At 43.5% G+C, this 72,089-nt stretch overlaps 1 protein-coding gene across 2 annotated transcripts; it reads left to right on the top strand.

Annotated features, from left to right (window-relative positions):
- Positions 1–44,672: 44,672 nt before the first annotated feature.
- Positions 44,673–56,782, top strand: lrrc4bb (leucine rich repeat containing 4Bb). 2 transcript variants are annotated; one of them, XM_024406798.2, is made up of 3 exons: positions 44,673–45,231; positions 52,565–53,167; positions 53,298–56,782. In XM_024406798.2, exons 2-3 carry the CDS (start codon positions 52,925–52,927, stop codon positions 55,311–55,313), a joined length of 2,259 nt encoding a protein of 752 aa, XP_024262566.1. In that variant the 5' UTR covers positions 44,673–45,231; positions 52,565–52,924; the 3' UTR covers positions 55,314–56,782. The 2 variants fall into 2 exon arrangements, with proteins under 2 accessions (XP_024262566.1, XP_024262567.1); XM_024406799.2 differs by lacking the exon at positions 44,673–45,231 and adding an exon at positions 50,405–50,821.
- The last annotated feature ends 15,307 nt before the right edge of the window (positions 56,783–72,089 follow it).

Here is a 72,089-nt window from a genome sequence, read left to right as displayed (position 1 = left end):
CCCATATCTTATTCAACAAGTAGTTGTTCTGAAATGTTTATTGCTTGCCTACATTTTACTCCCTCCTCTGTTTAATATAACACACATACATTAATTATTCATTTTGGTTGCCTAAGACGTGAAGTATGTTCTATAGAAAGTATTTGATTGTGATGTGTGCCACAAAATATTTGACTCTAGTGACAAAATTAAGGAAATTAGAGGGGGGGGGGGGCATTTTCTGGCCTGCTGAAATTCTTATTTTTGACCAATAAAAACACAAATAGCCAAACCAAAAACTGCAGACATTACTAGTGCCTCCCCCGCGATCAACCCGCCATTAAAAAATAAAATGAAAAGTAGCCTAACATGAACATTGACAGCTGCCTTGAAGGACAAATAAAAAATGGGTTATGCTACTAAGATCAGTGAAATGTAGGCTAAACTGACAACGGAGTGAAGAGCAGAAATCTCAACTAGCAAGCAAGTCGCAGCAATGATGATTTGAGTGTGGTGAGCGTTCACGCGAAGGGGGTTTTCAGCACAACACCGGTTTCGGTTCAGTTATGTGAGATGTAATGTACACCCCAATTAGACGGAAATCCTCATTATTTCGGTTAATGATTTTCAATTTGAGCGTCATTATTTCTATATAGCCTACACTTACTCGTTCAGAACTACTAACGCGAGTGGGACGATAGGCTTCGTGACAATGACAAGAGCAGCTGCGCTAAGATTTACCATTGCGTTAGGTTTGATAAAATAGAGCGATCTAGAAGAAAAAGAAACGCACACCTATTAAGACGAGGTGCTGGCTAGCGGGGTAGGAAACTTGAAAATAAGAGAGCCGCACACTCTAGGAGCTCAGATGCAAAAATTGAATTACCAACGTTTCGACAGCCAAGCTGTCTTCATCAGGGTACAATCACAAACACTGCGGGATGACTCGTTTATATAGTGTCAAAAGACACAGGTGTCTGTAATCATGGCCAAGAGTGGCCTAATATCATTGGTTAATAATCAAATATTAAAATGTCATACAAAGAACAGCATACAAATGGATAGCATACGATCATAGATTAATTTGACTACACAACCTTACAAACAATTACAATGACAAAGTCACAATAATCACAAGAATGGCTTCAGATCAAAGTCTACCTTGACACCGAAGGGCGCAAGGGTCTTTAAATTGATAAAATAGAGCCCCTTACCTTTAATGGTCTTCCACTTCAGATTTGTATTTATTTTAAATTTAATTTATATTTACCGAGGAAAGTCCGTAGCTGATAAAACAAATAGCTGATTTATCTGCATCAATGTATGACAGTCATTCAAAAAAACTATCCTTTCATAAAACAATATCATAACCACCATCATCCGAGGACAAGAAGTGTGACCGAAACACTTTTACTTTCGCTTTTCCTCAGGCGAAACTGGTTCCTGTGCTTTATGGAATGTTCATGGGTGCAGTCCAAACACTTAAAAGACACACCATATCCCCTCAGCCATCAAATTAAGTGGACACTTCTGATGACTGCAGGGCAAGGGGCGAGAAAGGAATGATTTTTAAATGGACTGTCCTTACCCGGAAATTCGTAACTCGTTCATCCCGCAATGATTTTGTTTTCAGCTACTGGTATCTTGTGGGCGCTTTATATGCGCTACAGTCAATTATGATTGCATATCTACTTACATTAAATATATAATTATTAATATAGGCATACTGTATGATAGCTAGTAAATGAATTAGCTAAATAACGTTAGAATGCCTAGCTGGAACTTCTGAAGAAGGAAAATATTTTATTTCTACAATTTCCAAAAGATAACCAAACAAAAACATCATTACTTTTACGAGACGTGTTTGTGACGTCCTGTGCATTAGTAGCACAATTTCTAACTTATTTACATTCGTTTTTACTTTATATATGTTGACTCCATATTGACGTTGAGGTTTTAATTTTTGACTGATTTTTCTTAGTGGATCGTCGCAAATTGAATTATGGGGAGTTTCAGGCCCCGAAGTGAACATAATTGTAAACTCGCAAAGTCTACTAAAAACGAGGGCTGAGGGGCTTACGTTGCAAACTTTCCTTGCTTGGCTAACCATTTGAACCGCCCGTCACTGACGGGGATTCCCCGAAGGGCATAAGGCGAGGGTAAGCGGACGAGGGTGTGTCTTTTATGGGTTTGAACAACAACCCATATTTCATCTTGGCAAGGCCAAACAAGAGGAAATTACTGATTTTATAATTTCTCTTTGAAAACCAAAACAAAAGTTTGGTATCAACTCGTTTTCTCGTTTACGGTTTCCAAATCTAGTAACAGATAACAAATAAAGATACAATTGATTAAATGTTTTTAATTAATTTTTGTTCATACCTGGAAGTACAGCACCCTAACATTATGTAACGACCCTGGGTTTATAAGCGCAGAAATCGACTCTGCCGCACGAGCATGCTTTTGCGGCACAGTCGATAGCGCGCTGGACAGCCAACAATATCATAACCACCATCATCCCAGGACAAGAAGTGTGACCGAAACACTTTTACTTTCGCTTTTCCTCAGGCGAAACTGGTTCCTGTGCTTATGGAATGTTCATGGGTGTAGTGCCTTAACACTTAGTACTTATTTATGTAATAAGAAAGACTCTGAATACAAGCAATTGAACTGGAGCTTCACATTTACTCAAACGAGTTAGTACCAGAATAACATAGAACAACACTGCGCATGACCAAGGGTGCTCCATCCTTAAAGGGGACATCAGTAATTAACAGAACATAACATTCCTTCTCTTATATAATCAGAGTTACTTTTACCATACCACAACTGAAACATTTCCCAGAACTTGTTGTAGTTATTTTGCATCTTTTAATTTGAACTTGAACCGTTAGTTTTTGTTTGTTTATAAGTCTAGTCTGTCTGGTGCACGGTGCCTTCGTTCTGGGTAGCGCCTCAGATTGTCTGGAGGCTCCTGAACATCCTCAGTGTGTGCTTGTTCCATTATAGCTTATGCTATAGCAGCACCTTCATCAACACGTTCCCTTCTTTCAGCCTGGGGTCTCTCCACTGCCCCACCGTCCTCTACAGTTCCCTGTGTGTCACTCTCAGGATCTCTCTGTGCCTGTTCTCTCTACTGCCCCACCGTCCTCTACAGTTCCCTGTGTGTCACTCTCAGGATCTCTCTGTGCCTGTTCTCTCCACTGCCCCACCGTCCTCTACAGTTCCCTGTGTGTCACTCTCAGGAGCTCTCTGTGCCTGTTCTCTCTACTGCCCCACCGTCCTCTACAGTTCCCTGTGTGTCACTCTCAGGATCTCTCTGTGCCTGTTCTCTCCACTGCCCCACCGTCCTCTACAGTTCCCTGTGTGTCACTCTCAGGAGCTCTCTGTGCCTGTTCTCTCTACTGCCCCACCGTCCTCTACAGTTCCCTGTGTGTCACTCTCAGGATCTCTCTGTGCCTGTTCTCTCTACTGCCCCACCGTCCTCTACAGTTCCCTGTGTGTCACTCTCAGGATCTCTCTGTGCCTGTTCTCTCTACTGCCCCACCGTCCTCTACAGTTCCCTGTGTGTCACTCTCAGGATCTCTCTGTGCCTGTTCTCTCTACTGCCCCACCGTCCTCTACAGTTCCCTGTGTGTCACTCTCAGGATCTCTCTGTGCCTGTTCTCTCTACTGCCCCACCGTCCTCTACAGTTCCCTGTGTGTCACTCTCAGGATCTCTCTGTGCCTGTTCTCTCTACTGCCCCACCGTCCTCTACAGTTCCCTGTGTGTCACTCTCAGGATCTCTCTGTGCCTGTTCTCTTTACTGCCCCACCGTCCTCTACAGTTCCCTGTGTGTGACTCTCAGGATCTCTCTGTGCCTGTTCTCTTTACTGCCCCACCGTCCTCTACAGTTCCCTGTGTGTGACTCTCAGGATCTCTCTGTGCCTGTTCTCTTTACTGCCCCACCGTCCTCTACAGTTCCCTGTGTGTGACTCTCAGGATCTCTCTGTGCCTGTTCTCTTTACTGCCCCACCGTCCTCTACAGTTCCCTGTGTGTCACTCTCAGGATCTCTCTGTGCCTGTTCTCTCTACTGCCCCACCGTCCTCTACAGTTCCCTGTGTGTCACTCTCAGGATCTCTCTGTGCCTGTTGTCTCTACTGCCCCACCGTCCTCTACAGTTCCCTGTGTGTCACTCTCAGGATCTCTCTGTGCCTGTTCTCTTTACTGCCCCACCGTCCTCTACAGTTCCCTGTGTGTCACTCTCAGGATCTCTCTGTGCCTGTTCTCTCTACTGCCCCACCGTCCTCTACAGTTCCCTGTGTGTCACTCTCAGGATCTCTCTGTGCCTGTTCTCTCTACTGCCCCACCGTCCTCTACAGTTCCCTGTGTGTCACTCTCAGGATCTCTCTGTGCCTGTTGTCTCTACTGCCCCACCGTCCTCTACAGTTCCCTGTGTGTCACTCTCAGGATCTCTCTGTGCCTGTTCTCTCTACTGCCCCACCGTCCTCTACAGTTCCCTGTGTGTCACTCTCAGGATCTCTGTGCCTGTTCTCTCTACTGCCCCACCGTCCTCTACAGTTCCCTGTGTGTCACTCTCAGGATCTCTCTGTGCCTGTTCTCTCCACTGCCCCACCGTCCTCTACAGTTCCCTGTGTGTCACTCTCAGGATCTCTGTGCCTGTTGTCTCTACTGCCCCACCGTCCTCTACAGTTCCCTGTGTGTCACTCTCAGGATCTCTCTGTGCCTGTTGTCTCTACTGCCCCACCGTCCTCTACAGTTCCCTGTGTGTCACTCTCAGGATCTCTGTGCCTGTTCTCTCTACTGCCCCTCCATCCTCTACAGTTCCCTGTGTGTCACTCTCAGGATCTCTGTGCCTGTTCTCTCTACTGCCCCACCGTCCTCTACAGTTCCCTGTGTGTGACTCTCAGGATCTCTGTGCCTGTTGTCTCTACTGCCCCTCCATCCTCTACAGTTCCCTGTGTGTCACTCTCAGGATCTCTGTGCCTGTTCTCTCTACTGCCCCACCGTCCTCTACAGTTCCCTGTGTGTGACTCTCAGGATCTCTGTGCCTGTTCTCTCTACTGCCCCTCCATCCTCTACAGTTCCCTGTGTGTGACTCTCAGGATCTCTGTGCCTGTTCTCTCTACTGCCCCACCGTCCTCTACAGTTCCCTGTGTGTGACTCTCAGGATCTCTGTGCCTGTTCTCTCTACTGCCCCTCCATCCTCTACAGTTCCCTGTGTGTGACTCTCAGGATCTCTCTGTGCCTGTTCTCTCTACTGCCCCACCGTCCTCTACAGTTCCCTGTGTGTGACTCTCAGGATCTCTGTGCCTGTTCTCTCTACTGCCCCACCGTCCTCTACAGTTCCCTGTGTGTCTCTCCCAGGATCTCTCTGTGCCTGTTCTCTCTACTGCCCCACCATCCTCTACAGTTCCCTGTGTGTCACTCTCAGGATCTCTGTGCCTGTTCTCTCTACTGCCCCACCGTCCTCTACAGTTCCCTGTGTGTCACTCTCAGGATCTCTGTGCCTGTTGTCTCTACTGCCCCACCGTCCTCTACAGTTCCCTGTGTGTGACTCTCAGGATCTCTGTGCCTGTTCTCTCTACTGCCCCACCGTCCTCTACAGTTCCCTGTGTGTCACTCTCAGGATCTCTGTGCCTGTTGTCTCTACTGCCCCACCGTCCTCTACAGTTCCCTGTGTGTCACTCTCAGGATCTCTCTGTGCCTGTTCTCTCTATTGCCCCACCGTCCTCTACAGTTCCCTGTGTGTCACTCTCAGGATCTCTCTGTGCCTGTTCTCTCTCCTGCCCCACCGTCCTCTACAGTTCCCTGTGTGACTCTCAGGATCTCTGTGTCTTTTCTCTCTACTGCCCCACCGTCCTCTACAGTTCCCTGTGTGTCACTCTCAGGATCTCTGTACCTGTTGTCTCTACTGCCCCACCGTCCTCTACAGTTCCCTGTGTGTCACTCTCAGGATCTCTGTGCCTGTTGTCTCTACTGCCCCACCGTCCTCTACAGTTCCCTGTGTGTCACTCTCAGGATCTCTCTGTGCCTGTTCTCTCTATTGCCCCACCGTCCTCTACAGTTCCCTGTGTGTCACTCTCAGGATCTCTCTGTGCCTGTTCTCTCCACTGCCCCACTGTCCTCTACAGTTCCCTGTGTGACTCTCAGGATCTCTCTGTGCCTGTTGTCTCTACTGCCCCACCGTCCTCTACAGTTCCCTGTGTGACTCTCAGGATCTCTGTGTCTGTTCTCTCTACTGCCCCACCGTCCTCTACAGTTCCCTGTGTGTCACTCTCAGGATCTCTGTGCCTGTTGTCTCTACTGCCCCACTGTCCTCTACAGTTCCCTGTGTGTCACTCTCAGGATCTCTCTGTGCCTGTTGTCTCTACTGCCCCACCGTCCTCTACAGTTCCCTGTGTGTCACTCTCAGGATCTCTCTGTGCCTGTTCTCTCTATTGCCCCACCGTCCTCTACAGTTCCCTGTGTGTCACTCTCAGGATCTCTCTGTGCCTGTTCTCTCCACTGCCCCACTGTCCTCTACAGTTCCCTGTGTGACTCTCAGGATCTCTGTGCCTGTTGTCTCTACTGCCCCACCGTCCTCTACAGTTCCCTGTGTGTCACTCTCAGGATCTCTCTGTGCCTGTTCTCTCTATTGCCCCACCGTCCTCTACAGTTCCCTGTGTGTCACTCTCAGGATCTCTCTGTGCCTGTTCTCTCTACTGCCCCACCGTCCTCTACAGTTCCCTGTGTGTCACTCTCAGGATCTCTCTGTGCCTGTTCTCTCCACTGCCCCACCGTCCTCTACAGTTGCCTGTGTGACTCTCAGGATCTCTCTGTGCCTGTTCTCTCTACTGCCCCACCGTCCTCTACAGTTCCCTGTGTGTCACTCTCAGGATCTCTCTGTGCCTGTTCTCTCTACTGCCCCACTGTCCTCTACAGTTCCCTGTGTGTCACTCTCAGGATCTCTGTGCCTGTTCTCTCCACTGCCCCACCGTCCTCTACAGTTCGCTGTGTGACTCTCAGGATCTCTGTGCCTGTTCTCTCTCGATTGTTGTGCTGTTTTCCGTGGAATGCATTTGGTTAATGTGACGTCGCCACATTATGTCTGGGCTCACTTGAACCTGGTAAGTTCTGGGTCCCGTTTGTGTGTGTACGGTCCCTCTTGTCCATTTCCCTCCTCTTCTGTAGTCTCGCACCATCACTTCCTGTCCTGTTTGGAGATGGCGCTCCCGGCCACCGGAGAGCATCTTGGCTTGTTTGTTCAGCACTTCATTACGCCTGTTTGGCTTCATGATGTCCAGCTGTGTGCGGAGAGGCCTCCCAAACATCAGTGCGGCTGGGCTTTCATTTGTCGTGGCATGTGGGGTGTTTCGGTAGGAGGCCAGGAACTTGGCCAGTTTTGTTTGCAAAGTCCCTTCGTCTCGTTTTGCTGCACGGAGTCCTTGCTTTAGGGTTTGCACAAAGCGTTCTGCCAGCCCATTGGTGGCAGGGTGGAACGGAGCTGAGGTTGAGTGTTTGATTCCATTTACTGACATGAATCTTGTAAACTTGTCACTTACAAAAACTTGTGCGTTGTCACTTACCAGCTGCAGTGGCAAACCGAAGCGTGCAAACGTTGTTCTGAGACACTCTATCGTCTGAACTGAGGTGGAAGAGTCAGTGCAAAACACCTCTGGCCATTTGGAATGGGCATCCACTATAACCAGAAACATGTGCTTTTCAAAGGGACCAGCGTAGTCCACATGAATTCTCTGCCATGGCTCTGTGGGCCATTCCCATGGGTGGACTGGGACAGGAGCAGGCATGTGGAGGGTTTCCAAACATCCACTACAGTTCTTTGCCATATTTTCTATCTGTTGGTCCAGACCTGGCCACCAGAAGTGGCTCCTTGCGAGCAGCTTCATTTTGACAATTCCAACATGACCTTCATGTAGTTGCTGCAAGACTAGATGTTGGCATTTCTGGGGTATCATGACTCTCATTCCCCACATCAAACATCCTTGGTACGTTGTAATTTCGTTTCTCCGCTGGAAATACGGAGTCCTTTCTGCCAGTAGCTGGCCATCCTGACATGGTGTAGGTGTACACTTTTGACAAGGTCACATCTTTCCTTGTTTCCTGTTTGATAACTGTGCTTGTGACCGGTAGTGCCTCGAGCTGAGCGGTATGGAACATGTCCACTGCATCCACCCTCCTTTGTCTTTCTCTTGTACACGGCAGTCTGGATATTCATCTGCATTTGTGTGGAGGGATGACGGCTTAAACTCAATGTCATACATATGACTGGCAAGGAACAGGGCGTATCGCTGTAACCTGGCTGCTGTCATCGCCGGAATGCCTTTCTTTGGACTGAAAATGGAAAGCAACGGCTGGTGATCAGTGTGAAACGCTTGCCATATAGGTGTGCGTGGAATTTCTTGACGCCCCACACTAGTGCCAGTACTTCTTTGTCGATTTGTGAGTAGTTTTTCTCTGCATCATTCAATGTTCGTGACGCGAATGCAACTGGCCTCTCTGACCGATCTTTCAGTGTGTGTGAAAGGACTGCCCCTAAGCCATAAGGGGATGCATCACAAGCCAACTTCACTGGCATTTCAGGGTCGTAATGCATCAGGACCTGTTCAGATGTTATGAGCCGTTTTGCCTCCAGAAATGCATTTTCACACTGCTCTGTCCACCGCTATATCCTATTCTTTTCCAGCAGCTGATTTAGAGGCTGGAGTACTGCTGAAAGGTTTGGGAGGAATCTTCTGTAGTAATTGATCAGTCCCGTGAAAGATCTCACTTCTGTGATATTTTGTCGTCGTGGTGCCTGTACCACTGCCTCGATTTTGTCCTGTGTTTTGTGCAATCCATTGCAGTCAATCTCATGTCCACAGAAGACAATCTTGTCTTTGAAGAACTCACACTTCTTTAAGTTTGCCTGTAGACCATACTCTTTCAGTCTTTTCAGGACCTCTTCCAGGTTAGCCAGGTGCTCTTTGTCGGTGCGTCCTGTTATGATCATGTCATCCAGGATACACTGGGTTCCTGGGATTCCTTGCAAAACCTGGTCAATAGTTCGTTGCCAAATGGCTGGGGCTGATGCAATGCCAAAAACCAGGCGGTTATACCTGTATAGACCTTTGTGTGTGTTTATTGTCAGGTACTGTTTGGAACTCTCTTCAACCGGTAGCTGCAGGTAAGCCTGTTTCAGATCGATTTTACTGAAGTGTTTTCCACCAGCTAGTGCAGCAAAGATGTCATCCAGACGTGGTAGGGGGTATTGGTCCACATGCAACATTGAATTCACTGTTACCTTGAAGTCCCCACACATTCTAACAGACCCATCTTTCTTCACAATAGGAACTATGGGTGTGGCCCATTCGCTCCTGTCCACTTTCATCAGGATCCCTGTATCCTGTAAGCGATCGATTTCCGCTTCCACCTTTGGTCTCAGGGAGTATGGAACAGATCTGGCTTTGTAGAATTTTGGGGTTGCGTCATCTCTTAGTACAAGTTTCGCTGTGAAGCCTTTTACTGTTCCCATCTGATCACTGAAAACTGTGTTATATTTCTTTCGCAAGTGTTCCAGTGTTTGGTCTGTGCCTGTCATGCATTGGTGTAATAGGTGGCAGGGAAGTCAGGCGCAGGAGAGTCAAATGGAGTGTAAAATGGAGTCTTTTAATAAAGTCCACGGAGTATGCTCCATAACACTAAATGTACATAAACACACAAACATGGGTACGAGGACCCGACGCGCACCTATACAACAATCACACTACACTGACAATAAAACAATCTCTGACAAAGACATGAGGGGAAACAGAGGGTTAAATACACAACAGGTAATGAATGGGATTGAAAACAGGTGTGTGGGAAGACAAGACAAAACCAATGGAAAATGAAAAAAGGATCATTGATGGCTAGAAGACCGGTGACGTCGAACGCCGAGCACTGCCCGAACAAGGAGAGGCAACGACTTCGGCAGAAGTCGTGACAGTGCCTTTCTCTTTGGACTGGAATGTGTGGAGCATTTTCAAGTCACACCAATTCAGCTTTATTTTTGAAAGCCATTCCCTGCCAAATAATGGGGGGCCAGTTCCAGGCACCACATACAGCTGTAACTGCTGTGTTTGCCCCCCATAATGCACTCTGACCTGCAACGCCCCCATTGGGCTGAGTATGTCTTCAGCAACACATTTGTGTTCTTCAGCTTGATAGCCTTAAAGTGCACATTGTAGACGGAAATTATAGACACTGCAGATCCTGTGTCCAGCTCCATTTTGAGGGGTTTGCCTTCGATATCTGGTGTCACCCATATTATGCTACTGCTGGGAGAATTTGTGACAAATGTCGTCTTTGAAACAGCAGTCCTCTGCTCTGTGACCATCTCTGTCACACCTGTTGCATTTTTCGGCCACACGGGGGCGCTGTCGGCTGCGTGAAAACTTGTGCAGGGAAATTTGTGACAGGTCAGTACTTCTTTTACTTTGCAACTCAAATGCATCTTTAGTTGCGATTTCCATAGCCACAGCAATTTCAACAGCCTTTGCAAACGTGAGCTCTGATTCTGTGAGCAAACGTTTTTGAATGTGTTCATGTTTCAGTCCACAAACAAATCTATCCCTTAATTTGTCATTTAGGTTCTCTCCAAACTGGCAATGTTCAGACAGTTTCTTCAACACTGCTACATATGTACTAACACCCTCCCCCTCATTCTGATCTCTCTTGTGGAAACGAAAACGTTCCGCGATGAGGAGCGGTTTAGGTGATAGGTGATTTTGCAATATCTCCACAATCTCTGTGAATGTTTTACTTGAGGGCTTCAGAGGGGCAGTCAGATCTCTTAGCAAACTGTATGTTTTTGGGCCAATTAAACTCACCAACGCTGGTACTCTTTTGTTATCAGCAATGTCGTTTGCAATGCAGTACTGTTCCAGTCGTTCAATGTAAGTTGCCCAGTTTTCTTGCGTGTCATCAAACACATCTATTTTCCCGATGCTAGCCATTCTCTTTACCTCCGGCTCCACAGGTCTTTGATCTGCCGCCTCGTTCTCGTCAGCTCTCCCCTCGTCTTCACTGCTTGCTAGCTGTTGTGCTACAGGGTCAAAATCTTCCTCTCTTCCTATGAACTCCATCTGTATTTGTGATGCACACTGCAGGTAATCATCCTCGTCGCCATTGTAGTGCCTTAACACTTAGTACTTATTTATGTAATAAGAAAGACTCTGAATACAAGCAATTGAACTGGAGCTTCACATTTACTCAAACGAGTTAGTACCAGAATAACATAGAACAACACTGCGCATGACCAAGGGTGCTCCATCCTTAAAGGGGACATCAGTAATTAACAGAACATAACAATGGGTGCAGTCCAAACACTTAAAAGACACACCATATCCCCTCAGCCATCAAATTAAGTGGACACTTCTGATGACTGCAGGGCAAGGGGCGAGAAAGGAATGATTTTTAAATGGACTGTCATTACCTGGAAATTCGTAACTCGTTCATCCCGCAATGATTTTGTTTTCAGCTACCGGTATCTTGTGGGTGCTTTATATGCGCTACAGTCAATTATGATTGCATATCTACTTACATTAAATATATAATTATTAATATACACATACTGTATGATAGCTAGTAAATTAATTAGCTAAATAACACTGGAACTTCTGAAGAAGGAAAATGTTTTATTTCTACAATTTCCAAAAGATAACAAAACAAAAACATCATTACTTTTACGAGACGTGTTTGTGACGTCCTGTGCATTAGTAATGATGCAGAGAAAGTCTGATATTACTTCATTACTGATTCCCCCACACTTCTCTCCCTCTCTCTCATTCACAGGACCATTCGCACAGTCCAGTCACTCAGCCCTATCTAGAAGCTCTCAAGGTCCTTCATTACTTCCTCCTACAACACCCTGATGAGAAGCAAAATGCCTGGCACCATAACTGCAAGTTTGCATATCTCTCTAACCCTGCTGTACCCTACCGTGCTATGACAATCTGACTCTAGAACAGTATTACACAATTTAAGTGGAATGCTCAACAGTGATTATTGGTCTCGCTCGCTCTGCCATCCTCACAGTTCACACTCAGATGGTAGGCAGGCTGATTGATGGCACCTACAGGCCTGTTTGAGGGACAATTGGACAGAACATATCAGACTGCTTGGACTTCAGCTGAAACCCTCCTCTCCTTCCCCATCTTTCAAGGAAAGCCCCTTCTTTACACTTCGTGTTTGGAATGATGCTTTCAATGGATGTCACTTTCTCATGTTGTGTGGTAATACATGTATCACTAGCCACTTTAACTATGCCACTTTGTTTACATACTCATCTCATATGTATATACTGTACTCGATATCAGCTACTGTATCTTGCCTATGCTGCTCTGTACCATCACTCATTCATATATCCTTATGTACATATTCTTTATCCCCTTACACTGTGTATAAAACAGTAGTTTTGGAATTGTTAGTTAGATTACTCGTTGGATTATTACTGCATTGTCGGAACTAGAAGCACAAGCATTTCGCTACACTCGCATTAACATCTGCTAACCATGTGTATGTGACAAATAACATTTGATTTGATTTGATTTGATTTACCTATAGATTACTCTTTACTTGTTACCTATGTGTTAGAATACTGTATTTTTTTATTTTGTACCTTTTTATTTAACTAGGCCTCCTGCGGGGACGGGCTGGGATTAAACGTTTAAACTCAAATAAATATAGAGGACCAAACACACGTCACGACAAGAGAGACACCACAACACTACATAAAGAGAGACCGAAGACAACAATACAGCATGGGAGCAGCGCAACATGGTAACAACACAACATGGTAGCAGCACAAAACATGGCACAAACATTGTTGGGCACAGACAACAGCACAAACGGCAAGAAGGTAGAGACAACAATACATCACACGAAGCAGCCACAACTGTCAGTAAGAGTGTCCATGATTGAGTCTCTGAATGAAGAGATGGAGATAAAAATTGTCAAGTTTGAGTGTTTGTTGCAGCTCGTTCCAGTCGCTAGTTGCAGCGGACTGAAAAGGAGGAGCGACCCAGGGATGTGTGTGCTTTGGGGAGCTTTAACAGAATGTGACTGGCAGAACGGGTGTGAAGGATGAGGCTGCAGTAGGTTTCTCAGATAGGGGAGAGTAAGGCCTAAGAGGGTTTTATAAATCAGCATCAACCAGTGGGTCTTACGAGGGGTATGATGTGTCCTATATTTTTTTATTTAACCTTTATTTAACCAGGTAGGCCAGTTAAGAACAAGTTCTCATTTACAACTGGGACCTGGCCAAGATAAAGCAAAGCAGTGCGACAAAAACAACAACACCGAGTTACACATAAACAAACTTACAGTCAGTAACATAATAGAACAATAAATGAAAAATCAATGTACAGTTTGTGCAATTGTAGAAGAGTAGGGAGGTAGGCAATAAAGAGGCCATGGAGGTGAAATAATTACAATTTAGCATTAACACTGGAGTGATAGATGTGCGGATGATGATGTGCAAGTAGAGATACTGGGGTGCAAAAGAGCAAGAGGGTAAGTAATAATATGGGGATGAAGTAGTTGGGTGTGCTATTTACAGATTGGCTGTGTACAGGTACAGTGATCGGTAAGCTGCTCTGACAGCTGATGCTTAAAGTTAGAGAGGGAGATATAATACTCCAGCTTCAGTGATTTTTGCAATTCATTCCAGTCATTGGCAGCAGAGAACTGGAAGGAAAGGTGGCCAAAGGAAGTGTTGGCTTTGGGGATGACCAGTGAAATATACCTGCTGAAGCGCGTGCTACGGGTGGGTGTTGCTATGGTCACCAGTGAGATGTGATAAGGCGGGGCTTTACCTAGCAAAGACTTATAGATGACCTGGAGCCAGTGGGTTTGGCGAAGGAGAGTTGGTGGCAAATCTGATGGCAAAATGGTAAAGAACATCTAGCTGCTCGAGAGCACCCTTATCTGCCAATCTATAAATTATGTCTCTGTAATCTTGCAAGGGTAGGATGGTCATCTGATTCAGGGTTAGTTTGGCAGCTGGGGTGAAAGAGGAGCGATTACGACAGAGAAAACCAAGTCTAGATTTAACCATAGCCTGCAGCTTTGATATGTGCTGCGAGAAGGGCAGTGCACCGTCTAGCCATTCTCCCAAGTACTTGTATGAGGTGACTGCCTCAAGCTCTCTAAACCCTCAGAGGTAGGAATCACACCTGTGGGGAGAGGGGCTTTCTTCTTACCAAACCACATGACTTTTGTTTTGGAGATGTTCCGAACAAGGTTAAGGGCAGAGAAAGCTCGTTGGACACTTAGAAAGCTTCGTTGTCGATCGTTTAACACAACATCCGGGGAGGGGTCAGCTGAGTATAAGACTGTATCATCTGCATATAAATGGATGAGAGAGCTTCCTACTGCCTGAGCTATGTTGTGTCCCTTTCAAATACTTGTAATGACCCCCGCCGCTGCCACATGCTCTCTCTTTCTCTCCAGGATACATTAGGGGGAGTTGTTTGCTGTTGGTACCAATCCCATGCTGCCAGGCTGTCGGACCACATCAATGAAATTAGCCCCCTCATCCTAAACTTTTTGCTACCTCTTGTTCAACTGCTCTTTGATTAAATTGGTTTAATTAAATGTTTATATTCCCTTCAAGTCTGCTTTTTTACTGAACGTTGACACATTTGTGGGTAACTTGAATCATAAAGCAAAATTTCCAGTTGGTTTTGGTTCAGTAAAACAGACAAATCCCTGTCCTAATTTCTACAATGTGTACCAATGTGGTATATCGGGTATTATTTGTAGTAAATCTCGCTTATTTGTGCCTCTGGTCTGGAAACTCAGTCATATTTTTAGGCCTATTTTCAACTTCAGTATCCAAAATGTTCTGGCTGCTGCCAAAGGATGGAATACAAAGCCGGCTTTGTATTCATGTTACCTGATTAAATTGCTGTACAATATGATCTTGTTGCCATCTGATGCACATTCAGATGTCATAAATCAGCACTGCAGAGTTCTCCATGTCCTCTGCCATGCCTTGATTGTAATAACGTTGATATCTGGAAATGTTCATGTACACCCTGGCCCCAATTCTGACTTGTGCTCTGATATCTGCTTCACTGATTTCTGCACTCGTAAAAGCCTGGGTTTCTGCATGTTAACACTAGAAGCTTATTACCTAAAATGGATCAATTGAAGGTGTGGGTTGACAGCTCCAATCCAGATGCGTTGGTCATTACTGAGACGTGGTTAAGGAAGAGTGTTTTGAATACTGATATTAACCTTTCTGGTTATAAACCTTTTCGGCAAGACAGATCTTCCAAAGTTGGGGGAGTGGCAATCTTTACCAAGGATCACCTTCAGTGCTCGGTTGTCTCCACCAAGTCTGTCCCCAAACAATTTGATCTGCTGGTTTTAAGCATTCAACTTTCAAATAGCTCTTTGTTGACTGTTGCTGGGTGCTACCGTCCTCCATCAGCCGCGGCCTGTACCCTACCTGCCCTAAGCTCTCTCCTGGCCCCTTACACTAAGTCTGAATTTGTCCTGCTTGGTGACTTAAACTGGGACATGCTTAAACCACCTGACCAAGTCCTAAAGCAATGGGACTCCCTAAATCTTTCTCATATTATTACCAATCCCACAAGGTATGACTCCAAACACCCAGAAAAGGCTACTCTCCTCAATGTTATCCTCACAAATAATCCTGATAGGTATTAGTCTGGTGTTTTCTGTAATGACCTTAGTGATCACTGTTTTATAGCCTGTGTTCGTAATGGCTGGTCAGTGAAACGACCTGTCCTGATTTGTCATAAACGCTTGCTAAAAAACTTTAATGAGCAAGCCTTCCTTGACTGGCCACTGTAAAATGGCAGCTTGATCCCCTCTGTCGAAGACGCTTGGACCTTTTTTGATATTTTCAGTGGTATTGTTAACAAACACGCCCCAATAAAGAAAATGAGAATTAAAAACAGGTTCAGCCCCTGGTTCGAGTTACTTCACATAAATAATTTGCATTTGGCGAAAGGCTCGGCACACGCATACTCAGGCTGACTGGCTATCGTTCAGGCAAATAAAAAATAAGTGCCCTCAGGCTATCCGGAAGACTAAAATTAGTTACTTTTTAAGGAGCAGTTCTCTCTCTGTGGGTCTAACCCAAAGAAGTTCTGGAAAACGGTTAAAGACCTGGAGAATAAACCCTCCTCCTCACAGCTGCCCATGTCCTTTAATGTTGCTGATGTGGTTGTTACTGACAAGAAGCACATGGCTGAGCTCTTTAATCACCACTTCATTAAGTCAGGACTCCTATTTGACAAAGCCATGCCTCCTTGCCCATCCAACATTTCCTCATCTCCCACCCCTTCTAATGCGACTATCCCCGATGCTTCTCCCTCTTTTTCCCCTGCCCCGCTACAAAGTTTCTACGTGCAGGCAGTCACTGAGTCCGAGGTGCTGAAGGAGCTCCTTAAACTTGAACCCCAAAAAACATCTGGGTCAGATGGTTTAGACGCTTTCTTCTTTAAGGTTGCTGCCCCTATCGTTGCCAAGTCTATCTACAACATTTTTAACCTGTCTCTCATTTCTGGGGAGGTACACATTGCTTGGAGGCAGCCACGGTTCGTCCTTTATTTAAATGGGGAGATCAAGCTGTTCCTAACTGTTATAGGGCTAAAAAACGGGCAATAATCAACTGACTGGCTTTCTTGATGTCTATAGTATTCTCTCGGGTATGCACTCTGGTTTCCACTCAGGTTATGGATGTGTCACAGCAATCGTAAAGGTTGTCAATGATGTCACCATTGCCCTTGATTCTAAGCAATATTGTGCTGCTATTTTTATTGACTTGGCCAAAGCTTTTGATACGGTAGACCATTCCATTCTTGTGGGCCGGCTAAGTAGTATTGGTGTCTCTGAGGGGTCTTTAGGCTGGTTTGCTAACTACCTCTCAAAGAGTGCAGTGTATAAATTCAGAAAATCTGCTGTCTCAGCAACTGCCTGTCACCAAGGGAGTACCCCAAGGCTCGATCCTAGGCCCCATGCACTTCTCAATTTACATCAACAACATAGCTCAGGCAGTGGGAAGCTCTCTCGACCATTTATATGCAGATGATACAGTCTTAGACTCAGCTGGCCCCTCCACAGATTTTGTGTTAAATGCTCTACAACAAAGCTTTCTTAGTGTCCATCAAGCTTTCTCTACACTTAACCTTGTTTTGAACACCTCCAAAACAAAGGTAATGTGGTTTGGTAAGAAGAATGTCCCCCTCCCCACAGGTGTGAATCCTACCTTTGAGGGTTTAGAGCTTGAGGCAGTCACCTCATTCAAGTACTTGGGAGTATGGCTAGACGGTGCACTGTCCTTCTCTCAGCACATATCAAAGCTGTAGGCTAAAGTTCAATCTAGACTAGGTTTTCCTCTATCGTGATCACTCCTCTTTCGCCCCAGTTGCCAAACTAACCCTAATTCAGATGACCATCCTACCAATGCTAGATTACGGAGACATAATTTATAGATCGGCAGGTAAGGGTGCTCTCGAGCGGCTAGATGTTCTTTACCATTTTGCCATCAGATTTGCAACCAATGCTCCTTATAGGACACATCACTGCACTCTATACTCCTTTGTAAACTGGTCATCTCGGTATACCCGTCGCAAGACCCACTTTTTATAAAACCCTCTTAGGCTTCACCCCCCCCTATCTGAGATCTACTGCAGCCCTCATCCTCCACATACAACACCTGTTCTGCCAGTCACATTCTGGTAAAGGTCCCCAAAACACACACATCCCTGGGTCACTCCTCTTCAGTTTGCTGCAGCTAGCGACTGGAACGAGCTGCAACTAACACTCAAACGGGACAGTTATCTCAATCTCTTCTTTTAAAGACTCAACATGGACACTCTTAATGACAGCTGTGGCGGTTTCGTGTAACGTATTGTTGTCTCTACCTTCTGCCTTTTGGTAGGCCGTCATTGTAAATAAGAATTTGTTCTTAACTGACTTGCCTAGTTAAAGGTTAAATAAAATAAAATAAAAAATGGTAGGGAAAATTACTAACTCTTATGCACATGCCCTGTATAAACCATAAACCTGTACATTTCCGTTGTCTGTTTCTTTCATGTAAGTAGAAGCTCGTGTTTTTTTCACTCTGATCTTTGTGTAACTTAGTCACAAGGCCAAAGACAAAGGGCTGTCTCTAAGAGTGACCAGTTTTTGGTCCATCCTGTTCTTTTTGTATCTTTCAAGGGCACAGCTGTGTGGAGATATGAAGAGAACAGTGGCTAGCTTGAGCAGCAGCAGCTAGACAGCAACAAAACTAGCTTTATCACTTGTTTGTACGCTATGTTCCCACCAGGCTCTCACACATCTGCTAAACTGCCATGTAGACAAAGGTTATAAAAGCTGAGACCCAACTCTTGTTTGTTGGGCTCTTAAAACCTCTTTGGGATAGGGGGCAGCATTTCCACTTTTGGATAAATAGCGTGCCCAATTTCAACTTCCTGCTACTCATGCCAAGAATATAAGATATGCATATTATTCATACACCGAGGACTAACTGTTCAGAATGTTTAATTTTTTTTCCCATCTTTCTTCCCTATATTGTCTTTGCCATTGGAAATATACTTTCAGTTCCTACATCTTCCACACGATGTCGCCAGTGTTTGGAATATGGCTGAGGTCATTTATTTGTTTTAGCAGGAAGTAGGCCAACTCGGAACGGGGGACCCTTTTCTGAGTTGCACAAGATGTGTAAAGCAGAGCTTTTTTCTTTTCATGATGTATTGAATACAGATTGCCCCGTCTACAATTTGATCGATTATTAACGTTTAAAAATACCCAACGTTGTATTACAAAAGTAGTTTGAAATATTTTGGCAACGTTCATAGGCAACTTTTGAAATATTTTGTAGTGAATTTGCGTTTTTCTAAGCTGTTTTTTTCTGGATCAAACGGGCTTTATAAATGGACATTTTCAACATATATGGACGGAATTAATCGTACAAAAGGACCAATTGTGATGTTTATGGGACATATTGGAGTGCCAACAAAAGAAGCTCGTCAAAGGTAATGCATTTTTAATATTTTATTTCAGCGTTTTGTGTTGCGCCTGCTATGCTAGCTCTTTTGTTTACTACTGATTCAGATGGGTGCAGGCTATCAGATAATAGCTTCTTATGCTTTCGCCGAAAAGCATTTTTAAAATCGACATGTTGGCTGGATTCACAACGAGTGTAGCTTTAATTAATCTTACATCTGTGATTTAATGAAAGTTTGAATTTTATAGCATTTTATTTGAATCTGGCGCTCTGCATTTCCCCAGGCAATTGGCCAGTTGAGACGCTAGCGTCTCCCTATCCGTAAGAGCTTAACTCTGCACCTTTTGAGTGATTGTTAAGCGCTAGAGAATTGCAATTCTTATTATAAACGGTTGTTGTTTGAAGAATCCACAGTCCCTCTTCCTTTCTGGATCAAATTTCCATGACAATTCTTGGTGACGAGGATGGGATGGCTAACTCCGCTTGCTGATCTTTCCCAGGGACACAGAGGTTAACTGTACACAGAGGCTACATTAGGCATGGCTCAGTGAGCCCACATTCCACTCAAAAGAGCAGAAGGAACCCGCCTCGAACCCGGCAGGGAGCTTCAGTGGACGGACACCCCATCCCGAACAATCAAAATAAATTAAGGGCGAGACTGATTTTCTTTCAAACATCATAGAAAATCCTGTTCTGGGAACAGGTTGTGCACATTAGGTCTTTGTTGAAGCAAAGACACCCCGAGTTAGAAACTCTGCTGTAGCAGAGTTATTTCTGATAAGGGAAGTTCTAGAATCTTTAACTGCACCTGTTTGAACTTGTTACCTGTATAAAAGACACCTGTCCACACACAATCAAACAGACTCCAACCTCTCCACAATGGCCAAGACCAGAGAGCTGTGTAAGGACATCAGGGATAAAATTGTAGACCTGCACAAGGCTGGGATGGGCTACAGTACAATAGGCAAGCAGCTTGGTGAGAAGGCAACAACTGTTGGCGCAATTATTTGAAAGTGGAATAAGTTCAAGATGACGGTCAATCACCCTCGGTCTGGGCCTCCATGCAAGATCTCACCTCGTGGGGCATCAAGGATCATGAGGAAGGTGAGGGATCTGCCCAGAACTACACGGCAGGACCTGGTCAATGACCTGAAGAGAGCTGGGACCACAGTCTCAAAGAAAACCATTAGTAACATACTACGCCGTCATGGATTAAAATCCTGCAGTGCACGCAAGGTCCCCCTGCTAAAGCCAGCGCATGTCCAGGCCCGTCTGAAGTTTGCCAATGACCATCTGGATGATCCAGAGGAGGAATGGGAGAAGGTCATGTAGTCTGATGAGACAAAAATAGAGCTTTTTGGTCTAAACTCGCCGTGTTTGGAGGAAGAAGAAGGATGAGTACAACCCCAAGAACACCATCCCAACCGTGAAGCATGGAGGTGGAAACATCATTCTTTGGGGATGCTTTTCTGCAAAGGGGACAGGATGACTGCACCGTATTGAGAGGAGGATGGATGGGGCCATGTATCGCGGGATCTTGGCCAACAACCTCCTTCCCTCAGTAAGAGCATTGAAGATGGGTCGTGGCTGGGTCTTCCAGCATGACAACGACCCGAAACACACAGCCAGGGCAACTAAGGAGTGGCTCCGTAAGAAGCATCTCAAGGTCCTTGAGTGGCCTAGCCAGTCTCCAGACCTGAACCCAATAGAAAATCTTTGGAGGGAGCTGAAAGTCTGTATTGCCCAGCGACAGCCCCGAAACCTGAAGGATCTGGAGAAGGTCTGTATGGAGGAGTGGGCCAAAATCCCTGCTGCAGTGTGTGCAAACCTGTTCAAGAACTACAGAAAACATATGATCTCTGTAATTGCAAACAAAGGTTTCTGTACCAAATATTAAGTTCTGCTTTTCTGATATATCAAATACTTATGTCATGCAATAAAATGCTAATTAATTACTTAAAAATCATACAATGTGATTTTCTGGATTTTTGTTTTAGATTCCGTCTCTCACAGTTGAAGTGTACCTATGATAAAAATTACAGACCTCTACCTGCTTTGTAAGAAGGAAAACCTGCAAAATCGGCAGTGTATCAAATACTTGTTCTCCCCACTGTATAAGGGAATACAGGAGGGGACTGAGGACACACCCTTGTGTATATTTTCCATGCTCTTTCTGTTAAAACCTCTTGAGGATAGGGAGATGCTAGTGTCTCAACTGGCCAATTGCCAGGGGAAATGCAGAGTGCCAGATTCAAATAAAATGCTATAAAATTCAAACTTTCATTAAATCACACATATAAGATACTCAATTAAAGCTACACTCGTTGTGAATCCAGCTAACATGTCCGATTTTAAAAATGCTTTTCGGCGAAAGCATAAGAAGCTATTATCTGATATCATGCACCCATCTGAACCAGTAGTAAACAAAAGAGCTAGCGTAGCAGGCGCTACACAAAACGCTGAAATAAAATATGCATTACCTTTGACAAGCTTCTTTTGTTGGCACTCCAATATGTCCCATAAACATCACAATTGGTCCTTTTGAACGATTAATTCCGTCCATATATATCGAAAATGTCCATTTACAAAGCCTGTTTGATCCATAAAAAAACAGCTTAGAAAAACGCAAATTCTCGACAAAATATTTCAAAAGTTGCCTATAAATGTTGCCAAAATATTTCAAACTACTTTTGTAATACAACATTAGGTATTTTTAAACGTTAATAATCGATCACATTGTAGATGGGGCAATCTGTATTCAATACACGAATGAAAAGAAAAAAACTCTGCTTTACACATCTTGTGCAACTCACAAAAGGGTCCCCCGTTCCGAGTTGGCCTACTTGCTGCTCAGACAAAGAAATAACCTCAGCCATATTCCGAACACTGGCAACATCGTGTGGAAGATGTAGGAACTGAAAGTATATTTCTATTAAATTTCCAATGGCAAAGACAACATAGGGAAGAGAGATGGGAGAAAAATAAATTCTGAACAGTTAGTCCTTGGGGTTTTGCCTGCTACATAAGTTATGTTATACTCACATACATGATTTAAACTGTTTTAGAAACTTCAGAGTGTTTTCTATCCAAATCTATGAATAATATGCATATCTTATATTCTTGGCATGAGTAGCAGGAAGTTGAAATTGGGCATGCTATTTATCCAAAAGTGAAAATTCTGCCCCCTAGCTTTAAGTTAAGAACTTCATCCTTGAGTGTGATCATTTCAGTAATTGCTACTTTGCTTTTGCTCTGATGTGATCACCACATACATTTGTAAGAATAAATTTATAAAGGAGAGTAATGCTATGTCTTTATGATCTGGTTTCTGAATGGAATTCTGTGCTGAGTCTACTTTTAGCTAGCCTTTACCAAATTAGTCAGGACAACATGGTGTTGATGTCCTTTAAACTTGAACCGCAATTCTGATTCAACCACAAAGGATTAAAGACCATTAGCCTGTCTTGGGGAGGAAGCTAAAAAAGTTGCCAAGGACCATCAGGCAAAACAAAGGCTTGATGCTGCATTATGCTCACTCCACAGGGAGCAAAGTACTGTACTCTCTATAGTTGTTGTCTCTAATGCTGATAAACCTGTGTGTAACACATGTCCTGTTGGATGAGCAAGGACGATCAGCTAAATTAAACACAAATTACAAAAGATTACAGTGTGACCTATACACTGCTTTCAGTGTGACAGTCAGTGAGAAGGTCAGAGGTCTCTCACCTCTGCATACAGCACAGGAAAACGTGTCCTTCATAACCTGCTGCTGAAGGATTTTCTGGTGGATCCTGATCAGCTGCTGCACAGAGGCCACCACTGCAGGAAGAGAGTCAGCTGCAAGAACCACTTCCTCTATCTTGCTATAAACCTTGAAAGAAAAGGTGTCTTAAATATTACGGACTACAAAGGGAAACCCAGACACGAGCTGCCCAGTGACACGAGCCTACCAGACGAGCTAAATGCCTTTTATGCTCGCTTTGAGGCAAGCAACACTGAAGCATGCACGAGAGCACCAGCTGTTCTGGATGACTGTGTGATAACGCTCTTGGTAGCTGATGTGAGCAAAGACCTTCTAAAACAGGTCAACATTCACACAGCCGCGGGGCCAGATGGATTACCAGGACGTGTACTCACAGCATGTGTGGACCAACTGGCAAGTGTCTTCACTGACATTTCCAACCTTTCCCTGACTGAGTATGTAATACCTACATGTTTCAAGCAGACCACCAAAGTCCCTGTGCCCAAGGAACAAAGGTAACCTGTCTAAATGATTACAGCCCCGTAACACTCACGTCGGTAGCCATGAAGTGCTTTGAAAGGCTGGTCATGGCTCACATAAACAGCATCCTCTCGGATACCCTAGACCCACTCCAATTCGCATACCACCCCAACAGATCCACAGATGACACAATCTCAATCAACACTCCACACTGCACTTTCACACCTCGACAAAATAAACACCTATGTATGTGCAAATGCTGTTCATTGACTACAGCTAATCGTTCAACACCATAGTGCCCACGAAGCTCATCACTAAGCTAAGGTCTTGGGACTAAACACCTCCCTCTCCAACTGGATCCTGGACTTCCTGACGGGCCACCCCCAGTTGGTAAGGGTAGGCAACAACACGTCTGCCACGCTGATCCTCAACACTGGGGTCCCTCAAGGGTGTGTACTTGGTCCCCTCCTGTACTCCCTGTTCACCCACGACTGCCTGGCCAAACACGACTCCAACACCCTCATTAAGTTTGCTGATGACACAACAGTGGTAGGGTTGATCACCGACAACGATGAGACAGCCTGTAGGGAGGAGGTCAGAGAACTGGCAGTGTGGTGCCAGGACATCAACCTCTCCCTCAATTTGAGCAAGACAAAGGAGCTGGTCATGGACTACAGGAAAAGGTGGGCCAAACAGTCCCCCATAAACATAAACGGGGCTGTAGTGGAGTGGGTCGAGAATTTCAAGTTCCTTGGTGTCCACATCACCAACTATCTATCACGGTCAAACACACCAAGACATTCGTGAAGAGGGCACAACAAAATCTTTTCCCCCTCTGGAGACTGAAAAGATCTGGCATGGGTCCCCAGATCCTCAAAAGGTTCTACAGCTACACCATCGAGAGCATCCTGACCGGTTGCATCACAGCCTGGTATTGCAACTGCTCGGCATCCGACCGTATGGCGCTACAAAGGGTAGTGCATATGGCCCAGTACATCACTGGGGCCAAGCTTCCTGCAATCCAGGGCATATATAATAGAGTTAAGCCCATCAAATTGAGACTCCAGTCACCCAAGTCATAGACTGTTTTCTCTGCTACCCCACGGCAAGCGGTACCGGAGTGCCAAGTCTTGGACAAAAAGGCTCCTTAACAGCTTCTACCCTCAAGCCGTAAGACTGCTGATCAATTAATCAAATGGCCACTGAACTATTACATTGACCTCCCTTCCATTTGTACTGTACACTGCTGCTATTCGCTGTTTATTATCTATGCATAGTCACTTCACCCCTACCTACATGTAGAAATTACTTCTAACCTGTACCCCCGCACACTGACTCGGTAACGGTACCCCCTGTAAAAAGCACTGTTATTATTATGTTATTGTGTTACTTTTTCTTTTTTTCTACTTCAGTTTATTTGGTAAATATTGTCTTAACTCTTCTTGAACTGCACTGTTGGTTAAGGGATTGCAAGTAAGCATTTCAATGTAAGGTCTACACTTTTTGTATTCGGCACATGTGACAGTGTGTCTTCCTTCCTGCACCTTAAAAGAGATTAAAACGAAAACTTGACATGCAGGGCAACATCTCCTGATATCATGTCCTTGTAAATAAAGAAAACAGTCATTTACTGCTACTCATCAGCTTGGCAGCAAACTTGCACCTAAACCCAATTTCTCGCACAACCCACGCTTCTTACATCTAAGCTCCCCATTGCCTTATCCAGACCCCAATATATTTGTATTGGTACTATCTCACCTAGACCTTAGATATGACATTGTATTAATTGACCATAGGTTCATGCTTTATTTACAGATAAATCCTTTCCTTACAGTGCCTTGCAAAAGTATTCATCCCCCTTGACGTTTTTCCTATTTTGTTGCATTACAACCTGGATTTAAATGGATTTTTATTTGGATTTCATGTAATGGACATACATAAAATAGTACAAATTGGTGAAGTGAAAAAAATAACTTCAATTGTAAAACGGAAAAGTGGTGCGTGCATATATATTCACCCCCCTCTATGAAGCCCCTAAATAAGATCTGATGCAACCAATTACCTTCAGAAGTCACATAATTAGTTTGGACTTAAATAAAGTGTCACATGATCTGTCACATGATCTCAGTATATATACACCAGTTCTGAAAGGCCCCAGAGTCTGCAACACCACTAAGCAAGGGGCATCTCCAAGCAAGCGGCACCATGAAGACCAAGGAGCTCTCCAAACAGGCCAGGGATAAAGTTGTGGAGAAGTATAGATCAGGGTTGGGTTATTAAAAAAATATCAGAAACTTTGAACATCCCACGTAGCATCATTAAATCCATTATTAAAAAATTGAAAGACTATGGCACCACAACAAACCTGCCAAGAGAGGGCCGCCCACCAAAACTCACTGACCAGACAAGGAGGGCATTAATCCGAGAGAACAAAGAGACCTTAAGATAACCCTGAAGGAGCTGCAAAGCGGAGATTGAAGTATCTGTCTACAGAACCACTTTAAGCCGTACACTCCACAGAGCTGGGCTTTACAGAAGAGCGGCCAGAAAAAAGCCATTGCTTAAAGAAGAAAATAAGCAAACACGTTTGGTGTTCGCTAAAAGGCATGTGGGAGACTCCCCAAACATATGGAAGAAGGTACTCTGGTCAAATGAGACTAATATTGAGCTTTTGGCCATCAAGGAAAATGCTATGTCTGGCGCAAACCCAACACCTTTCATCACCTCGAGAACACCACCCCCAGCATGGTGGTGGCAGCATCATGCTGTGGGGATGTTTTTCATTGGCAGGGACTGGGAAACTGGTCAGAATTGAAGGAATGATGGATGGTGCTAAATACAGGGAAATTCTTGAGGGAAACCTGTTTCAGTCTTCCAGAGATTTGTGACTGGGACGGAGGTTCATCTTCCAGCAGGACAATGACCCTGAGCATACTGCTAAAGAAACACTCAAGTGGTTCAAGGAGAAACATTTAAATGTCTTGGAATGGACTAGTCAAAGCCCAGACCTCAATCCAATTGAGAATCTGGGGTATGACTTAAAGATTGCTGTACACCAGCGGAACCCATCCAACTTGAGCTGGAGCAGTTTTGCCTTGAAGAATGGACACAAATCCCAGTGGCTAGATGTGCCAACCCTATAGAGGCATACCCCAAGAGACTTGTATCTGTAATTGCTGCAAAAGGTGGCTCTACAAAACATTGCCTCCGGGGGGGGGTGAATAGTTATGCACGCTCAAGTTTTCAGTTTTCTTGTTTGTTTCACAATAAAAAATCATTTGCATCTTCAAAGTGGTAGGCTTGTTGTGTAAATCAAATGATACAACCCCCCCCAAAAAAAAAAGATTTTGATTTTAATTCCAGGTTGTAAGGCAACAAAATAGGAAAAATGCCAAGGAGGATGAATACCTTCGTAAGTTGCTGTATATAATGTGCACTCACAATAACCCTACTAATGAACTAATTACCTACATGACGCAGGTGTATTTCTATGAATAACGGATAGAAAGCAGGCATATTAATGGATATAGGGATAGGAATAAAGATTACATTTGATATTTTCTACAATTGGAAAACTAGTGGGCAGCAGTAACCATCAGTAACCAATCCCCTCAAGTCCTGGATCATCTGAGCAAATGAGAGGGCACAGGTCCTCCTGATATTTGCTGTTGTCCATTTTATCTCAGGGTCCTACTTCACCCTGATGCGTGGAGCTCTTTAACTGACTGTTCACCCATAGCTGGGGCAGTGGTTGGGCGTGTCCACATGCCAGTGGGCATGCACATAAAACCTCTGTGGTCTACTGCTACGGAAACATTGCAAGCAGTTTAGCCTGTCGTAAGTTAGCTAGTTACCATACAAGATGGCGCCGATAGAGATGGTCGCCTCACTTCAGGGCCTTAGGAATCTATGCAGTAATGCGTTTTTTATGTATTATTTCTTACATTGTTATCCCAGAAAATCTCAAGCGTTATTACATACAGCCGGGAAGAACTACTGGATATAAAAACGACGTCAACTTAGCAACATTATGACATGGACATGGGATCTTATACCAGAGGCCGACCCAAAACAACACGGTCACCACAGGAGAGGCCTATGGAGTAGAGTGGCCTACGGAGCGGCCTACTGGTCAGACTTAGAAGGCGAGCACACCATCCACCGCTTCCGAGCATATCACTCGCCAATGTCCAATTTCTAGACAACAAGGTGGACGAAATTAGGGCACAAGTTTCCTTCCAGAGAGACATCAGAGATTGTTACATTCTCTGTTTTACGGGAACATAAATCACTTTGGATATGTTGTCAGATTCGGTACAGCCACCTGGTTTCTTCATGCATCGTGCTGATAGAAACAAACACCTCTCTGGTAAGAAGAAGGGCAGGGGTGTATTGCCTTATGATTAACGACGCATGGTGTAATCATAACAACATATAGGAAGTAAGTCCTTTTGTTCACCTGACCTAGAATTCCTTACAATCAAATGCCAACTGCATTATCTACCAAGAGAATTCTCCCCAAGCAGATACCTCAACAGCCCTGAAAGAACTTCACTGGACTATATGTAAACTGGAAACCATATACACTGAGGCTGCAATTATTGTAGCTGGAGATTTTAACCTCTTGAGTGTAGGGGGCAGTATTTTGATGTTTGGATGAAAAACGTACCCAAATGAAACTGCCTATTTCTCAGGCTCAGAATCTAGAAAATGCATATAATTGTCAGATTAGGATAGAAAACACTCTAAAGTTTCCAAAACGGTCAAAATATTGTTTGTGAGTATAGCAGAACTGATATTGCAGGCGAAAACCTGAGGAAAATCAAACCAGGGAGTGGCCTCTATATTGAAAGCTCTCTGTTCCATAGACTGCCTTCACTCCATTTAAAGGGATATCAACCAAATTCCTTTTCCTATGCCTTCCCCATAGTGTGAACAGTCTTTAGACATAGTTTCAGACTTTTATTTTGAAGAATGAGCGAGAAAGATCACATCGCGCCATTGTATGGCTGGGTGCCAGCAGCGTTTTGTATGCGCAACAGGTTGGAGCAGCCATTTTATCTCTCTCTCCTATTGAAGAAGCTACATTTCCGGTTCATATATTATCGATTATAAATTGTAAAAACAACCTGAGGATTGATAATAAAAAACGTTTGAAATGTTTCCACGAACATTACGGATACTATTTGGAATTTTCGTCTGCGATGTCGTGACCGCTCGAGCCTGTTGATTTCTGAACATAACGCGCTAACCAAATGGAGGTATTTTGGATATAAAAATAATCTTTATGGAACAAAAGGAACATTTATTGTATCACTGGGAGTCTCGTGAGTGCAAACATCCGAAGATCATCAAAGGTATGCGATTTAATTTATTGCTTTTCTGACTTTCGTGACCAATCTACTTGGCTGCTAGCTGTTTGTAATATTTTGTCTAATGAGAGAGATGTGCTTACATAAACGCTTGGTATGCTTTCGCCGAAAAGCTTTATTGAAATCTGACACGCCAGGTGGATTAACAACAAGCTAAGCTGTGTTTTGCTATATTGCACTTGTGATTTCATGAAAATTAAATATTTTTAGTGATTAATTAGAATTTGGCGCTCTGCAATTCAGCGGTGGTTGACGAAAATGATCCCGCTAAGGGGATGGGTGCATCAGCTAATCTGAGAACAAGGCTTCCTAAATTCTATCAGCATATCGAATGCGTGACATGAGCTGGGAGCATTCTGGACCATTGCTACTCTAACTTCCGCAATGCATACAAAGCCATCCCCTGCCCTCCCTTCAGCAAATCTGACCATGACTCCATTTTGTTGCTCCCAGCCTATAGACAGAAACTAAAACAGGAAACGCCCGTGCTCAGGTCTATCCAACGCTGGTCTGACCAATGGGATTCCACGCTTCAAGATTGCTTCGGTCACATGGACTGGGATATGTTCCAGGTAGCCTCAGACAACAACGCTGATGTATACGCTGACTCTGTGAGCGAGCTTATTAGCAAGTGCATCGGTGATGTTGTACCCACTCTGACTATAAAAACCTCCCCTAACCAGCAGACTGGTGTGTTTACAGACATATTCAATCAATCCCTATCCCAGTATGCTGTGCCCACATGCATCAAGACAGCCACCACTGTTCCTGTTCCCAAGAAAGCTAAGGTAACTGAACTAAATGACTAAATGACTGTCTGTAGCACTCACTTTTGTCATCATGAATGTACTTTGAGAAACTAGTCAAGGATCATATCATCTCCACCCTACATGATACTCTAGACCCACTCCAATTTGCTTACCTCCAAAATAGGTCCACAGACGATGCAATCACCATCACACTGCACACTGCCCTGTCCCATCTGGACAAGAGGAATACCTATGTAAAAATGCTGTTCATTGACTACAGCTCAGCATTTAACACCATAGTACCCTCCAAACCCGTCGACCCCGCCTTGTGCAACTGGGTCCTGGACTTTCTGACGGGCCGCCCCCAGGTGGTGAAACAACATCTTCACCCCGCTGATCCTCAACACAGGGGCCCCACAAGGTTGCATTCTCAGCCATCTCCTGCACTCCCTGTTCACCCATGACTGCATGGCCATGCACACCTCCAACTCAATCATCAAGTTTGCAGGCGACACGACAGTGGTAGGCTTGATTACCAACAACGACGAGGCGGCCTACAGGGAGGAGGTGAGGTCCCTCGGAGTGTGGTGTCAGGAAAATAACCTCTCACTCAACGTCAACAAAACAAAGGAGATGATTGTGGACTTCAGGAAACAGCAGAGGGAGCACCCCCCATTCACATTGATGGGACGGTAGTGGAAAAGGTGGAAAGTTTTAAGTTCCTCGGCGTACACATCAAGGACAAAATGAAATGGTCCGCCCACATAGACAGCGTGGTGAAGTAAGTGCAACAGTGCCTCTTCAACCTCAGGAGGCTGAAGAAATTTGGCTTGTCACCTAAAACACTCACAAACTTTTACAGATGCACAATCAAGGACATGTTGTCGGGCTGTATCATCGCCTGGTATGGAAACTGCTCCACCCACAACTGCAAGGCTCTCCAGGTGGTAATGCGGTCTGCACAACCCATCACCGGGGGCAAACTACCTGCCCTCCAGGACACCTACAGCACCCGATGTCACAGGAAGGCCAAGAAGATCATCAAGGACAACAACCACCCGAGCCACTGCCTGTTCACCCCGTTACCATCCAGAAGACGAGATCAGTACAGATGCATCAAAGCTGGGACCGAGAGACAAAAGCTGTTTTTCAATCACAAGGCCATCAGACTGTTAAACAGCTATCACTAACATAGAGTGGCTGCTGCCAGCATACAGACTCAAATCTCTGGCCACCGTAATAGATTGAATAAATGGATTTAATAAAGATATCACTAGTCACATTAAATAGCGCCACTATAATGTCTACATATCCTGTATTACTCATCTCATATTTACAGTTGAAGTAGGAAGTTTACATATACCTTAGCCAAATACATTTAAACTCACTTTTTCACAATTCCTGACATTTCATCTTTGTAAACATTCCCTGTCTTAGGTCATTTAGGATCACCACTTTATTTTAAGAATTTGAAATGTCAGAATAATAGTAGAGAGAATGATTTATTTCAGCTTTTTTTTCATCACATTCCCAGTGGGTCAGAAGTTTACATACATAAATGAGTATTTGGTAGCATTGCCTTTAAATTGTTTAACTTGGGTCAAACGTTTCGGGTAGCCTTCCACAAGCTTCCCACAATAAGTTGGGAGAATTTTGGCCCATTCTTCCTGACAGAGCTGGTGTAACTGAGTCAAGTTGGTAGGCCTCCTTGCTCACACACTCTTTTTCAGCTCCGCCCACAAATTTCTATGGGATTGAGGTCAGGGCTTTGAGATGGCCACTCCAATAGCTTGACTTTGTTGTCCTTAAGCCATTTTGCAGTTGGGATGGTGTTCTACGGCTTGCGAACCTCCCCCTTTTTCCTCAAAACATAACGATGGTCATTATGGTCAAACAGTTCTATTTTTGTTTCATCTGACCAGAGGACATTTCTCCAAAAAGTACAATCTTTGTCCACATGTGCAGTTGCAAACCGTAGTCTGGCTTTTTTATGGTGGTTTTGGAGCAGTGGCTTCTTCCTTGCTGAACAGCCTTTCAGGTTATGTCGATATAGGACTCGTTTTCCTGTGGATATAGATACTTTTGTACCTGTTTCCTCCAGCATCTTCACAAGGTCCTTTGTTGTTGTTCTGGGATTGATTTGCACTTTTCGTACGTTTATCTCTAGGAGACAGAACACGTCTCCTTCCGGAGCGGTATCATGGCTGCGTGGTCCCATGGTGTTTATACTTACGTACTATTGCTTGTACAGAATAACGTGGTAACTTCAGGCGTTTGGAAATTGCTCCCAAGGATGAACCAGAATTGTGGAGGTCTACAATTCTTAGCCTATCAGAAGCTTCTAAAGCTGTGACATCATTTTCTGGAATTTTCCAAGCTGTTTAAAGGCACAGTCAATTTAGTGCATGTGAACTTCTGACCCATTGGAATTGTAATACATTGAGTTATAAGTGAAATAATCTGTCTGTAACCAATTGTTGGAAAAATGACTTGTGTCATGCACAAAGTAGATGTTCTAACCGACTTGCCAAAACTATAGTTTGTTAACAAGAAACTTGTGGCGTGGTAGAAAAACAAGTTTAAATTACTCCAACCTAAGTGTATGTAAACTTCTGATTTCAACTGTACAGGGGGTACCGGTACTGAGTTAATGTGCGGGGGTACAGGTTAGTTGAAGCAATTTAAGTAATATGTACATGTTGGTAGGGGTAAAGTGACTATGCATAGATAATAAACAGTGAGTAGCAGTGGATAAAAAAGGGGGGTGTCAGTGCTAATAGTCCAGGTAGCTGTACGACCAAGAATATGTTTTTCGCGATGCGGATCCTGAGTTCTGCCTTACAACCAGTGTAACCGAGTGGATCACATGCAGCGACCAAAAAAAAAACGACTCAGAAAAAGAGGGAAACGAAGCGGTCTTCTGGTCAGACTCCGGAGACGGGCACATCGTGCACCACTCCCCAGCATTCTTCTTGCCAATGTCCAGTCTCTTGACAACAAGGTTGATGAAATCCGAGCAAGGGTAGCATTCCAGAGGGACATCAGAGACTGTAACGTTCTCTGCTTCACGGAAACATGGCTCACTGGAGAGACGCAATCCGAAGCGGTGCAGCCAGCGGGTTTCTCCATGCATCGCGCCGACAGAAACAAACATCTCTCTGGTAAGAAGACGGGCGGGGCGTATGTCTTATGGCCAACGTGACATGGTGTGATGAAGGAAACATACAGGAACTCAAATCCTTCTGTTCACCTGATTTAGAATTCCTCACAATCAAATGTAGACCGCATTATCTACCAAGAGAATTCTCTTCGATTATAATCACAGCCGTATATATCCCCCCCCAAGCAGACACATCGATGGCTCTGAACGAACTTTATTTAACTCTCTGCAAACTGGAAACGATTTACCCGGAGGCTGCATTCATTGTAGCTGGGGATTTTAACAAGGCTAATCTGAAAACAAGACTCCCTAAATTTTATCAGCATATTGATTGCGCAACCAGGGGTGGAAAGACCCTGGATCATTGTTACTCTAACTTCCGCGACGCATACAAGGCCCTGCCCCGCCCCCTTTCGGAAAAGCTGACCACGACTCCATTTTGTTGATCCCTGCCTACAGACAGAAACTAAAACAAGAAGCTCCCACGCTGAGGTCTGTCCAACGCTGGTCCGACCAAGCTGACTCCACACTCCAAGACTGCTTCCATCACGTGGACTGGGAGATGTTTCGTATTGCGTCAGACAACAACATTGACGAATACGCTGATACGGTGTGCGAGTTCATTAGAACGTGCGTTGAAGATGTCGTTCCCATAGCAACGATTAAAACATTCCCTAACCAGAAACCGTGGATTGATGGCAGCATTCGTGTGAAACTGAAGGCACGAACCACTGCTTTTAATCAGGGCAAGGTGTCTGGTAACATGACTGAATACAAACAGTGCAGCTATTCCCTCCGCAAGGCTATCAAACAAGCTAAGCGCCAGTACAGAGACAAAGTAGAATCTCAATTCAACGGCTCAGACACAAGAGGTATGTGGCAGGGTCTACAGTCAATCACGGACTACAGGAAGAAACCCAGCCCAGTCACGGACCAGGATGTCTTGCTCCCAGGCAGACTAAATAACTTTTTGCCCGCTTTGAGGACAATACAGTGCCACTGACACGGCCTGCAACGGAATCATGCGGTCTCTCCTTCACTGCAGCCGAAGTGAGTAAGACATTTAAACGTGTTAACCCTCGCAAGGCTGCAGGCCCAGACGGCATCCCCAGCCGCGCCCTCAGAGCATGCGCAGACCAGCTGGCCGGTGTGTTTACGGACATATTCAACCAATCCCTATACCAGTCTGCTGTTCCCACATGCTTCAAGAGGGCCACCATTGTTCCTGTTCCCAAGAAAGCTAAGGTAACTGAGCTAAACGACTACCGCCCGTAGCACTCACATCCGTCATCATGAAGTGCTTTGAGAGACTAGTCAAGGACCATATCACCTCCACCCTACCTGACACCCTTGACCCACTCCAATTTGCTTACCGCCCAAATAGGTCCACAGACGATGCAATCTCAACCACACTGCACACTGCCCTAACTCATCTGGACAAGAGGAATACCTATGTGAGAATGCTGTTCATCGACTACAGCTCGGCATTCAACACCATAGTACCCTCCAAGCTCGTCATCAAGCTCGAGACCCTGGGTCTCGACCCCGCCCTGTGCAACTGGGTACTGGACTTCCTGACGGGCCGCCCCCAGGTGGTGAGGGTAGGCAACAACATCTCCTCCCCGCTGATCCTCAACACTGGGGCCCCACAAGGGTGCGTTCTGAGCCCCCTCCTGTACTCCCTGTTCACCCACGACTGCGTGGCCATGCACGCCTCCAACTCAATCATCAAGTTTGCGGACGACACAACAGTGGTAGGCTTGATTACCAACAACGACGAGACGGCCTACAGGGAGGAGGTGAGGGCCCTCGGAGTGTGGTGTCAGGAAAACAACCTCACACTCAACGTCAACAAAACTAAGGAGATGATTGTGGACTTCAGGAAACAGCAGAGGGAACACCCCCATCCACATCGATGGAACAGTAGTGGAGAGGGTAGCAAGTTTTAAGTTCCTCGGCATACACATCACAGACAAACTGAATTGGTCCACTCACACAGACAGCATCGTGAGGAAGGCGCAGCAGCGCCTCTTCAACCTCAGGAGGCTGAAGAAATTCGGCTTGTCACCAAAAGCACTCACAAACTTCTACAGATGCACAATCGAGAGCATCCTGGCGGGCTGTATCACCGCCTGGTATGGCAACTGCACCGCCCTCAACCGTAAGGCTCTCCAGAGGGTAGTGAGGTCTGCACAACGCATCACCGGGGGCAAACTACCTGCCCTCCAGGACACCTACACCACCCGATGCTACAGGAAGGCCATAAAGATCATCAAGGACATCAACCACCCGAGCCACTGCCTGTTCACCCCGCTGTCATCCAGAAGGCGAGGTCAGTACAGGTGCATCAAAGCTGGGACCGAGAGACTGAAAAACAGCTTCTATCTCAAGGCCATCAGACTGTTAAACAGCCACCACTAACATTGAGTGGCTACTGCCAACACACTGTCAATGACACTGACTCTACTCCAGCCACTTTAATCATGGGAATTGATGGGAAATGATGTAAATATATCACTAGCCACTTTAAACAATGCTACCTTATATAATGTTACTTACCCTACATTGTTCATCTCATATGCATACGTTGATACTGTACTCTATATCATCGACTGCATCCTTTTGTAATACATGTATCACTAGCCACTTTAACTATGCCACTTGGTTTACATACTTATCTCATATGTATATACTGTACTCGATATCATCTACTGTATCTTGCCTATGCTGCTCTGTACCATCACCCATTCATATATCCTTATGTACATATTCTTTATCCCCTTACACTGTGTATAAGACAGTAGTTTTTTTTTTGGAATTGTTAGTTAGATTACTTGCTCGTTATTACTGCATTGTCGGAACTAGAAGCACAAGCATTTCGCTACACTCGCATTAACATCTGCTAACCATGTGTATGTGACAAATAAAATTTGATTTGATTTGATTTGATTTGAGCTGTTTGATTAGCTGTTCAGCAGTCTTATGGCTTAGGGGTAGCCTTCTGCACCGAGTCTTTCGCCCCCGGTGCCGCTTGCTTGCCATGTGGTAGCAGACAGAACAGTTTATGAATAGAGTGGTTGGAGTCTTTGGCAATTTTTAGAGCCTTCCTCTGACACTTCCTGGTATAGAAGTCCTGGATGTCAGGAAGCTTGGCCCCAGTGATGTACTGGGCTGTACACACTACCCTTTGTAGCACGGTGATGCAACCAGTCAAGATGCTCTCAATGGTGCACCTGTATAACTTTTTGTGTGAACACCTAGGAACTTGAAACTCTCAACCTGCTCGGCCCTCCTTTTCCTGTAGTCCACAATCATCTCCTTTGTCTTGAGGTTGTTGTCCTGGCACCACACTGCCAGGTCTCTGACGTCCTCCCTGTAGGCTGTCTCATCATTGTCAGTGATCAGGCCTACCACCGCTGTGTTGTTGGAAAACTTAATGATGATGTTGGAGTTGTGCTTGGCCACACAGTCATGAGTGAACAGGGAGTATAGGAGGGGACTAAACATGCACCCCTGAAGGGCCCCCATGTTGAGGATCAGTGTTGCAGATGTGTTGTTGCCTACCCTTACCACCAGGGGCAGCCCGTCAGCAAGTCCAGGATCCAGTTGCAGAGGGAGGTGTTTAGTCCCAGGGTCCTTAGCTTAGTGATGAGCTTTGAGGGCACTATGGTGTTGAATGCTGAGCTGTAGTCAATGAACAGCATTCTCACGTAGGTGTTCCTTTGTCCGTGTGGGAAAGGGCAGTGCTGAGTGCAACAGAAATGGTGAAGCAGGTACCACGTCCTCGACATTAAGGACAGGGGCCATGGCACTCAGGTTCTAGAGCTGCTAGACCAGGTAGAGAAGATTATGTCAGGAAACATATAGAGCAGGGGTCTCCAATCCTGTTCCTGGGTCCTGGAAAGCTACCATCCTGTAAGTTTCCGCTCCAACCCTAATCTAGCGCACCTGATTCTAATAATTAGCTGGTTGATAAGCTGAATCAGGTTAGTTTCAACTGGGGTTGAAAGGAAAACCTACAGGAGGGTAGCTCTCCAGGAACAGTGTTGGACAGCCCTGATATAGAGCTTCTATAGCAGTCAGACCTACCTGGTGGCAGAGGCCCAGGTCAGAGAGATGGAAGGAAATGTACAAAAGGAACGAGAGAGAAAACAAAGGGAGGAGTGGGAGATGAAAAAGAAGGTTAATAAATAAAGAGATGCAGGTCTCTCTGAAGAAGATAGAGGGAGTCATTCCGGACCACGAGAGAAATATCAGGACACTCAGTGAGTGAACTACTGACCTGGAGAGACAGGTGAAAGAAGAGCGGGATGAGGAGAAGAGATCTAAGGATTAAGCTAAAAATTAAGTCTGATCGAAGGGATGAGATTGAGAAAGAGCGAGAGAAGGAGAGGAGGGAGAGGGAAGAGATGCACAGGAAGGATATAGGAAAGATGAGACAGCATGAAGAAGAGGCCATAGTTGAAGCAGAGAGAAATATGATGAAGGTGGTCCTACCTGAGTTACAGAGGAGCATCATGATCTCAGTGACAAAGATGCAGAGTGAGTTCAGCAGACAGCTGGAGGAGAAGGACAGAGAATTGAGAGATTGATACAAAAGCTAACCTCTCAGTGAGAAGTGTTTTGAGGAAATCTAGTTTATGGAACCATACACACACAGATGCCAAGAGAAGACAAACATAATTTGGGGTTGCTGAGACTGTTGCCTTCATGTGATCAGAGAGGAGAAAATATAGAGTGTATCATGGAGTTACTGTATTCATCCCACACTGCTGGGGCAAGAGGAATATTTACCTGTATCAGTTGATCACAGTCACATTGTAAAGAGATAAAAAAGTGGGTAGTTCAAATGGCACTTATGTGAATAGTTGGAGGGGACACTCATTAGAGTTATTATGATGTGATAATTCATCCAACACATCGGTAACAGTCTTCAGTAAAAGATGGGTGAATAAAATATTGTAAATATTTTCATATCTACAGTACCAGTCAAAAGTTTGGACACACCTACTCATTCCAGGGTTTTTCTTTATTTTTTACTATTTTCTACATTGTAGAATAATAGTGAAGACATCAAAACTATGAAATAACACATATGGAATCATGTAGTATGGAATCATGTAGGTCATCTCTGTATACCCATTGAAAGACCCACTGGTTGATGCTTATTTATAAAACCCTCTTAGGCCTCACTTCCCCCTATCTGAGATATCTACTGCAGCCATCATCCCCCACATACAACACCCGTTCTGCCAGTCACATTCTGTTAAAGTTCCCCAAAGCACACACATCCCTGGATCGCTCGTCTTTTCAGTTAGCTGCAGCTAGAGACTTGAAAGACTCAAACTGGACAGTTTTATCTCAATCTCTTCATTCAAAGACTCAATCATGGACACTTGTTGACAGTTGTGACTGCTTTGCGTGATGTACTGTTGTCTCTACCTTCTTGCCCTTTGCACTGCTGTCTGTGCCCAATAATGTTTGTACACTGTTTTGTGCTGCAACCATGTTGTGTTGCTGCCATGTTGAGTTGCTACCATGTGTTGTCATGTGTTGCAGCCTTGCTGTGTTGTTGTCTTAGGTCTCTCTTTATGTAGTGCTGGGTTGTCTCTCTTGTCGTGATGTATGTTTTGTCCTATATTTATATTTAATTTATTTATATTTTTAATCCCAGCCCCCAACCCCGCAGGAGGCCTTTTGCCTTTTGGTAGGCCTACATTGTAAATAAGAATTTGTTCTTAGGTTTGGGATAGGGGGCAGTATTTTGACGTGCGGATGAAAAGCGTGCCCAAAGTAAACTGCCCGTTACTCAGGCCCAGAAGCTAGGATATGCATATAATTGGTCTAAATATAAATACTTATTTCCCTCATTAAAATGCAAATCAATTTATAACATTTTTGACATGTGTTTTTCTGGATTTTTGTTGTTGTTATTCTGTCTCTCACTGTTCAAATAAACCTACCATTAAAATTATAGACTCATCATTTCTTTGTTAGTGGGCAAACGTACAAAATCAGCAGGGGATCAAATACTTTTTTCCCTCACTGTAAGTGTATAAGTGATACTCATTAACGTTGTAGTTTTCTCCTGTGTTCACTAGGTGACAGCAGAGGACACTGGTTGTTCAGGGGAGTACAGCAGCAGACATATTCTTGCTGTAAACCATCAACTATGTATACATTAATCATTAGTAGTATTGTGAAATACATGTACTTATTCAGCACAAGGTACACTATAGATACAAAAGTATGTGGACACCCCTTCAATTTGGTGGATTCGGCTATTTCAGCCTTTTACTGAAGACTGTTACCGATGTGTTGGATGAATTATCACATCATAATAACTCTAATGAGTGTTAGAGCCCACTGCTGACAGGTGTGTAAAATCGAGCACACAGCCAGGCAATCTCCAGAGACAAAAATTGGCAATAGAATGGCTTTGCTGAAGAGCTCAGTGACTTTCAACATTGCACCGTCATAGGAGTTTTGAACAAGTCAGTTTGCGAAATTCCTGCCCTGCTAGAGCTGCCCCGGTCAACTGTAAGTGCTGTTATCATGAAGTGGAAACATCTAGGAGCAACAACGGCTTAGCCTCGAAGTGGTAAGCCACACAAGCTCACAGAACTGAACAGCTGAGTGCTGAAGCGCGCAGCACGTAAATATTGTCTGTCCTCGGTTGTAACACTCCCCACCGAGCTCCAAACTGCCTCTGGCAGCAACATCAGCACATTAACTCGGCTGGAATGGTGTAAAGCTCGTCGCCATTGGACTCTGGGGCAGTTGAAACGTGTTCTCTGGAGTTATGAATCATGGTCTGGGGCTGCTTTTCAGGTTTCAGGCCCCTTAGTTCCAGTGAAGGGAAAGCTTAACACTACAGCATACAATGACATTCTAGATGATTCTGTGCTTCCAACTTTGTGGCAACAGTTTGGGGAAGGCCCTTTCCTGTTTCATCATGATAATGCTCACACGTGCAACACGAGGTCCATACAGAAATGGTTTGTTGAGATCGGTGTGGAAGAACTTGATTGGCCTGCACAGAGGCCTGACCTCAACCCCATTGAACACCTTTGGGATGAAGTGGAACGCCAACTGCGAGCCAGACCTACACTAATGCCTGACCTCACTAATGCTCTTGTGGCTGAATGGAAGCAAGTCCCCACAGCAATGTTCCAACATCTAACAGAAAGCCTTCCCAGAAGAGTGGAGGCTGTTACAGCAGCAAAGGAGGGCCCAACTCCATATTAATGCCCATGATTTTGGAATGAGATGTTTGACGAGCAGCTGTCCACATACTTTTGGTCATGTAGTGTATTCTCACAAAGTATTTTCAAAAGTGTCATCATTTCTTTTAAAATAAATTGGATTTATTATCCCTGACATTTGTTATCTGATAAACATTGGTATCTAGGTAGCAAATCTGGGGCAATCATTTTCCTGAATAAGCCATGTTATATCCTTCGCTAAATATTTATCAATTCTGTGCTTGCTAAATTATCATAATTGCTTCTTAATGCTTCTAAATGTTTATACATTTTTAAAGTAATTAAATATATATGAATTGTTAATGAAGGGGTGGCAGGTAGGCTAGTGGTTAGAGCGTTGGACTAGTAACCTGAAAGGTTGCAAGATCAAATCCCTGAGCTGACAAGGTAAAAATCTGTCATTCTGCCCCTGAACAAGGCAGTTAACCCACTGTTCCTAGGCCGTCATTGAAAATAAGAATTTGTTCTTTAACTGACTTGCCTAGTTAAATAAAGGTTCAAAAAAAAGTTTAGGAATGCTTATTACAAATTAGCACATTTATGTTGTTTTGTTGATGGTAAAAATAAACTTTACATAAAAATATTATGTGTTTATTGTTACCTTAAATAAAGTAAAAAATAAATTATTTGTAAAATAAAGTTACATTTTAATTAAGTAAAAAAATTAAGAAACATAATTCATAATTTTACTTTCAAGTTAGGCATTTTGATTAACGTCTGTCTTAATATGTTGTTTTAACTAATACATATTTGTAAACTATTTTCTGAAAGTCATTCTTGAATATACCCTATTATACTGGAATACATCCCCACCGCATCACTGCACATACTGCTAGCAATCATAACAGGCCCACATCTCCACATAAACATGAGTACATGCACATAACGCACGCACGCACGCACACACACACACACACACACACACACACACACACACACACACACACACACACACACACACACACACACATATATATATATATATATACACACACACATATACACACACACACACAAACACACTGTGTACAAACCAAAGCGATTTCTCACAGACGGGAAATGATGTCAGGTCTTGTCTCCAAGGAGATGGAGGCAGTTGCTAAGATACTGTGACACTAGAATCTCTCCTCTGGCTCTCTCCCTCCCTCACACAGCACACAGCGTTGTCACCATGAATAGCACTAAATTCACTCAGTATCTATCTCTTTCTGTATCACAAATGACATTGAACGGTTTTCTATCTTTTCAGTCACAGTTATAAATAGAACAGATCCAAAAGACTAAAGTGCCAAAATATCAATTCGTTAGCAAGCTCACATCAGATGCCTATCAAACAGACTGCTATTTTGTTTACTAGAATCTCAAAGCATACTTAATGACCCACATTGTCAAACAATGCGTGTTACGTGAATGTTCACCACAATAGGAATGCGCACAACCAGCTTGGCTATCTGAAAAGACAGGGCATAGAGACAGCTATCCAACATCCTTGATCCAAAGTGTCATGGAATTGATGAATACGTAGCGACACCCTCCTGTGTGTCTCCACAGTCCTAGCTGCACCTCTCCAGAGCTATCAGCATGTTACATGTGTCTTGCGATGACATGCCACTGCCAAATCTCCATCCTCCCCCCTCTCTCTGGCAGGATTAGTGCCATCCACTGTATTTCTGTCAGGTAGCCTCTCTGTACTGATGACACAAGCAATACAGCTATAAGTGTTTGTTCATTCGCCTACACACACACACACACACACACATATGCACAAGTACACACGCACGCGCACACACACCAACACACACGTACTGCCACACATGCAATGACAGCGAGGACAGAGCGTTGGGAGAGGGGGGCAAGAGGTAAAGCAGGGGGTGGGGTGATCTTTGGTCATGTGTATGGAAACATTTTAAATGGTGCAGGGGTTGGAAGGGAAAGAGATGTACGGAGGAAGAAGACAGAGAGAGAAGGGATTGAAAGAGAGACAGAAAGGGAGAGTGGGATTGGGAGAGGACTAAGATTTCAGAAGGAGTGTGGGGGGAATGCAAGAGACCAGGGGAAGAGGGAGAAAGAGGGAAAAGAGGAATATCCTCTGCACCACTGTGTGACTGGAAATTTAATAGAGAGAGAGAGGTGGAGGGGGAGAGAGAGTCAGAGGCGGAGAGAGGGGGAGGGAGAGGAAGAGAGAAGCAAAAGGCACAGAGACCTCATTGCTGTACGGCTCTTAGCGAAAGCTATCGGTTGTGAGCAATGCTCATTATGGCATTCGGGGAGAGGAAGGGGAGGAGTCGAAAAGCGAGGGAGTGGAGAGTATATCTGAGGGGTTCTTCTGGTGAATACTCTTGTCTGTGCTCTACTCCACAGCCTGTACTGTGGAGATAGATGGGGTGAGGGGGAATGGGGGTGGAGGGAGTGATGCTATAAGCTACACATTTGAACTTATCATGGGTTCATGCGGGTGCAGCTTGAAAATTGATTGAGAGCAAATGCTGTGGATTGCTGAGAATAGCTATAGTCTTGTGTTTTTTTAAAAATTGAACACAACTCTCAGTGGAATGCATGGAAACAGAGTGACAGGATCCAGTGCATTGTACAACAGGTGACTAGAGTTGGCTGGTGTGAAGGGCCATGCTAACGTTCAAGGTGGGCGGTATACACCAAGTGGAGCAGTGTCACTGTTTCTCCTAAACTCCATTACTGTCAGTTTAGGGATCTATTTACGAGAAGGAAAGGACAAGGAACCGACTAACAGGACCACATGCCACACACAGCATCCCGACACACATAATTGATGTCCAAGGCTGTTATGTCCAGACAAAACCATTCGCTGTTATACCCATTGAGCAAAAATTCAGATCAGATGGTCAATGTTTTCTTGATTGCTTGGTTATCCATATGTCATAATAAGCATTGTTTGGGAGGAGTGAATAATGCAGTTCAACTAGTAATTTAACAAAATTTTGCAGTAGCTTGTGGTACACTATATATACAAAAGTATGCTGACACCCCTTCAAATGAGTGGATTCGTGCTAGTTCAGCCACACCTGTTGCTGACAGGTGTATAAAATTGAGCATACCGCCATGCAATCTCCATAGACAAACATTGGCAGTAGAATGGCCTTACTGAAAGGTTCAGTGACTTTCAACGTGGCACCGTCATAAGATGACACCTTTCCGACAAGTCAATTTGACAAACGTCTGCCCTGCTAGAGCTGCCCCAGTCAACTGTAAGTGCTGTTATTGTGAAGTGGATCGTCTAGAAGCAACAGCGGCTCTGCCGCGAAGTGGTAGGCCACACAAGCTCACAGAACGGGGCCGCCGAGTGATGAAGTGCGTAGCGCGTAAAAATAATCTGTCCTTGATTGCAACACTCACTACTGAGTTCCAAACTGTCTCTGGAAGCAACATCAACACAATAACTGTTCGTCAGGAGCTTCATGAACTGGGTTTCTATGGCCGAGCAGCCGCACACAAGCCTAAGATCATGCACAATGCCAAGCGTCGGCTGGAGTGGTGAAACGCTTGCAGCCATTGGACTATGGAGCAGTGGAAACACGTTTTCTAGAGTGATGAATCACGCTTCACCATCTGGCAGTCCGACGGACGAATCTGGGTTTTGCAGATGCCCGGAGAACATTACCTGCCCCAATGCATAGTGACAACTGTAAAGTTTGATGGAGGAGGAATAATGGTCTAGGGCTGATTCTCATACTTTCGGGATAGGCCCCTTAGGTCCAGTGTAGGGAAATCTTAACACTACAGCATACAATGACATTGTAAACTATTCTGTGGTTCCAACTTTGCAGTAAACATTTTGGGAAGGCCCTTTCCTGTTTCAGCATGACAATGCCCACGTGCACAAAGCGAAGTCCATATAGAAATGGTTTGTTGAGATCGGTGTGGAAGAACTTGACTGGCCTTCACAGAGGCCTGACCTCAACCCCATCAAACACCATTGGGATGAATTGGTATGCCGACTGCGTGCCAGGCTTTATCGCACAACATCCGTGCCCGACCTTGTGGCTGAATGGAAGCAAGTGCCCCGCAGCAATGTTCCAACATCTAGTGGAAAGCCTTCCCAGAAGAGTGGAGGGTGTTTAAGTAGCAAAGAGGGCACCAACTCCATATTAACGTCCATTATTTTGTAATCAGATGTTCGTTCGTCGAGCATGTGTCCACATACTTCTGGTCATGTATTGTAGTTTAATTAAATTAAAACTTACGTAGTGTTTTTCTTTGTTGCCATGTAGCTTGGTAAACTACATTTTTCAGAGTAGCTTCCCCAGCACTGCTAATAAGCTGTATGCCATGACGCCACAACCTTAGATAAACTACAAAAATACAAAACCCTAATTGAAAAGCCATTTGCCTCAATGTTAATTTTTTTTCTTCTTCTAGGAAACCTTTATACTGTGTTAAACCAATGTCGATTGGTCAGGTCAGATCTGATATTTGTAGGCCATCATTGTCAATAAGAATGTGTTCTTAACTGACTTGCCTAGTCAAATAAAGGTAAAAAAATACAAATTTAAATAAGGCAACATTTGTGCAACAATAGTACAACTGAAAATGCCCAGGGGTAGTGAAATAGCTACTTTGCCCAAAGGCCCAGTGGCAATATGCTCACTCACTCTGAGATGCAATTGGGAACCAGCAATATCTTGATCTCAAAGCCACTAAGCAGACTGCAGCGAAACCTCATGCAACTTTTCCTGAAATGTACCGAATCAATCAATTAATCGAGCAATAGAGTCCTGAGTCATATCAAACACTTAACACTCTGTGACCACTGTCCATAGCCCACCATAGATCTATCTAGGTTCTCTCAAACCCACTGGACCTGATATCCCACTCACCCTACAAACATAGGTTATAGTAGGACCTGCACAACGACTGCAAAGACCATGAGGATAGTGTAGTGCATTAGCGCCATACGTCTTGGAATACATGGCGAGTTTCTTGATCATGGCTCTCCATCATAAATGGTTGGTCTTCTGTGGTCCATGTTGAGAGCTTACGCTGCCTTCGTGGCATTCAGCTGCAGACCTACGGAATGTGCGTATACTGCCGCTTATGCTGAAGCGCAAAAATACTCTGCCCAACGGGCGCCGTCGCGTTTGCTGCCTGCGCGCGTCTCCAAGGATAAGAAGACGCTTGGATGCATCCAATCCGGATTTAGTTTTTATTTGAACTAAATACCGCTTTATATATTGTAACGTTAACGTTTCTTCGCCCTTTTTTATGGTGTGTGTGGATTCTGCTTATATTGAACGTGCTATCGGTGTATGAAGTCCCTGTTGCGTTTCTGCTGCGGAAGACAAGAACAAGAGCCGAACTCACAGCCGTGGAATCGAGCGAATCAATTTAGAGAAGAGAAAATGAGAAATAGATAGAGAGGTCGGGGGACTGGCGACAGGAGAGGGATCGAAAGGAGAAGAAAACGTCGACCTCACGCCGCAGCAATAGAAACAGAAAGGTATGAGTCTATTGTACATAGCCTAATACTGGTAGAAACGTCTGAAAAGACAGTCGTAGTCAACCTATTTCTTAATTTGGTTTGTTTCTGCGGATATCAGGTGGCGACATTACTGTTTTATTAGCTAAAATAGCTAAGTATAAATGGATACATGGCATAACTAGTAGGTTCCAATTAACGTTAGACATTTTGAAAATCAAAGCTGATGTGTTGAAATGATCTTGTGTTGAAATGTATTCTTAAGATCATTTCAACCCTAAAAGCTGTTGAAATCATATTGTCACCATATGTAAGCCTATTTTGTAGTAATATACCTTCATAACGTTAAATATCATTATTCTTGTTGCAATTGTGTAGTTGTCATTATTCCACATTCAAAGAGACAGTCGATGCAAGCCATTTTGTAATGCAGCATGTGCCGAATTAGGCCTATTCTAAGAATTTCAATTGCGTTCCATAGAAGGTGCGCCGTAGCGCGAGGCCAGCTGCATTAATGAAATTATATGTTCATTTATAGTCACTAGGGTTTATTGTGCTTTGACCATACATCGAGAATAGATGACACCTATTTGTTATATAAATTCATTGGAAATGATCTAATTCGACTTTTCATTCCAATGTTTAGACTCTCCATTTTATGCTGTAAAATGTCAGACCAATTAAGGAGAGAAAAAATCTCTCCTGCAATTGAAGTGTTTGAAGCACCATTTTGACCTACCTAATTTCCCCAATAGGCTAACACTCTGATTGCCACTATTTTGAATATAGCCTCCTCCTAACAGGAAGCCCACGTCCAACAACTCCGAATCAATTTGGTGTTGTCATAGTTACAGTAGGCCTAGACGTTAGCGCTGTTGCAGCTTTGTGTTAGTCTCAGACCAGCGGTAAATATCAGGCCTAATTTAGCGTGGTATTGGGTACTAGGGGGTAACTTGCCCCCCCCAAAGAACAATGTCTAATTGCTGACACAAAAAAGCAACGTTTGGGAAATAAATGGTATTTGGGTGAATGCCATGCTTAGGCGAATAAACTATAATGGGTAATAAATGGCTACAGTAAAACAAATTTCATTAAATTATGTTATTAGAAAACGGCCGTTTTTGTAAAGTACCGGTGGCCAGTTGCCCCGGTAGAAGATTATGGAATAGGGCTTGACAAAAGTGTGTTAAAATCCATTTAATCAGTTGTATTTAGAAATTCTTTAGTACGTAATACTTAAAAGCTACGTCTACTTGTCTAAATTTAATTATTTAAATAAAATATGGGGTGAAGGGTGTTGCACATGCCACCATTAATAGCCGCACTATGAGGAGATTTGATGTGAAGTCCCTCTTTTTAACTCACCTGCACATACATTTTGTTGTTCCTTTTCCATACAATCCATGACATACAATTGAACTAAATATTATTTGAATAATGCAAGATTTGAAATCCCAGCAGTCTTTTAAAATTACATTCAAGATCAAAAGGTTTTCAATCTTTGTTTTTAATTCATAAATTTTAATTGGGATGGAATATAACTAATAACATTAAATAACATTGGAATATAACATTTAATAACAAAAACAATAACTTACCTAATTAACTCAGTTTCACATTGATATGGCAACTCTCTTATGCTCTATTATTGCACAATTCTAATTTGTACAAAGGTCACAAATAAAGATATCCCCAGTAAAATTGAAGCACAACTCATGAGCCCACCTCCTGCACTACTCACACCTAATCCAGTCCCCACCTGTGACTGAAAACAAGGGGTTGCTGTGCAAAATAGTTAAATGGCTATAAAGTAACATTAACTGCAAAGCAATCAGTCACTAGTGGAAACATTTACAACTGCAATTAAGTTACGTTATCTTTTTATGTATTTTACCTTTGATGATTTGGTAGTAAGGTTGCTAGCTAGCACTCCTAGCAGCTAATGCTAACTAGCTGGGGGGGAGGGGAGCTTCCCCCAACACACTCATCCAACATATTACTACTTTACAAAAAAAGGATCAACATGTTTCTCTCTAAACACGTGGATAATTCATCTTAAGGCTTTCCTCCTTGTATAATTAAAAAACAAATATAAATCTAACTTCATTGGATTATATCTACAACTCTTTCAAATTTACAAAAAATGTGATACATTTATCAGAAAATTGTTTTGTTGAAATATCTCCAAAAGTTGTCATGACACAGAGGATTTTGTTGTTGTTGTTGAGCAAGAGCAGTGGCAGCCAGGGAAAGAGTTGGGTACCCTACAGGATCTCTCTTTATACTTAGGTAGTCTTTAGCCCGAGGATATTGAAAGCCACAACAAAGCCACAATTGGTAACACTTTACTTTGACTTTACTAGACTGCTGTGCTTTAGAACTTGTTATAAGCATATAAGCTATGAGCTTTTATAATGTCTTATAATAAGGCTTATAATAGACTTATGTTAGGCCTATGTCTCTATTATGTATCACCATTTCAACTTACTCAAAATGGCTGTTATTTATTCAGGATCATTTTGACACTATTATAATAGTCTACATTATACACTCGACAATACATTATAACTGCATCCTAATGGACATTATAGTTGCAGGCTATTGAAGTAAATTGAAACCGCTGGCTAGTTAAGTAAAGTGTTACCCCACTATTCACCTCAACAGATCCAAAGAATAAACCATTGGTGGACAGTGATTACACACTAATCATGTGTTGGTGTAACATTTGGCCAGCAGGTTGCAGATCATTTGTTTCTTCACGACTGAGCGCTTTCTTCTCCCAGAACTGATTGTGTATAGTCGATCAATATCTACATGGGTGCAACTGCAACCAGCTCTTGACATGAGACAAATTCATTGCATCGGTGTAAAGACTATAGTGTATGGGGGGAAAAGAGTAAGAAGAGCCTATAGGAATAAAACCGGAGCCATGTTATATGAACATAATGTAATGTTCTGTATTTGCGACAGGAAATAAAATAAAAAGGCTACAGACGACTCAACCTTGTCTTCCACTGGAAGTGGAATGTGTGGTATGGGGTAACTTAAGAGTTCGCAGTGTGTTTTTTCCCCAGTGCTTTTTAGTGTAGCCCAAGATAGGCAAAAGCCACCTCCCTAACAGAAGTTCACTGCAGTTGAAGGGAGTAAAGGGCAAGGGGGTTCAGTAAAATAAGTCAATCAAATAATGAGGCACACATTCGTGTACGTTCGCTGGTCTTATTGTGCTAGACACATTGAATTGAGAGAAAATGCTATGAGTTGACATGTCTAAGTAGACTATAGGTAGCCAACGTTCACCTACAATAAGAGAATGTGCACTATAGAATTGCATTGTTGCAGATGCCTGCCTCCACAGTGCACAGCCTGTATGAGAGAGTCGTCTGAAAACAAAAGATACCGTACATCCATGGACAACAATGTGTTCTGTTTTGATGGCTTTGGAATGACTCTTAGTAAAGAGCAATCATTTCCCCATGCAGCCATGAGCTCATAAACTCGCTTTACAGTGGTGTGTCCCTCTGTTGTCTTGTAAGACCCAACATACACTTCTTATGTAATAAAAATGGACCTTTGCTGATCATGATCGCCACAATAAAAGAGAACATTTTCACAATGATGGACAAGTCCAACACTGGTTGATTCAACGTTGTTTCCACGTAATTTCAATGAAATTACATTGAACCCGACGTGGAATAGACGTTGAACTGACTTCAGTGGGCATAATCTCAGAGATATCATCCTGGAGTGTAGGCCCCACATTTTTTTTCAGTTGAAATGTAACCTTTATTTAACTAGGCAAATCAGTTAAGAACAAATTCTTATTTACAATGACGGCCACATAGATCGTGAAGGGACACCCGGGGCACATATTGAATATATTCCCCTCCCCCAATGCAACTGTCCATTGCAAAGACCGGTAAACTATCTAATGCACAGTGACACAACAATCATTTGTCTCAACACTGAAATTATAGTGGAGAATCATGGATTTGGTGTGTGGTGTGTGCAAGTGTTTGTGTGCGTGTTTGCGTGCGCGCGTGTGTGTGTGTGTGTGTGCACGTGTGAGGGCGGGTAAAGAACATTTCCACAGACCTATATTTAGGATATTCTCCATCATAAGCTTCTTAAAGGTCCAATGCAGCCATTTTTATTTCAATATTAAATCATTTCTGGGTAACAATTAAGTACCTTTAAAAAAAAGCTTCTTAGCAAAGAGACATTTCTCAAGCTAAAATGTTGCCAGGACTGTCTGGGAGTGGTTTGAGTGGGGTGGGGAAAAGCGAAACTTTCCTGTTATTTGCAGAGATGTTTGGCACTGTCTTTCTTATCATTCTATTAATTAATATACTGCATGGTGATGTCACCATGGAAGGCAAAAACTTTTCAAACAGCTCTTACACTCAACATGCATTATCACCATTTTCACAATTTTATAGTATTATTCCAACCTCATAGTGTGGAAATATATATAAAACATAGGAAATCAAGTTTTTGACTACACTGGGCTCTTTAATGGCTGCTTTTAGCAATATTTTAACACCCATTGATGTGGATCTAATCTGCAGCCTATGCGCACATTAGGATTCATGAAGAGTATGTTTCCCTATGCTATGATCGTGAGAGGCAGGGGTTGGCTTTAGTGTGCACTGTTCAATGTGTGCAACGTGTACGTTTGAGGGATCATCTCTGGATCAGGTACTTTGACATTGTGGTATGGGAAGTTTGTGTATTTTTCCTTTATTTATGTTTAAGTTCGGTATAAAGATATCATGGACTCACTTAGGCTACTCGATCATTTCAATAGGTAGGCCTAGTTCTACTACTAGAGCTGTAAAACCACAAGCCAGATATTTCAGATTATTTTAGAACATTTGTAAAGCATAACTTTTTAATGACCCCTTTGTCAGAGAAAGAAACATGCTATGTCTACTGAGCAAATATGGGCTGTTGACATGCAGGCACCCGACAGTGTAACATAACCTACAGAACCATAAAAAGCTTTTGACTTACACTCAGTGGCCAGTTTCTTAGGTACACAAATCTAGTACCGGGGCAGACCCCCCTTTGCCTCCAGTAAAGCCGGAATTCTTTGGGGCATGGAAATGTTGCTCAATTGGTATAAAGGGACCTACCGTGTGCCAGGAAAACATTCCCCACACCATTACAACACCGCCACCAGCCTGTACTCTGTACTTTCTACTCTGCTATCAGCATAACTCAACAGAAACTGGATTTCGTTGGACCAGGTGATGTTGTTCAACTCCTCAATTGTCCAGGGTTGGTGATCGCGTGCCCACTGGAGCTGCTTCTTCTTGTTTTTAGCTGGTAGGAGTGGAACCCGGTGTGGCCGTCTGCTGAAAAAGCCCATCCGTGACAACGATCGACGAGTTGTGCGTTCTGAGATGCTGTTCTGCACACCACTGTTGTGCCGCAATGTTATTTTCCTGTTTGTGGCCCGCCTGTTAGCTTGCACGATTCTTGCCATTCTCCTTCAACCTCTCTCAACAACGAGCTGTTTCCCCCACAGGACGAACGCTGACTGAATGTTTTCACCGTTCACCATTTACCAGAGACGTATGATATAAATGGATATACAAGAGTTTGAGCACAGGTAACTTTAGTTTGAACAACAGGGCCTTGAACCACATGTAGTATTGTATTGAGGTTCTGATAAGGGTCTCCATATTTGTCGGTCTTAAAGGGACAGTACAGGGTAGTTTGTGGGAGGGAGGATGAATGGAAAGGTAAGAGAAAGGGGGATAGGTAGTCAGTTGTCCAACTGAATGTATTCAACTGAAATGTGTCTTCCGCATTTAACCCGACACCTCTGAATCAGAGATGAGAGTGGGATCCCATGTTTGTATACATGCTAAGATAACTATGTTAGCTATTTTACTTCCCAATTCGTAGAAGCAGAAATTGGCAGAAACTGGCAGAAACTACCATGTAAAAATGATATGGTGAACTGGTACCCAGCAATAACCTGTAAATGACTTGTTTGTGTCTTCATAAGACAATTATTTTCAAATGTGGTATGTGTACATCATGAGTAGCCTGATGGTAATCACACTAGAGGTGCAAGGGCTGAGCTGCTTAATGTAAAACACGTTCACTGTGAAATGGGCTACTGAAATGATACAGTCATAAGGCTAGGGGGTACACGTTTAACCCGGGTTCTTTCACCCCAATCAAACCCCGAAGGGCTATTGGAGGATGCAGACCAGTCAGGAGGGATGCCGATAACTGAGTTAACAGATGTAAGATCTTCATTGTTGTTGCTGAGAAATGCAAACATGGAATGTATTCAAGGTTTATAAAGGCTTCTAAAGTTTGCCATTTCAAACGTAAGAATTTCAGACGAGATTTGCTGATACCAAACATGTATCAACCCCCTACAAAGAAAAATCGATCAATTATAATCCACACAATAATTCAAATTTCCTGTTGCTGCAGGATTATTTTCCTCCTGTAGCAAACTGGCTCAAATTAAGATCCAGCATCTGTACACTTGGTTGTGGAAGTACCCCTCAACATCACAAAACATACCCTCCAGTTCCTTGTGATCAATAGAACTGATTGTGACTGGATTAATATCCGTTTTACAGATCATTAGGGCTAGGTCACCATACATTTGATGTCGGGAAACCTTTTGCTGTTTCCCCCATGTAGCAGTAGTTGTGTAACAGTGATTCTAAAAACAAGTTATACCTCATTAAATAGAATAGCAAACTGACAGTTCAACGCTTGCTTGTTATAGTCTTTTAGAGTGGTGTTGGCATGTGTTCATGTTTTTTTTTTTTTTTTTTTTTACACAAATACCTTTTCTCCAGTCCAAATACACTACAGTGTGTATGATTATGCTCATAAATAACAAAGGTGTTTTTTTTTTTCTCTCATCATCGAGTAATCAATCATACACTAAAATTTATTTCATACTTTGCTCTAGGCCTGTGGTTTCTTTGAGTTGTGACACACCTGAGCTCTTGAGTTTTTTAAAATAACTTGACTTTCACTTGTGGGGGGTTAACTGCCTTGCTCAAGAGCAGAATGATATATTTTCCCCCTTGTCGGAGCTGGGATTCAAACTAGCAACCTATCGGTTACTGGCCCAACGCTCAAACATGTTATATATTAACCATCAATCTTGCAATTGCGTTAAAAGTCCAACATGATTCTATGTTTCAGTGCCCACAGATTTCACAATGCTTCTACAATTACAGAACTCATGCTTTGTGAGGTTGTCTGATCCCTCTCTCTCTCTCTCTCTCTCTCGCTCTCTCTCGCTCACTCTCTCTCTCGCTCTCTCTCGCTCTCTCTCGCTCTCTCTCGCTCTCTCTCTTCCTCCCCTATACAGTGAGGATCATCTACCATCCACAGAGATACGCCAATCAAGAGCAGATTCACCAAACATCTACTTTGTTGTTCTAATAATTGTCATGGGATCTACAAATACATAATTCCCTAAAAAGCTGTGCTGAAAATTAGACTGCATTTTATATTTACACTGACATTAACATAGTCAAGTGAGGAAATATAAATGATAAATCAAGAGAACATTTAACATCTTACAGTTCTTTGCAGTTATTAGAAAGACTTGAAAGAGAAGAATAGAATGGATTGGTAACATGAACAACAAGAGAACTACTTAATTGTCTTGTATCAGAGGGGACTTATCAACATATTAGGACTAGGGGTGGGTCATGACCCATTTGCCATGCGTGTTGTCATGGTGACCAGCCCCTCCACCCCTTCCCCCCTCCTCTGGTTGGTCCAGATTTTACTGTGGCTCCACCACCATGGACCTCAGGTAACAGAGGCCGCTCCCCCATGTCCAAACCCCTGTAGCTGCTCCAATCAGGCAAGCCGAGTCATCTGTACAAGGAAGAGTTTGGTAGAAGTCCCGGACAGTATTTCTGTGAACACAAGATACCTTAACCTACAAGAGAACACGATTGAGGTAAATATGCCTTTCTCTCATTATGTTTACCTACAATCCATACATGTACGCATATAAAAAGAGTATGCTTTACGGCCGAGCGGTTTCATATGGCTACAATGTACCAACATGTATTTATTTCTCTTAACAGGTGATAAAGTCTGACACATTCAAGCACCTGCGGCATTTGGAAATCCTGCAGCTTTCCAAGAACCACATCAGACAAATCGAGGTGGGCGCGTTCAATGGCTTACCCAACCTCAACACCCTGGAGCTCTTCGACAACCGCCTTACGTTGGTACCGTCGCAGGCCTTTGAGTACCTCAGCAAGCTGCGGGAGCTCTGGCTACGGAACAACCCCATCGAGACACTGCCGGCGTACGCTTTCCACCGCGTTCCCTCCCTGCGCCGTCTCGACCTGGGCGAACTACGGAAGTTGGACTACATCTCTGAGGCTGCCTTCGAGGGCCTGTTCAACTTGCGTTTCCTGAACCTGGGCATGTGCGGTCTGAAGGAAATACCCAACCTCACACCCTTGGTCCGACTGGAGGAGCTAGAGCTGTCTGGCAACCAGCTGGGGAATGTCCGGCCCGGCTCGTTCCAAGGCCTGGTGTCGCTGCGCAAACTGTGGCTCATGCACTCCAAGGTGACGGTCATTGAGCGCAATGCCTTCGACGACCTGAAGAACCTGGAGGAACTCAACCTGTCCCACAACACCTTGCACTCGCTGCCCCACGATCTCTTCACCCCGCTGCACCAGTTGGAGCGGGTGCACCTCAACCACAACCCCTGGGTGTGCAACTGCGATGTCCTGTGGCTTAGCTGGTGGCTGAAGGAGACGGTGCCCAGTAACACCACATGCTGTGCCCGCTGCCACGCGCCCCCAGGCCTGAAGGGCCGGTACATTGGTGAGCTGGACCAGAGCCACTTCACATGCTACGCTCCTGTCATTGTAGAGCCACCCACTGACCTCAATGTCACAGAGGGCATGGCTGCTGAGCTGAAGTGTCGCACTGGCACCTCCATGACGTCTGTCAACTGGCTCACCCCAAATGGCACCCTCATGACGCATGGGTCGTACCGCGTCAGGATCTCAGTCCTTCACGATGGAACCCTGAATTTCACCAATGTGACTGTGCAGGACACGGGCCAATACACCTGCATGGTGACCAACTCCGCCGGCAACACTACGGCAACCGCAGTGCTCAACGTGTCTACCTCAGACTCCAGCAACCCTTTCAGCTACTTCACCACCGTCACTGTGGAAACCGTGGAAACTAACAATGGGGAGGATTCTGCTGCAAGGCAGTACATCAACGAAACCTACGTTCCGCCAGATTACCTGGGTCCCACTGTTTCAGGAGGGGTACTTGGTAAAGGCAGGGCTGGATTCACCATATCTCCATCTCGCTCATCTCTCTCCTCTCTGTCCCCGCGAGCCACCAGAGCCACTGAAAAGGCAGTCACAGTGTCGATAATGGAGGTCACGAACATCCCTGGCCTGGACGACGTGATGAAGACCACCAAGATCATCATTGGCTGCTTCGTGGCCATCACCTTCATGGCGGCCGTGATGCTGGTGGTCTTCTACAAGCTGAGGAAGCAGCACCAGCTGCACAAGCACCATGGCCCCACCCGCGCCATCGAGATCATCAACGTGGAGGATGAGATGGGTGCCGGGGCCGGGAGCGGCATCTCAGGGGGATCGACCATGCAATCCGGGTGCGGAGGAGACGGAACCTTGAGGATGCATCACCCGGAAATAGTCAACCTTCCCAACATCGGGCGATCAGAGCATCTTAACCATTACTACAAGGCCAATCATTTCAACAACAACGTGATGGGTCTGAGCATTGGGACAGGGGCAGGCATCAGTACTCTAAGCAACAAGAACAACCCGTCCCCACTGAACCAGCAAGGCCAGGATATCCCCATCTCCTGTACACAGGTTCCAATCTCCTCAGCCACTTTCCAGACCATGTCCGGAAATGGCGCCAACACCAACCCTCTTTCCGTTTCCCCACCTCTGCCGATGTCCCTCCCCATGTCCCCCATGGGATTACACGGATCGATCAAGGGTTTCATGGGCCAGAACCAGAATCCACAAATGGAGCCTCTTTTGTTCAAGGGAAACTCAAAGGAAAACGTTCAAGAGACTCAAATCTGAAAAAAAAGAGTGAGGAGAGAGAGAGTGCAAGGGAAAGACAGAGAGGGGATTGATGGCCTCTTTACGTGCCGAACGATTAAACACTACAGTGCATTGACATTACACCAGGAGAGGGGATAGACTGACACTGCAATACACAAACACATAGACTGGTCAGCGACAGTGTACTGAGCCAAGGATTACCACAATGGGATACTTGTGTTTGTAGTAACGATCACGGCAATGGAGTTCAAAAACGAACATCGCTACAATGTAAATCTGTGCCAAAGCAAATGCTTCTTGCCGTTTCTACGAGTTGTATTCACATAGAAGACAACGCCTTTCCAAGTACTGTAGCTCAATCCCCCACGTTGTGGTTGGCCAGTAAGTCGAGACTTAAGTCACGCACAGCACTGACCACATTGACGTTTGGAGACATGGCAGGGGGAAAAAAATGCTAGAGACATTGCTCTTTCACAGAAAATACTTGTGCAAGACACTCTCTCGTATGAACTCAATAGTCTCCCCTTGAGGCTGTAGGTAGGCAGAAATGGAAGGACAAAAGGTACATACAGTACAGTACAGTACAAACTACTGTGAAAGTCACACAGATACATAAATATATTTTCATTTGAATATGTTACATTACAGACTCTAACGCAGAGATATTTTGGAGGATGTACGAGCTGTAGTCGTTTGTTTTGTGAGTGATCAGGGGCGGTGATTGTGAAGGTTGATTATAACGATACATATGTTTTGAGTTTGGCTACTCCTCGAATACATAAGGGCTCAATTGCAACACTCATTGTGAATCTATGAATTTGGCTGCCATGAGTACTGAAGAATGGCTGGAGAGTTCCCCCAGTTTTCTGTTTGGCGAGTTTTTTTTTCTCTCCCTGTGTTTCACTCGCTCAACCGTGACGATAACTGGACACTTCTGTTCTTGTTTGTTTTTGAGAATATATTCCATATGTTCCAGCAGGCTTCTTGATTATTCAAATGAGAGCTCCAGATGCCAGCATATACGTGTACCATCAGCAAATTTAGGTGAAATAACAAAACACATCAACAGTGAGCTAATACCTTGCAAAGACTTGTATGGGAAATGTTGACAAAGTGTAACTCGATCAGTAGCAAGAGATGTGCTATAAGTGGTGAATTTGATATGAACTCCTTTCTCATGGTGACCATTTTGATGCCACATAACGCTGTCATAAGGGTGATTAAATGCCTGTCTTTGCAATGGCATTCAGTGGGTGGATTCGACCACATTCTTTGGTTTAGTGGAACAGAAATGTACGATAATAGTATTTGGTTGTATGACAATTGTACGAACCAACTTTTTACGGTGTACCTTTCATGTGTTCATACCATTTTAAAGCTTTGCGCATTTGAACTATGTCTTCAATGATTTTTGTTTAGTTTGATATAATGTGTACAGTTGTCTAGCCATGTATCATTCACATGAAATAAATAAATCATATATCGAGGTCTGGGCGGTCAATGGAAACCAACTGAAAACATGCAGTAGTTCTAAAAAGTGAGTAGTAGGCTATATATTTCAATCTAGGTTGAACCTATATGGTATACGATACACCCATTAGTCATCTTGGTAATCGTATTATGATGTCTGTTCTTTTAATATCTCAAGACCGGCTTTTTAGTTCTTATGAGGGAGTTACATTGGCATTAAAAGGCTGCTTTAAAATGTCACAGGATCCAGTTTGTCTCCTTAACCCCAAGAAAGTGATGTGAGTCAACACGGGAAACGGATATAAAAATGGTTGTTGCAAACTGAACACGCCAACTCCATTCACGTGAAAGACGACTTGAGATTTGACGTGTGGTGGTAACGCTACCCGCATAAGTCTTTGTGTAATATGGAGGTGATCTTGCACCAACATGCTGCTCTGTGTCATTTGCAAACCACTCAACAATCGCTATTGCTGCACCCCTCTCTCCTCGCGGTGCTGCATACATTTTCAGTGCTTGAGTGGGTGGGGAAGGCTGGTTCTTCTGATCTCGTTGTTATGCTCTCGTAACGAGTGCATCGGGTTTTTTTTCTCTCCAGGAAATAATGATTCTGATAATGATCAAAAACAACCACGATAATAGTAACATTAATAATAATATGATCAATTCTGATAGAATTTGTGATGATTATCTCTCATACATTTACACCTGGATTTAAGTTAGTTTGATCAGCATTAAGATATGAAAGGAACATGCCGAACATACCAATAACGGGGCAGAATGACTTGGTCGGTGCAATTTTGTCAGCTCTCAATGTCACTCAGTTTATGTGCTGCCTGTAGTCTTTCTGAGATGAGACAGGCAAAACGACCGACCAACCAAGGAACTATTAGGGAGTTGTAAAAAGCAAGGTTTTCCCTGATGTTTTACACACATTTTCAGTAATTATGGCACTCCTCCTCAAAAGGAGTGAAGTAGGATGCTGATATAGTATTTTAGTAATGTGGCCCGGCAGAGAGTTCAACTGTTTCCCCACTGAGACGTTACTAGAATATAAATGAAGACTAAAAACTCCAGCATATGGCTGCACTGTTGATGACAGTTGATGTGCTACATTTTGGTAACTGTGCTGTCAGATTTCAAAGAGCATATTAAGTACCTCCTGAATATGGTAGTAGAACAAGAAAGTCCTTTCTTGGAATTATAATATTTGGCCATGTTTGATGATCAATATCAATATTGTAGCATCACTGTTGTTACGGTTGTACCATTGGAGAAACAAATCTATTATTTAAGCCATATTACTATTAACGTTATTATGTTATTATTGTTATTATTATTAGAATTATCATAATTATCCGCCACCCTGTTATACCCTGAAGATAGTGGTGTAGTGTTTTTGATGGCGGAATTACAAAACAGGAAGTAGTATACAGTTACTACTAAGTCATGCCCCGGGTAACAACATCAGAAGAGAACACATGAACTTTGACAACTATGTCTTCTTCACTCTACTTCACAGAAGAAGAAGATGATGGCCTCTTGCAACAGATGGAATACTGAGTGTGTCGTTTGTCTCACCTCTTGTTACAGCTGGATGCTACAGGCCAGATGCCATTTCGTTTGGTGTTTGGAGCAAAAATTGGATAACTTACACAAGAATGTGGATTACTATTACTTCAGCCACAAAATTGTGAGAAAATAATGGAATACTGTATTCTAAACCACAAACTGACCTTTTGGTACAAGATTCCATTTGATAAACAGAACAAGAAACTGAACTAGGTTGTTGTTTGGAAAGCTTTTTAATGATGTGAAATACATGAAATGAAGCTATAGAAAACATATAGATTTCCTTAAATGCAAAATAATAAAAGTGTCATTTTTGTGTTCAGTTGTTGACATTTTTTTCCACGTGTTGGCTGTATCTAAAGTGCAATATTATTAATATGGTCATTATCAATGTACTGCCATCTGTAAAAATCATAAACCCAGGGATACAAAATGGTGGAGTAGAAGGTTTGAAACACTGTACTATTTTTCTATAACTTTGGCCAAATCAACACATATGGTACTTACACTTCTATGATTGTCATACAATGACTGAGAGGTATTGTACGTTGCAGTCAGTTTGGCTTAACTTTCTGCTAGCTGTAAAATCATATTTCATATACAGAACTACTCAACACACATAGTTCCAATTCAGTTGTTGTTGTTGTTGTTTTCCCATCTTGAGCACCGTGTACTACAGAAGTTTTAACATTTAAGCCGGGGTTACATGATGATACATTAAGTTATGGCGTGGCTTTGATCAAACAAAAATGAAATGAATTCTGAAAAATATAAATTACTCTGTGTGTTTTGTCATTTTTCTTTTTCATTTTTGAGAAGAAAAGGGAGTTAGCATTTCATTGACATCTAGCACGGTGCCCATATTAGGTCAGAGACACATCCATGGAAGTTGTGTCAGAGTTAGCAGGGGTTTATATCAGTCACTTGGAGTTGATATCATTGTCGCTTGGAGTAAGTGTCCTAATATGGACACCGTAGACAGGTGTGAGTCACTGCTGTGGACTTGTCTGAGTCTTACACTGCAGTACGGCTTAATGACATTGGGCTATGAAAGTACACTCTTAATCAATGCATGAGTGGAAGTCATTGCACGTTTGTTTAACCACACATGAGTAGGTGCTCTTTGTTGTTGTGATGTTGCTAGTTTTCTAGCATGTTGAGGTGTACAGTAAGTACCAAGGTAATAATACTTGAGGTGACCAGACATACTGTCTTCATAATATTTACATAGGAGTGACAAAAAGGCTTACCATCTGTCAGGGTGCACAATACACAGTAAAGATATTTATCTTTAAAGTATTTGACAAAAAATGACGTTAGATGGATTTTACATTTGGTTCATCTAGATGAGGTATTTCCAAACTGGGTTGCCAGGGATACACGCAATGCCGTCGGGGGTATGCCAAATAAAAATGTTATTCACATTTTTTTTTAAATTATAATCATTTCTTCACATTTTCAAACAGTATATTTATATTTTCCAAAGGGGCTATACATTTGGGTGAGGTTTTGTTTCTCGCCTGAGTATCCTCGTTTCACTAGCAAAAATAAAATTAAACCATCTAGTGTTCAGCGAAATAACAACACAATGTCAAACACAAGTAGCCTAGTCAAATAATGAACATCCAATCACATTAACCATTACTCTCTTGCAGGAAACCTTGTGCAGACATCTAGAAACAAAACATGACAATTTGAAAAATGATCCACAGGAGTGTTATGGTGAGCCACCGAGTGTCTAGGACAGGCAAGCCCCATACTATTGTGGAGGACTTAATTTATCCTGCTGCCGCGGATATGGCTGGGACAATGCTGGGGGAAAAGGCCAGAAAAAACTATACAGACAATGCCTTCATCAAACAACACTGTTTCACGACGCATCTGTGACATGGCAGGAGATGTTTTGAAACAATTACTGCTTCGCATACAAGCCAGTGAATTATATGCATTACAGCTGAACGAGTCAACAGCCGTGGCGGGCCTGGCACAGCTCCTGGTATATGTCTGTTACGTTTATGGGAGTGTCAATTAAGGAAGAGATCCTCTTCTGCAAACCACTGGAAACCAGGACAACATGAGAGGATATTTATAAAGTACTGGACAGCTTTGTGACATCAAATGGACTTTGGTGGTCAAGATGTGTTGGTATCTGTACTGATTGGGTAAAGCCACGACAGGGAGACATAGTGGAGTGGTAACGCACGTGCAAGCAGTTGCTCCCGACGCCACTTGGGTACACTACAGCATCCACCGAGAGGCTCTTGCTGCCATGGGAATGCCTGACAGCTTGAAAGATGTTTTGGGCACTACAGTGAAAATGGTTAACTTTGTTAAAGCAAGGCCCCTGAACCCTCGTTTATTTTCTGCATTATGCAATGATATGGGTAGAGACCAAGTAACGCTTTTACAACATACAGAAGCACACTGGCTATCAAGAGGCAAAGTATTGACACGTTTTTTTTAATTGAGGGACGAGTTTAAAGTTTTCTTTACTAACCATCATTTTCACTTGTCTGACCTCTTGCATGATGACGAGTTTTTCACATGACTGGCCTACCTGGGTGATGTTTTTTCTCGCCTGAATGATCTGAATCTAGGATTACAGGGACTCTCCGCAACTATATTCAATGTACGGGACAAAATTGAGGCTATGATTAAGAAGTTGGAGCTCTTCTCTGTCTGCATTAACAAGGATAACACACAGGTCTTTCCATCATTGTATGATTTTTTTGTGTGCAAATGAACTCAAGCTTACGGACAATGTCAAATGTGATATAGCAAAGCACCTGAGTGAGCTGGGTGCGCAATTACGCAGGTACTTTCCCGAAACGGACAACACAAACACCTGGATTTAATTATCCCTTTCATGCCCTGCCTCCAGTCCTCTTACGGATATCTGAACAAGAGAGCCTCATCTAAATTGCATCAAGCAGTTCTGTGAAAATTGAATTTAATCAGAAGCCACTGCCAGATTTCTGGATTGGGCTGCGCTCAGAGTTTCTTACCTTGTGCTGTTAAGACACTGATGCCCTTTGCAACCGCGTACCTATGTGAGAGTGGATTCTCAGCCCTCACTAGCATGAAAATTAAATACAGGCACAGACTGTGTGTGGAAAGGATTTAAGACTGAGAGTCTCTCTAATACAACCCAACATTGCAGAGTTATGTCCATCCTTTCTAACACACCCTTCTCATTAACCTGTGGTGAGTTATTCACCATTTTTGATGAACAAATAAGGTGTTATTTGTAAGATGTCTAAATAAAGAGCAAAATTATTGATTTTTATTATTCTATTATTTGTGCCCTGGTCCTATAAGAGCTCTTTTATCACTTCCCATGAGCCAGGTTGTAACAAAAACTCACACTCATTCTTATGTTTAATAAATGTATCGTATAGTGTGTGTGTGTGGCAGGCTTACAATGATGGCAAAAAAACAATTGAGTGTGTGTTGACCCTGGTGCTAGAGGGGGTACGCAGCCGGAGGTTGAATGTTTGAAGGGGTACGGGACTAAAAAAAAGTTTGGGAACCACTGATAGATTAACTTCTTGATTTGACACACTGTTAGAACACAGGGCATGTTTTATTTTGTGGTCAGGATAGAGTAACTGTCTGTGTTTTGCACCCAGTTGGTTACAGAGTAATGGTTGAGAACAGTTACCTAGATCTGGTTCGTCATACAAAGGTAAACGTAACTTCCCATAACTGTGCAAACTGGAATCATAGTGTGTTCCACTTATTTGTCCCGGTTTCATACGGTTTATGGCATATTGATTACAACCAATAATAAAGAAATGTGGATTGACAAATACGAAACTGATGATCCATTTTGCGTTTCGAATTTGCAACATTTGTCTGATTTGTGACGCTTATGTGACATGTTGAACGAAGACTACTGTACATTTATGGGACACTATTCAATTCTCTGGGGCATGTTCTTTGGGGCATGTTTATATGTGGTTGTCCTCCTGCAGCCCCTGGAGATCCCCTATTGGTCCCTGGAGACTGTCTGTACATCTGTTTAAAAAAACTTCCTGTTGGAACAAGCATCACACTGCAGTACAGACATTGATTGGACAATAAAGAGATGGGTTGTTAGCAATTGGTGAATTGTAACAGAAAAACGGAGTTACATTTGTAGCTGCCAGTAAGGATGGCGTTTATTAATAAATTGAAGGAGATAACCTCGAGCTGTGATGAGGCTTGAAAGCAGTTGCACTCAAAACACCTTGAGGTGAAATTTCGAGTAGGTAAATCGTAACCTGTGTTGCCAAACACACAGAATGAGCTGAAAGGAAATAAATGTGGGTTAACGAAAGAAGAAAAAAACCATCTAGATAACATCTATCACTCGCGCCTTTAAGTAGGCTTTTATGTCGACAGAACAGGCAGATTTAGGGAACGCATCAATCGTAAATATTCTTAAGAGGCCTGGAAGAGAGAAGCGGAATGCATCGTACGCTGTGGCGGGAAACAAATTGAACACGCATCCACACTAAAAGACGGAAGATGTAATGCTGGGAATGCAAATGTGATTAGAGGAGCGTGTGATCTTAACGCGGACATATGTGGCAGTGCAAGGTGATCTTGTGAAAATACCCTTCTCATCGCTCACAGCAAGGCACAACCATTTGTACTGGGGGAATGTTTTTTATTTTTTTTTACATGACATTTTTGCCTCTTCTAATTGTGACCTGACTAATTGAAATGAAAGGGGGACAAATTGTTTTTGTTGATGGATGCGACTTTCCTCCCCATCGATGTTCCCTTTATCTGCCCCCCCCAAAAAAAATATCTATCCTCTCCCTGAGCCTCCCTGAGCCTGCTCTCTTGCCCTGTTGTTCTCTTTCTGTGCTATCGTTCCCTTCAAATTCAATAGCCTCCCAGCAGTGATTCTCAAGGGGATTCCCTTTTCACTCCCCTGGCCAACAAACAGACTGCACATATACTACAGTGTCGGTCGGGAGACTGACACTACATGAACTCCACTATGGAGCTATGGAGCAGAGGTGTCACAGTGCGTAGGCAGCGACAGTAGCGCCTTTGCTCTAGAACCATGGACATTTTGTTTTTGTTTTTTTTGCTGTAGGGAGGTAGCGTACTTCTGAGCATGCCTACAGTACATGCATACAAGAGCAGTTTAGGGTCCCTATATTCAAGTGTGGATGTAGCACCAATGGCTGGATACTGGCTGTGGATTATGTGATCTGTTAGGGAATTGAGTGGATATGCTCTGCCTTTCAATGCCACTCAAAGCCTGGGACTCGGCAACATTTCCCAGCTACATCAACATGTGAGAGAAAGCCTAAGGAACAGAATGCATTCAACTGAATAGAAGTTAGTGTGTGTATTAGGGAGATATTGTACTAAACGCAATTTTTTTTGAGATAGTGATCTTTATATGTAAATAGAGACAAATTGCTACTTCAGCTTACTATTATTTTGTATTTGCATTTTATTCCGGATCCCCATTAGATGAGAACCGAATGCTCTCGAATGTCTCAGTGCCTAACACAATGTATGGTATGTGGAAATGTACAGATGTAAATAATATATTTTTCAGGAAAATGTGATTTTTTTTTATCTCGATTAATATTCTGGACAGTGTGTGTATACCAGCTCAAAGAGCTATGGAAGATGCTATCCACGTTCTATTTTAGTCATACTCTTAACCCATATCTCCACTTCCACTTTCCTAACACACTCCTCCCCCAGGGCAGTTTCATTACCTCATTTGATGCCTCTCCGGGGGAGACAGTGCTCAACCCAGCAAGCTATGTCACCTGAAATAACTGCATATTTGTAATTCTACTCTGGAAAAAAAACACACGTTTTTTTACCTATTGGTTTCATTTTGATCATTTCTTTCCATACTGTTTAATGCAAAAAGGTGGAAGTGGGTGGGAGATGGGGGAGTAGGTTGATAGAGTTTATCTGGAGCCAGTGCCAACTTTTTTTTATGATGATCCAATTGGTTCATGTGCCCACCTGAAACAAATTTTGTGGAATAGAATATGGACTTGGTTGTTGTTAAGAAATGCATGTGTTTGATTCCAAGTGGAAACCTTTGCCCGTATTGTTACTGGGAAGAATTGTGTGCATTTTCCCATGACACTGAGACTGAAGAGGAGATGCAGTATTTATACCATGCGTACATGATTGAAAAAGTGTATCTTATTTCCTTTGCAAGCTTCCTGAACAGCTTGTCCATATCTTTGAGGACGTACACAAGGCTATCACAGTGATATTCTAAATCTGTAAAAACAGTGCTTTACTTGGGCCGCAGCTCACCGGAACTGAGTACTGGCACCTATTTCAATCCCAGTCAAGCATTGCGAAAAACTTAAATGCTTATGACTCCAGTCTCCACTTAGAATGTTCTTTTACTCTCAGCGAAAACATGTTACCTTAACAGAAAATGTCAGCAAAATATCGTCATTTTTTTGGTTGATGATTGCCTTGTGTTCCATTTCCAGCAATGCGGCAATGGGTCAATTACCAAAAATATATTTTCCTTGTGGTGCATCGTGAACACACTCTGAAATAGCTCACACGTTCAGAATGCATCGGTGCCTTAGAATCTCATTCATAATGCATTCTAACCGTGTTAGATGTTACCAATACAGAACCTCTAACAAGCACAGAACTTCCAGAAATATCTCACCAGCCACTGTAAAAAGAGTTTTGAGGTTAGAAAGGGATTCCTTGCTTTTTAGCTATTTCTCTATCGTCTCCGATATCCCAGTCTTGTAGATGAACGGGAGGGGGGAGTAGTAGGTCATGTATGTTGCTGAGGTACGTTTATGCGCTATGTTGACGTGTGTGGATGCATCTTGGAATAGACTACAGTATGCATCACTACTCCGTATGGTACATTACAGTAGGCCTCTGGTTTGCCGGATGATACGGTGAAGCTACTTTGCTTCTTAGGGACACCGTAGGATGATGGCAAGGAAGTGGATGAGGATTAAGGGGAAATGATAAAGGATTGTGAAATGTAAAGAGAGAAATAATGAAAAATATGAGAAGAGGGTGAAAGGTCCATGTTTGGAACATGTGGAGTGTTCAGTTTCAAGCCTGGTAACATGACCTATAGATATTGCATTTGAATGCGTTTGCAAGTAACTGTCAGTTTCACAACTCTCTCGGAACTGTAGCAGTGACAAATCTGTGTCTGCGAACTCAACACTTGAGAATATGGGGCAGTGGTCATTTCTGTGTCTGCTGCCTCTCTGTTGTGTCTAGATTCATGTATTGATTCCATTTGTATTACTGTTCCAATATGTATTCTTATTTTTGGGGGGTGGTCCTCGTTCACTCTGAAAAGTCATTTTTGACAACACAAAGAAGGAGAAGATTGTTTTAAGATGCAAAGGACTGAAGAAGAACAAATTAAGAAAGAAAGAAAGATCAAAGGAAAGCAAAGAAAGACGTAACAATTCTTGCTGTGGGATATATTATTTATAACATGATGAGATAGGAAGGCAGAACAAGTTTCTCTACCTCTCCACCTCTCTCTCTCTCTCTCTCTCTCTCTCACTCTCTCATACTCCATTTGTCCTAAGGAAATACATTTCTGTCCTATGGGGTATAACAGTATTGACGTCAAGAGATGAGCTATTGATGACATGCAGAAGGTATACGAGATGCCAACAACAACAGTCCCCCTAGTAGGCCTATGCGGTATGCATGGGACACACATTGATGGCCATAGTGATACATAGCCTTCATGTATCTACTGGACTTGTGCATGTACTGTATGTGTCTACCAGATGTACACTGAGTGTACAAAACATTAGGAACCCCTTCCTAATATTGAGTTCCACCCTTTATTGCCCTCAGAACAGCCTCAATTTGTCAGGGCATGGACTCAAGGTGTCAAAAGCGTTCCACAGGGATGCTTGCCCATGTTGACTTCCCACAGTTGTGTCAAGTTGGCTGGATATCCTTTGGGTGCTGGGCCATTCTTGATATACTTGGGAAACTGTTGAGCATTCAAAAAAAACTAGCAGCATTGCAGTTCTTGATACACTCAAACCGGTGCGCTTGGCACCTACTACCATACCCCTGTTCAAAGGCACTTAAATCTTTTGTCTTGCCCATTCAACCTCTGAATGGCGCGCATACACAATACGTCTCAATCGTCTCAAGGCTTAAAAATCATTCCTTTAACCTGTCTCCTCCACTTCATCTACTCTGATTGAAGTGGATTTAACAAAGTACATCAATAAGGGATGATAGCTTTCACCTGGATTCACCTGGTCAGTTTATGTCATGGAAAGAGCAGGTGTTTTGTATACTCAGTGTACATTGGCACCACGGACACCCAGATTATTTCCCCTTTATATTCCTCATGGCCTTCAGTGGCACATACTGTATGTCTTCGGTTGTGTTAATGTGTTGACGTGACAAATATTTTTGATATTACATATAGCCTACCAACATGTACATACACTGTACATGTACATATTAGAGATTGCGTGTCGTCGTTATTACCCAGTTAGCACCAGGACTCGGGCCGAACTCGGGTGAGGGAAGGCATGCGTCGGGTGTCGTCAACTGGACCAACAGCATGCCGACGTTGTATACATTCACAGAAGGGTGTTATTATCAGTATGTGTATAACAGTACGTAACTTCACACCATATTTATCTGTTTATTTATCATGTTTTAAAAAATCCACCTGGTCAGATGGGCCCTTTGGTTTGCATTGTTTAAGTCCTCACGCAATAACCACACACTGCATTATCCCCCTGTCATTCTCAGTCTCCCTGGGTGAAGTAATGATGTGTGGGATCTTATCACTGTACTTCCTGTCATTCTGAACGACACTCACGAGGTAAATAAATTCAACACAATTATGACAATCGAGCCACTCAATGTCAAATGAATGAGCAGATGGCCATAGGCCTCCACTGTGTTCTGTAGAGAGTGAGAGAGAGATATCGACTCGAAGCAAGATAAGATATCCGGCGAGAATTATGTTAATGACAGTGACAGTCTGGGCTCTCGGCGGCTCTACAAACGGAGAGTCGCCATCGCCCCGGTTCGGGTGCGGCTATCATTAGCATTAGCATTGTTCACACATCCCCTCATCTTAGGCCCCGCTTCTCTCTACCCCTCCCCCCTACTCCTCCCCCTCCCTCTCTCCTCCTCCTCCTCCTGCCTGTGTCCTCTCTTCTTTTTTTTTCTCCTCCTCTCGCCGCAGTGTTGCTATAGCAACCGGAGAACTGTGGGAATACCTCTGTCCTTCAGAGAGAAGGAGAGAGAAAGGGAGGGAGAAAGGGAGAGAGAAAGGGAGAAAGATAGAGAGGGAAAGAGAGAAGAAGAGGGGGAAGGAAGCGGCCAAAGGGACTGGTTAATTAAAAGACAGACTGAGTGGCTGGCTCACTATTGACTGAATGGACATTACTTAGCCCCTGACTCCCAGCGTTTGTCCCCTCTCACTAAAGCACCCCATTCATATTCACTCTGGCTGAAAGAGACTGTGTTTTCATGAGGATTAACCCGACCAAGATGGAGAGTAGTCACACATGCCGTGGCATTTGCATGCTCTTGTACGCACGCCATTTGTTTGTCGATCCATGTGTTCTAGTTGTCTCCATTTGTAGTAGCGAGGCTGCTGTTTCCATGACAACCTGCGGCCTAAAATAGCTCGCTCTTTCCCTCTCCGTTCTTTTTGCTCTCGCTCTTTCGCTCTTTCTCTTTTGCTCTTTCTCACAACCGTTCATTCCCATTGGAGCCTTATTGTGTTGAAATGCCCTGCACTGTTTAGTAACGTTCACTCGTTTGATGGATTTGTGTATCCCTCCACCTCTCATCTCCCATTTTCAATGTCTCAGTCTCCCTGAACAGATTCGGTCAAAATGCATCAACTGCTGGGTTTCCATGACAACCATTGTGAAATTGTGGCAATAACAGTGCATTCGGAAAGTATTCAGACCCCTTCCATTTTTCCAGATTTTGTTAGGTTACAGCTTTATTAAAAAATAAATACAATAATTTTTTCCCTCATCAATCTACACACATAAGACTAAGCAAAAACAGGTTTTTATACATTTTTTCAAATGTATTACAAATACAAAACAGAAATACCTTATTTACATAAGTATTTAGACCCTTTGCTATGAGACTCGACATTGAGCTCAGGTGCATCCTGTTTCCATTGGTCATCCTTGAGATGTTTCAACAACTCGATTGGAGTCCACCTGTTGTAAATTCAATTGATTGGACATCATTTGGAAAGGCACACACCTGTCTATATTATGCCCCACAGTTGACAGTGCATTTCAGAGCAAATATCAAGCAATGAGGTCAAAGAAATTGCTCATAGAGCTACGAGACAGGATTGTGTCGAGGCACAGATCTGGGGAATGGTGCCAAACAATGTCTGCAGCATTGAAGGTCCCCAAGAACACATTGGCCTCCATTCTTCTTGAATGGAAGAAGTTTGGATCCACCAAGACTCTTCCTAGACCTGGCAAGAATCCGATGGTCACTCTGACATAGTTCCAGATTTCCTCTGTGGAGATGGGAGAACCTTCCAGAAAGACAACCATCTCTGCAACACTCCACCAATCAGGTCTTTATTGTAGAGTGGCCAGACGGAAGCCACTCCTCAGTAAAAGGCACATGACAGCCCGCTTGGAGTTTGCCAAAAGGCACCTAAGGACTCAGAGACCATGAGAAACAAGATGGACCATGAGAACCAAGATCTCTGGTCTGATGAAACCAAGATTGAAATCTTTGTCCTGAATGCCAAGCGTCACATCTGGAGGAAACCTGGCATCCTCCCTACGGAAAAGCATGGTGATGGCAGCATCATACTGTGGGGATGTTTTTTCAGAGGCAGGGACTGGGAGACAAGGGAAAGATGAATGGAGCAAAGTACAGCTAGATCCTTGACGAAAACCTTCCTCGGGGAGCGCAGGTCCTCAGACTGGGGCGAAGGTTCACCTTTCAACAGGACAACGACCCCAAGCACACAGCCAAGAAAAGCAGGAGTGGCTTTGGGACAAATATTTGAATGTCCTTGAGTGGCCCAGCCAGAGCCCGGACTTGAACCAGATCGAACATCTCTGGAGAGACCTGAAAATAGCTGTGCAGCGATGCTCCTTATCCAACCTGACAGAGCTTGAGAGGATCTGCAGAGAAGAATGGGAGAAAATCCACAAATACAGGTGTGCCAAGCTTGTAGTGTCATACCCAAGAAGACTCAAGGCTGTTTTCGCTGCCAAAGGTGCTTCAACAAACTACTGAGTAAAGGTTCTGAATACTTATGTAAATGTGATAGGTACATTTTTAAAAATCTAATAACCTGTTTTTGCTTTGTCATTATGGGGTATTGTGTGTAGATTGATGAGGGGGAAAAAACAATTTGATCAATTTTAGAATAAGGCTGTAACGTAATTTTGGGGGGAAAAAGTTAACGGGTCTGAATACTTTCCGAATGCACCGTATTTCAACAGAGATAGAAACAGTATTGCTGCAGTAAAATATATATATCTTACCATCCCTTTAATGCAGTTCAGATGTCGTAGTCAGTGTATTGCAGTGTCAACAGTATATACTGTATGTGTGTGTGCGTGTGTGCTTGCAGGGGTCATGTTTAACTATACTTGTGGGGAATAGAAGAATAGCAAACAAAAACATTTGATCAACTGGGGACAATGTTTTATTCCCCACAAGGTCAAATGCTATTTCTCGGGGGTTTAGAGTTAAGGTTAGAATTAATGTCAGGTTTAGAATTAGTTTTAGGGTTAGGAGCAAGGGTTCATTTTAGGGTTAGGGTTAGGAGCTAGGGTTAGGTTTTGGGGTTAAGGTTAGGATTTTGAATGGGACTGAATTGTGTGTCCCAACAAGGTTAGTTATACAAGACTGTGTGTGTGTGTGTGTGTGCGTGTGTGTGTGTTTGTGTGTGTGTGTATTTGTGTGTGTGTGTGTGTGTGTGTGTCAGGTGGATTCGAACCTTCCCTTGGTCGTATTCTCGCAGGGCAGAAACCTCAGAGATCAACTGGTAAACTCAGATTGACCACCCCAAGATATCCCTGCACAACGTGTATTTGTGCCCCTATTGGATGGAAACTACAAGTGTAATGGCTGTGCTCAATGCAATGGAACTTATAAATGTAGATCCTTCAAACACCCCCAAACAGGGAAACAGATCCCAATCAAAGGTGTTATCACGTGCTTCACTAAGGCAGTTATTTATCTTATAACTTGTCCTTGTGGTAAAAATTATGTGGGTAAAACAAAGCGCAAATTAAAAGTACATGTACGTATCTCAGAGTATCGTAGCACCATTAGGTGCAAAAACTCGACTTACCCAGTTGTGACGCACTTTTTGGAAGAAAACCGCTCGATTTCATCTCTACGTTATATTGGAATCGAACATGTCACCCTCCCTAGGGAGAGGCTGCTTGGATCTTTAATTTAAAGACCATAATTTAAAGACCCTTTGAGAGTCTACGTTGAGAGTAGATGTCACTCCCTGACCTTAGAGAGCCTGTTTATTTCTCTATTTGGTTAGGGTGTGATTTGGGTGGGCATTCTAGTTTTTTATTTCTTTGTTGGGCGGGTATGGTTCCCAATCAAAGGCAGCTGTCTATCGTTGTCTCTGATTGGGAATCATACTTAGGCAGCTTGTTTTCCTCCTGAGTTTGTGGGATCTTGTCTTTTTTTTCTCATTTTGTCTGTCATAGTTGAAGTGTACCTATGATGAAAATTACAGGCCTCTCTCATCTTTTTAAGTGGGAGAACTTGCACAATTGGTGACTGACTAAATACTTTTTTTGCCCCACCGTATGTGACACGTATGAATGCCAAAATAACATGGAAAACTGGCCCAAAAATGTTCTAAACAGGTGGGGCTCAGCCCCTGACTCTGTCAAGTTGGTTGTTGATCATTGCTAGACAGACATTTTCAAGTCTTGCGATAGATTTTCATTCAATGTCATCTTGGTAAGCAACTCCAGTGTATATTTGGCCTTGTGTTTTAGGTTATTGTCTATCTGAAAGGTGAATTTGTCTCCCAGTGTCACATTCGTTGTAAGGAGGAGACCAAGGTGCAGCATGGTATACTGTACGTACATTCTTCTTTATTAAACAAATTAACACTGAACAAACTAACAAAACAAACCGTGAAGCTATATGGATAGTGCAGACAGGCAACTACACATAGAACAAGAACCCACAAACACAAAAGGGAAAATGGCAACCTAAATATGATCCCCAATCAGAGACAACGATAAACAGCTGCCTCTGATTGGGAAACAATTCAGGCCACCATAGACATACATATACCTATACCTACCAAACCCCTAGACATACAAAAAACCCTAGACAATACAAAAACGAACCACCCTCGTCACACCCTGACCTAACCAAAATATAAAGAAAACAGAGACATCTAAGGTGACACCCAGTGTCTGTTGGAAAGTAGACTGAACCAAGATTTATTCTAGGAATTTGCCTGTCCTTAGCTCTATTCTGTTTCTTTTTATCATAAAAAAAACCTTAGTCCTTGCTGATGACAAGCATACCCGTAGCATGATGCAACCACCACTACGCTTGAAAATATGAAGAGTGGTACTCGGTGATGTGTTGTGTTGGATTTGCCAAAAGCCTTATGTTTGGCATAAGGCTTTGTATTCAGGACATGAAGTTCATTTCTATGCCAATTTTTTTTGCAGTTTATTCTGTACAGGTTTCCTTCTTTTCACTCTGTCAATGAGGTTAGCATTATGGATTAAC

This window comes from Oncorhynchus tshawytscha, linkage group LG24 (assembly GCF_018296145.1).
Source record: "Oncorhynchus tshawytscha isolate Ot180627B linkage group LG24, Otsh_v2.0, whole genome shotgun sequence".
Classification (NCBI taxonomy): Eukaryota; Metazoa; Chordata; class Actinopteri; order Salmoniformes; family Salmonidae; genus Oncorhynchus; species Oncorhynchus tshawytscha.
The sequence above is the reverse complement of the archived record's forward strand: the minus strand, read 5'-3'. Positions and strand labels throughout refer to the sequence as shown.

Coding starts and splice junctions, on each gene's coding strand:
- lrrc4bb (XM_024406798.2), top strand. CDS start 52,925: ATGCGTGTTGTCATGGTGACCAGCCCCTCCACCCCTTCCCCCCTCCTC. Junction 53,168..53,297: donor TACAAGAGAACACGATTGAG/GTAAATATGCCT, acceptor TTCTCTTAACAG/GTGATAAAGTCTGACACATT.